Source organism: Theobroma umbraticum, unplaced genomic scaffold, assembly GCF_002168275.2.
Source record: "Theobroma umbraticum cultivar Fairchild unplaced genomic scaffold, ASM216827v3 scaffold_30.0, whole genome shotgun sequence".
Taxonomy (NCBI): Eukaryota; Viridiplantae; Streptophyta; class Magnoliopsida; order Malvales; family Malvaceae; genus Theobroma; species Theobroma umbraticum.
Genome location: NW_018397254.1, coordinates 11627268 through 11695243, shown reverse-complemented (window position 1 = coordinate 11695243; position 67976 = coordinate 11627268). Strand labels below are relative to the sequence as shown.

Below are 67976 nucleotides of genomic sequence, written 5' to 3'. Positions count from 1 at the left end.
ATAATAAAATTAACTTATTTGAAACAAAAATAATAATAATAATAAAAACAAAATTTTGATGGTGCATGGGCACCGGATGTGGATGGTTATCTACTTATCTAGGATGAGGAGATCCATCCATTATTTATAATTAGATATAAATTACTACACAGTAATTAATTAGAAGGTTAATTTTTTTTACAAGGCTAATTAATGGAGAATAATCCCAGAAAAAAAGAGAAATTGCCTGGATGAGTCTAAATGAGCAAAAGCCACATAAAGTACATTAATTAGATGTTGATATTTGCCTCTACTTTATATGTATGCTAGTTAATCATCCTCAAACTGTGAACTGATTTATTTATGGCCAAAAAACTGAGTACTACAGGAATCCTATTAATTGCTAATTAATCATATTATTTTAATTACGTATCGATTGTTCATACGTCAAGCCGACAGATTCAATTCCTCTAGAAAATCTGGGTACGCTGATTTTCCTTTTGAGTACTATTACGTGTTTAATTTCAATGTGGTTGAAGAAATCAACCTTCTCTTATCATTTCTTTCCTCTCATGATTCTCTACATTATTTTTCCAAGGACAGGCATTCGGGAGAAATCTAGAAAGCCATAGTTATGGAAAATTCCGAGTCCAATTCTGGCTGATTAATTGGTTCTTATGAAAGTAGAAAAAGGAAATCTTTCGTCTAGAAAATTGAAAAGTAATCATTTCCAGAAGAAAATAGAGGTCCAAATCAAGTGTTCGGCAAAGTTGCCTTAAATATACACGGAGTTTGGTTTGCATTAAGAAGAAAGAAAATTACACCTGTGGTTCTCAATATTAATGCCTACAATTTAAAAAATATCTCAAAGTTAATAAAGAGACGGTCCTTCTGTTGACAAATCTGTCAACCCCTCCGTTAACTTCCAGCTGGCGACACTTGCCAATTCACTGGGCATTTTTTTTTCTATAGCTGTGCTATGTGGTCACAATTTTTGGCCCGCTTATCCTTTATTTATTTTTAAATATTAATTTGTTTTTCTTTTCTGATTCACATACTCAATTTTTTTTTTCTATTATTTGATCTCGTTCTTTCTTGTGCTCTCGTTTTCCAATAAAGCTATGATCAATTTCCAGCATAAAATAATTCTCAAAAATTTTTTCAAGAAAAAAATCTTTGAAAAACAAAACCTTGCATAGAAAAAGAAAAAAAAAAAGTAAAACATGCACCCAAAAGAATAAAGATCTAACAACAAAAAGACCAAATGGATCACATTTTCATTCTAATCATTACCCCATTCAATATCAGAAAATCATAACAATCTCACTCAATATTTTTAAAAATAAATTTAAAAAAGAAATATAAACAAATAAAAAATATACTTTTATTCAAAAATTAAGGCTCAATTTATATAAATAATCGCTTGCAATTTTGATGTTACTGAGGTAGGGTGACTCCCTCAACTGTCACTACCACTGCCTCACCACCGTCACATCATAAAAACTCGTCAAAATTGAACCTTATATTGTAAGCTGACTTTTTAATTGTATTTGAGCATTTATTTCATTGATTGTTGTAGGGACGAACTTAGAAATTTTTCAAAGTGGTGTTAATAACTATCAATTTAACAAATTTTTATTCATTAATCAAAATTAAATAAAAGCATCCACAAATCAAAATTAAATATAAAAATTAAATAATTAAATAATATATTTATAAAATAAATAAAAAAATTCATAATTTTAAGATATTATTTGACATATAATACTATTTTCTATTAATTAGATTTCATTTGGGTCTTAAATTATCAAATTAATCAAAAAAATTTAAACATAAAGTATTTAAAAACTTAATTTGGATTGAAAATTATTAGATGAGTTGTTTTGAGACAGTGAAAAGTGTAATTAAGAATTGAGAAGAAAAGCCTCGTTACAAGTCTCAAAGGTTGGAGTTGAATTTTAAAGGGAAAGTAGTTTAGGTTTTGATTTTTTTAATAAAATTTTAAATTATAATTTTTTTTATCTTGTAGTATTTAAATATAATTATTTGGAGTCTTTCACCTAACTCTTATAAAATTGTAAAAAAATTAATAAGTTCATTAGTATCTTTAATTATATAAAATTTTAAATAAGTAATAGTTGAGTGGTGTCACCTCTACAAGACTAAGTTTGTTTATAGATTAATATATGATCTTTTATTAAAAAGTAAGATTTGAATATTTTTTCTTTTAAATTTAAAGACAAAAACCTGACCTTCTGACTCCTTCCTTAGACTCTTATGCCTTCACCTTTGAAAAATGAAAAAAATAACCTTAACAAACCGGATGAAGGGATGGAGAGGGCGGGGAGACGAAGGTGCTATATGAGCAACTGGCCTCCATGGGGACGAAAAGGAAGTTAAAGCTTGGACCTTGCTACAGTTGAAAACTTGAGATTCATGATGGTAAGAGAGAGGCCATGGATCTAAAGATTGGGGTTTTGGTATTGTTAAGGGAAAGCTAATAGTAGTTTTTGTAGAGATTGGAATGAAAATATATCAAAAATAAAAATATGTTTTCTAGATTTATAGAAAGAATGATTTGAGATATAAATAAATGAAATTTTTGTATTTTATAATTTGAAGTAAGTTTATGTTACTTTTCCTTTTCTCTCCATTTATTTTTTTAATTTTTTATTTTATTAAATAAAATATAGATTTTTAAAATTGAAAATTAAATAAAAAATTTAAAATAAGCAATTTTGGTATTTATCATGCGTCACTGGTTACAAGTTAATATTAGGACTAACGGAAATATGGACAAAAAGTCGCTATAACGTTAAATTTGTAAAAATTAAGAAGAAACTTATTTTATTATAAAGATCAAAATAGCATAGCAACTAAACTTTGAAATTAAGCGTACACTATACTCTTAATAAAATAATTTTTAATTTACTCTTTATTACGGGCCAACTGAATCGAATGATTATCGATGGGTCGGGTCAGAGTTAAAATTAGAATATCAGCTTCCCTCTAGAGACAATGTGGGCCCTCCTTTCCACGTGTATCTCATGCAACTGAAAATAATTATTTTATTTCGTTTTATAATTAAATTAACACGTAATACCATGATTATATCTAAATTTATAATTTATTTTTGTATTATTTTCAATCATAATTTCATACAGAGATATATTCAAATAATTCATATATTGATTAGCAAACTATCTATATAAACTTATTGGTATGATGCTTCATTATAATAAACTTTAAATCATTTTACAAGTGAAAAGTTATTTATAATCATAATATTTTTCATCATAATTTATATATGATAACAATCGATATTTTTTTTGTAAAGCTTGTAGGTATTGCGTAAATTCTGTCCATTTAAAAGAAAAGCATGAAAAATGAAGCCATTTTTGGTAGAAACAAATAGATTAACATCAATGTCCGATTTAAATCGTATAAAAATTTAATTAGGACAAGATTATGAAGATTTGCGATCCTAATCCTGTCGTTATACCATCATCTCCCCAAAGTTAAAAATTAGTTAAACTCACAATCCATATTCAATAATAATTGCTCTTAAAAATGGCTAACACATCTGGTTGAGGTGAAACTATCTGTCAATGTTCCGTCTCTATTATTATGAAAATTAAAAAAAAAAGAAATAAGAGTAAAGTATTTACAAAATAAAAAAAAGCATTTCCCAAAAATAAATAATTAGAAAATGTACAAAGAGCGTAGTGCGGAGGCTGCCACGTAAAAAAGCCGGAATCGTGAAACTGAAAAAGTCACCGTGCGACGATCGCAAAGCTTATTATAATTTTTTTAATGTTTATCTTCTTCGTCTTGTTATTTTATATTAAAGTGTTACAATTTGTCTCTATATATAAAGCAGAGCCGGATAGCTTCCCTGCTCTCCCATCTCTTCTCCTCAAACTCTCTTTCTTTCTTTCATTTCCTTAAAAGCCTTAAAATCTTATTCCTTCTCGACTCAACCTCCTTTATTTGATCCCTTATCTTATTCTTTCTCTATCACTCCTGTTTCTTTATATTTCTCTCTTCTGTTTTGGGTTTTTTTCATTGAAGAGTTTACCAGATTCTCCATTCAGAAGAAAAAAGATCCCCTGTTTATCAAGTTCACGTACAAGAGACTTGTCAACTAGCTGGTATGTTATCCAAACTTTCTATGTCTAAATATTGTTTTTCCTTTTTCTTCTCTGGTTAAGATTATGCTTTGAAGTTTGGATTGAGGATGTTTATATCCCATGAGTCTCTGTTTCAAAGCTCACTGTTTTCAACTTTTTGAAGTTTGTTTCTTTCACTTCCTGTTTTTGGTCATTTTGTTCTTTTGTTATTGGACACTTGTTACGTAATCAAGTTGTGAAGATTTTAATCTTATGTTGAAGCTTGAGGGTGATTTTCTAGTGTCTGAGTTTGTTTGATCAAATTCCATAGCTTTGGAAGGGATTCAGTCTTCAAAAATGTTTCTGCCTAGCTTCTCTGGCCTATTTATTTCTTTCTTCTAGAAGTCGGTAATTTCGAGTCTTTGTGACCTGCAGAAACAGAATATATTTTTGTTTTAATTTTTGGGAGTTAAAGGCTTTGAGAGGTGAGCGGTTTTTGATTTTATGTTTCTTTGAAATCCTCACCTGGTTCAGAAAGTAGCAAAAAGCTGAAGTTGGGTGTTTATCTTTTTCAAATTTCTTATCTTTTCTGTCTTGCCTTGCTGTATCAAGTTGGGTCATATAGAATTTAGAAACTCCTGGATCTAGCTTCATGCTTTAAAGAATTTGCTAAAATTGCTGGTAAATCCTCAGTAGGGGAAAGGTGAAGTCCTTATCATCTCAAGGTTTGATGGAATTCGGTTGCATGTAATAGATAATAATAATATTATTTTCTGCTGACTGCAGATGCGCAGAAACCAAAAGCTTTTCACGATTTGTTTCTGACTTGATTGAATTAACTGGTATTTATTGTATTGCTTTGATCAAATGTTTTTTGGTCTATAGGAAATTTGTTTAGTTGGGAATTAGTACGATTCTGGGAGAACCATAGTAATAATAGTAACTCAAGATCATTCCTTCTTAGATACGCCAAATTTCGCCTCTTCTCCCAGAAAGGGGTCCCGATTGGAGACTTCAAGCCACATAAAGTATTTTCACAACCATATGACATCTGATATGGTTGATGATGTAGAAGATGTAGCGTGTTTTCTGCATTGAGATATCCATTCTGGATTGTGAATTTGATATGAGATGGTTAGTTGTGGTGCTTTTGAAGAAATAAATGTTTGTTTTAGGTGGTTAATAGTAATAATAATAATAATAACATTTGGGTTAGGTGCCCCACCATTGGAAGATAAGTATTCATGTAGTTAGGGGTGGTTGAGCACATAAAGTTTCTGATGGTAGCTTTTGTCGAATTTGGTTTCACCATTTTTGAATAGGCGGTAGACCAGATCTTACCAACCAACAGCTGCGGTTCTGTCTTTCTGAATATACAAGAGAAGTCAATACCATTTGCTGCCCTTAATGGGTCTTTGAGTTCAGAGGAGAGGGAAGAGTTGAAGATGATATAGTTTAACGACTTTTCCCTTGTTTTTTCATTCTGTGACGGCCATGGAAACTTGGGAATTATGGTTCGTTGAACTTTCAAGTTTCAACCACTGAATAATGGAGGTTTTAGCAATTTTCCAAAATATATAGGGTTTCTAAGTTTCCTCAAACCTATATGAAGACATCTGAAGAGGCTACACTTGACTAAATTTTTGCTTGAAGATGAAGCAATGGAACTTGTGTTAATTAACCACTAACTTGGGCAGTTGGGATGGGATCTGTCTTTGTTTTGTTGTTAATCCCTTCAGAAGTGTTTTTGCAAGATAAATCTCCTTTCCAGTCAAGTAGATTAACACTTGCTGAAAAGAATCATTGGTATCTAGAATGCTAGTCCATGTTAAAGATCTTTGAGTAAACTGATCATTAGATATATAATACTTCAGTTGCAATGAAGATGTTCATGATTCTAATCTGGTATCTTTTGCATATATATTACAGATTTTGGCAGCAGATGGCCATTGACCAGTACTTTGAAGAAGCTGTTGCTCATAACCATTTAAGCGAAGAAGGTAATACTTCCTTGCAAAAGTGGAAGAGTTCTCCACGTCAAGTCACAGATTCTGGTGATAATCCCTCGGGTGGTTTTGACTGCAACATCTGCCTAGACTCTGTGCAGGATCCGGTGGTCACGCTATGTGGTCACCTATATTGTTGGCCCTGCATTTACAAATGGCTTCATTTTCAGACCGCTTCCACTGAAAACCAAGAGCAGAAACAGCAGCAATGTCCTGTATGCAAAGCTGAAGTCTCACATACCTCACTGGTGCCGCTTTATGGCAGGGGCCTGACAACTAAGGCATCAAGAGGCAAGACTCCCCAACTTGGTTTAGTCATACCAAAGAGGCCTCTTGCTCCTACTCCTAATACTACCAATAGTTCGCAGTTTGCACAGCAATTACATCACCGCGGCTATTCATACCAACCACAAATGTACTACCCTCAACATGGCAGTTATCAAGCTTCACCGCTTCTTAGTCCTGGTGGCATGACCATCAATGTACTGGATCCAGTGACCCGAATGCTTGGTGGAATGGTGTACACGAGGGTATTTGGGAACTCGATTACAAATTTATATACTTATCCAAATTCATACAATCTTACTGGGAGCACTAGTCCTAGGATCAGAAGGCATGTAATGCAAGCCGATAAGTCACTCAGCAGAATAAGTTTTTTCCTCTTCTGTTGCATAATACTCTGTCTTCTTTTGTTCTGATTTGTATTTCTCCGCTTCATTCCCATTTTATGCTTGTATAGAAGACAAAAGTTATTCAAATTCAGCCGGATGTACTAGTACCTCATGAGATGTTGCATCTCCTGTGCTGCGAAATAGAATATATGTAATTATGAGTTCTGTGCACCTCTTGTTCTGATATGGTGTGATTTCTGTTTCTAGCTTTAAAATCAATCATCTCGTTGGATAGCATATTCAACGAATATGTATCTTGTACGGTGTGGCCAACCAAACTTCATTCAGAGCTTAAAATTGCCTATGGAATGTTTCGATGACCTTATGTATAGATGGGCGATCAATGAAACATACATTATGCTCCTGCCTTGGATTTTAACAGTAATCAAGACCACATTACATTCAAAGATCCTAGTTGTCACATTGAAGAAATACGTATCTACTGAAAGGATTCAGGTTTGGAATTGCTAATTAAATTTGATGAGGTTACTTTACTAACACTCATTAGTGTGATGTAGTTTCTTCAATAGGATTGGCACGTCGCTGTTGGGGGCCCAGGATTTTGACTATTGGGGTGGCCAAATTCCAGGAGGGGTCTCCTGTCCCTTTGAGTTATGCAAATAAAAATCTATAGTGGTGGGATTTGGTAGCGGCTGCTATGGGCCACTTGCGGAGAAGCTTCCAAAAACCTTGAGCTTGTTTTTAATTCAATCCTCCTATCGGCCATCGCTGTTAATTTTTGACTCCTCCAGCTAAGATATGGAAAGGGGCCAAAATAGCTCGCTGCCCCCCATACCACGCCTTCCAAGTCCAAAGAGGTCACGGTCTCCTTTAATACGTTGCCGCCTACTGCATCTTTCCTCTCCCCTAACCTTCCTTCAACCATGTTTACTGCCAATGAAATCACTGTCAAATTTTGTTGAATGCTAATTTGGCAATCTACTTCGTTGAGAGGTGAGAAGGATTTGTTAACTTTCAAATAAAAATTTTACAAAGACCCTACACTTGAGCTATTTAAGCTTGTTTTCTCACAAGCTTAGCGTCCTCGTAATCCTAAATCAAAATGTTCTTTATATCATATTCCAATTTGATTTCTTCCGTAAAATTGCACTACACTGTGTGCAAAACAGAGTAAATCAATGTAAATTGTCTACGTGTAAGTAATATAAGAAGATTTATTTGAAATTATTCATCTTGCTTCTTTTTTTTTTTCAGATTTATTACTTACAGAAAATATAATAAAAGATAAGTTTTAGTTTTTAGTTAGAATGAAATATAAGCTTTAATTGTAAAATTTAAATATGTCCTTTTCAATTCAAGATGATAAATAATCCACTAGACTAAAACTTCACTGACAAAGTGGTCCATTATCTCATATGCTTATCCGCTATCATGGCATACCAGCTTGGTTTAAAAATTTCCTGTGCCTGCCCACAACATGTTATCATATTATAGGTAATATATGTGGAATAATATTAAAAAAAAAAAAGCTTATCCCGTGATGGATCTTATCAAATTTCTTTGTTGGTAAATGTTCTTGAGCCAGTTGATAGAGAGAGAGAGACATTACTTGTTTCCCCAATCATCATAATGGAGATGATCTGACATGATTTATTGATGGAAGTGGCATCTCCCACTCAGGTGGGTTGGTGGCCTCTCATTTTCTACAGCGGCTACTTAATTTTGTAATAGTGCCAATCGGCCAAGCAAGGGCGGGATGATCCTTTGCCTGCATTTTGTTTGATCGCCAAACAGGGAAAGAGAATGGATCAAACTGGGAGGGAGAGTACCCATTTTCTGATACGTGACAAAGAAGGATTCCCATTTAAGATATCATCACCACAAGGAAACGTGAAGCGGATCACAATAGAAGCATAATGGTTGTACATAATTCATACTGATACAGTACATCGTGAGATCTTATCTCCTCAGCTGAGTGAAATACAGTAACTACTCCATCATACCTAAAAAAATATCTTCATGGTAGTGGTGCACTAATTTGAAATATATTTAGCTTCTTGTTGATTGAGAATTTGTTGGCATTTAAGCCATCTTTTTTCCTCCTCGTCAGTTTCCACCTTGTGGAGCGTGGACATGGAGATCATGTTAACTAACCACTATAGTATAGATCAAGCAAACATATTTGAGTTTGAGCATTACTGCTAAATAGGTTCAGAAAATCAGAATGAACAATTTGGCAGAGCTAAGACACTTCACCAAACCTGTTTGTAATCAGTAAGTTGATCGCCTTTTGGCTATAAAAAAGACATAGGTAGATTGGGTTTCGGTAAGTCTGGATGTACAGTTTACTCGAGTCATGCCCATTGCCAAACCAAATTTTTATCAGGATGGGTCTGCATTACTTTGATAAAACCACATTCATCTAACCGTGCAGTTAATCAATGTTCCATTTTAATCTAAATTTATGATTCTTTGGTCAGAACTCAGTAGCAAGGGCTCAAAATATAGTCAGAACAAATTTTAAAATTTTTCTTCATTTGATGCTGAGTGTCAGGACACAAAATTGAAACCAAAATCATAAAGGGTCATGCTATGTAGGTCCTCGATTTCATTGAGCTGATTTCAGTAAATCCATAAGACAAGCATTGCAGTCCTATGGGCTACAAAAAACCAGAGTAGAATGAGAATGTAAACCTTTTATAACAGCTAAAATCACCAACCCCTTAAAAAGGTTGAGCTTTATAAGAGAATCTTGAGCAGTTGCTCTTTTTATAATTGTTCAGAACAGGTTCTTCTTATGATAGCTTTCATGCCAACAGGAGTCTCCAAATCTCAACGTTGAAAACTCCTCACGGCATTCCAGTTTATCATTAATAAAAACTCATCTTTCAAAAAAAAAAAAAATGCTGAAATGGCCTGGATGGCTGTGATTACCCTTCTGAGCAAGAATACAATTATGCTCTCTACAGCAACAATCCGTCCCAACCTGCCCAAAAGGACCACCAAAACATGGGCTCTGTGTGCATCTCCTAAGAAAGAAGCATACACTTAGCACTTATTAGATGAAAGACAGAGAGATTGATGATTGCATAGATGGAATATGGTTCTGTGATTAAATAGATGCTTGTTTCCAACTGCTAGAAGTGTTTCAGTGACGACAATTTATTTCTAAACAAGGGTTGGCACCTTCTAAAATTGGTCAATACCTCCATGAAGTCAACACTCATTAGACATCCTGTTGGGGGGAAAAAATGTTAGCGTGATTGTGCTAAAATTGCTATTTCTGACAAACTAGACATACTAAAATTTCAGTCACTTGAACAGAAACTCAACAAATTTTTTCATAAAAAAAGACGGCCCCAATGGGGCAATAAACTTGGTACACTTTCAAGGATCTTATGTGTTTCTTTGTCAGCATCAAAACCATCCATTTTCATCTGATCAACAATCTCAGAAACTGTCTTGATGCGACACCTCAGCAAACTATGATACATATCCCTTGTCAAAGGCCCTGAGTTCTTCAATAAACATACCATCTCCTCCATTCCTCTTCCATCTCCTTGCTCTTCCAAGTACTCCAGACGGGCTGCAAATACCATGGAACTTGGCCTCCACCCTCTTCTTCCAACGGACATTGCCTTCTTCAACATCTTAACTGCCTTGGGCATCTGATTATGCTCCATAAACCCCATAGCTAAAACATTCCATGTACTGGCATATGGTGTTCTTCCTCTCTCAGCGCTGTTTACAACTGAATCAGCCTGTTCAAGGAGGCCTTATTGCAATAAGCAACCAGAAGCCTATTTAATACCCGTAAATCATAAATGGTGCACTGTAACTCCCACTCCCCAAATATCTTCTCAGCTCCATCAAGATCATCCAGCTGCGCTAGAGCAGTAATCATGTGGCAACATGATGTATCCACTAGTACATATGATGGCTTGTATGCGTTCCGAACTCTGTAAAGTTCATTTTTATTGTTAGTTTTTGCATAAAGATTGAGAAGAAACTCAAATGCTAGTTTCCTTCTTTGAAGGGGCATCACACTCTCATCTTCCTTAGCATCAGCAAAGCTTTCTCCATCATCCCAACATTCAGATACCCACTTGCTGCAATTGAATATTCTTTCCATTCAACCAATAAATTTGAATTGTCTTCAATCTAATTCAAGATCCTTTCCATCTCAGATATGTCAGATGCTGCAACAGCAGCAACCATTCTGTTTCTCATCGTGTACTTATCTTGTGAAACTCCATTCCTTTCCATTTCTTGCACCAATATGTAAATCTTGTCATATTTTCCAGTCACTGAGTGCAGGTTCATCAACACATAGTAGGAAAAGATATGTTGCCATTCCCATCTCTCATTTTCTCCATAACATATTCCGCCTTCTCTACAGATTTCTCTAGCACGTTGCAATCGAGAAGAGCACCATATATGTTATATTTTTTTAGATTATTTGAAACATTATGAAAGAAAATCTCTGCATGCTATATTCCACGAACCCTGTGGATTAAGTCCAGCATAACTGCAATGTCAGCCGGTGATAACATAAAGTACTGGTGATCAGTCATCCACTGAGATATCTGAATGGCATGATCATGAAAAAATAAAACTATCCTCTAATCAGTGTAATATAGCAACAATAGGTTGAAATTTTACCTATGACAAATACTACGGTTCATCAATTTGCAATTACCGTCACCAAGTGAAACATTAAAATTAAAGTAAGAAGAGGGTTGCATATGCATCCACCGATGGTGGATGGAACTGTAGTCCCTCCCTCCACATATGACACAACATATCCTGTCTGAATAGTATAGAAGACTTAAAGTAAGTCCTTGTGCTGCATAGGCGGCTAAAATATAGATAGGTTACAGATGAAAGAGATGAAGAATAAAGGAAGAAGAAAGAGAGGGATGGCTAATTTTGAAGAGTTTTTCTTGTATGTTCTTTACATCAGGATTACAAGGTTTATATACGCAAAATAGGAGAGGTGCTGCTGTAAAATCTTCCAACGGTCACAATAATTATGGAAACAAAATCAAAGATTTCAACATCACGTTGATTTTTTTCTTTTTTATAATTGGGAGACCAGGGATTCGAACTTGCTTTTTAGGCAGAAGAATTATGCACTAACCAATAAGTCAAATGTTCGAGTGCAATAGTTGATTGCTTCTGATTTGTTGCCAACGTTCTTGTATTGAGTTTCCTGCTCAGATTTTGCACATTTGCTATCTTCTATCTTTGATTCACATTTGCTGTTCTTTGTCTTTGATTCAATGCTATTGTGCAAGTCTTCGCAAGGTTGTGTTATTTCCATACTCCCCCCCAAACTGGTTAAGGGAGGCTTCCATAGACCAAGTTTGATTTGTAAGTTTTCAAATGTAGATCTAGACAAAGGTTTTGTAAAAATGCCAGCTATCAGGGCAATTGATGGAACAAACTTTGTGACAAGGGATCCCAAAGTTATTTTTTTTTTAACAGAATGATCGTCGATTTCAATATGTTTGTTTCTAGCATGGAAAATAGGATTGACAGTCATTTGAAGAGCAAAAAGGTTCTTAACAAGAGAGCTAGTTGCAATTTATATAAGCCAAGGTCTTGGAGAATGTAAGATATCCATGTAAGTTCAACAGCTATGGAGGCTAATGTCCTGTATTTTGCCTCTACACTTGATCTGGCTATAGTTGATTGTTTCTTTGTGCTTTAAGAGATGCAACTACCACCAAGGAATGTACAATATCTTGTTGTAGATCGTCTTGTTAGTGGACAATCTACCCAATCTGCATCAGAATAAGCAGACAACAAAAATGAATCCGTTGAGAATAATCTAACACCATATGTAATTGTTTCTTTAACATATCTGAGTATTCTTTTCACAAGTTGAAAATGATATTATCTAGGGAAATGCATGAATTGAGATACATAATTAACAATATATGTTATGTCAGGTTATGTACAAGTAATGTATTGTAGTCCTTTAACAATACTTCTATCATGTTTGCTATCTAGAAAAGGTTGTGTTGAAGTGGGTGCAATTGTAAGAGGTAAAAGGGTGGCACTAGGCTTGCAATCTATTATATCAACTTTGGCAAATAATTCAAATGCATATCTAGCCAGCTTGATTTAGAAGAAAACCTTAAGAAAATTTATGTATCCCAATACCAAGAAAGTAATGAATGTAACCAAGATCCTTCACAGAGCATTCATTGCTTTATGCATGAATAAAGTCATCAAGATAATGTAAATTACTACTAGTTATAATGATGTCATCTACATATACAAGTAAATATATTGTGCCATGCAAATTGACAATCCATTTCAAAAGAATATTTTTACTGGATACATGAGTTCAGCGATTGTCAACCGTTAATATTTTCATTAATTTGATGATGTGATTTTTTTAACAAATTTACCTTTCATTAAAATTTAAAGATTACTATTATCTAAATTATAATTTTTTATTAAAAAAAGATTCTATCTATTAGCCTATCATCTCTCAATCAAATTTGGTCTACGAATGCCAAATCTAGCCAAATGATTAGCGCTCCGTTGGGGAGCATTGATCTAATGCTCTTTTGAGGAGTCGAGCGGTGCTCCCCAAAGGAGCACTGGTCTAGTGTTCCCCAAGGGAGCACCAATGAGCCTAAACCGGTGCTCCCTTGGGGAGCTGATTTGGTGCTTGCTAAAGAAGCACCGATGGTGCTCCGTTGAGGAGCCAAAACCTGTGCTCCCCAAGAGAGCATTGTCGGATCTAGCATTTCATTGTCAAATTCGGCACCGGTCAATTTGAAAAAATTTTAAAAAAAGTATTTTAGATATTTTATATTTAAATATTAACGTCATTGACTCATTTGAAACAGAATATTTATTTTGAAAACTAATAAATCCATATAAAATTATAGTCAAAATTTTGAAAAGTCTAGATATTTTACCCAAAATTTTTTATTTCAATAGTCTAATAACAATCTTTTTATATATATTTTTCTTTTAACCAAATGAAGGAACTCTTCCTATCACATAAGTTATATAATCTATTTGCTCAAAATATAGATTTGAAACGTTTTTAACAAAAATAAAACTAATTTTAAGTTCTACTTCTCTTCATAAAACATGGTAACATTTTATTTTTTGGGTCACATTGAAGATAAGGAGATATAAGCTTATTTCTTTTTAGTATTATAGTTTAGCAATTCACAACTAGCCTTAATTTCAATAGTTATTTTACCTTTATTTTTTTTCAAATTTTTTATCTCATAAAATGCCTAATAACTTGTGTTTATTTATTTTTATTAAAGCACATTAGGACAAGATTAATGTAGGAGATTCAAAACTTGGATATCAACCTTATTGACTTGTATTACAATATGATGTAGATGTACTAGTAGTATATATTAAATAGTAAATAAGATCAAAGTTAGTGAGAGTAAAAAATTCAACTCAAATCTTGCCAAGTTACTTAGTATGATGAATGTAATCTATTTGGGGAGGCAAGAGGAGATGGCGCGCCATGGCCGCTTGGAAATTCTACATGCATCCTCCATGTATTTATAACCTCTTCTATTTACGTGTCTCTAAAATTTTAGTGGGTAAGTGCATGAACATTTTACAGTTCTCTTATGATCTTAAACAACAATGTAAAACATGAATTAAGCAAAGATGGTTCTTCTTTCTAAGAAAAATGAATATCAAAACACAGTAAGGAAGATGAACATCATCAGGAAGAAAATGGCATGCGTAGTGAATACAGCAATGAATGAATGGAGTTGCTTGCATTAACGTTCAAGGGTGCATGTAGAGGTAACGTCTCATCTGATTAGTGCCTTTCATAATTTACACGTTTAGGTTTAGTAGTCACAATGTAAGCATCAGCATTCTTCAGGAACTATTTGTGATGATTGATCAGCTAAAACCAAATGTAAGAAAGCCCTGTTTACACTAACAATCAATCCAAGTAAAATAAATGAATAGAAGAAAAGAACAAAGGATATATCGAGAAAACAAAAAAAAGAACCATAACAGGCTCTGCCCTCAGGCCTCAACTCCATTATAACTTCACCCTCAAGTACCTGCTAAACAACCAAAACACTTCATCGGCATCTTATTCTTAAACAACCGTTTTAGTATACATCACCTCTTTTTACTAGACAATGCAAATGGTCATCAGTTTATCAGGGGACTAGGTCCGGATGGAGGTACAGGCTGACCTTTAGGAAGCTTGGTTCCAAGGGTCCTAAAGCTCGACTCAAATGTATTCTCAGTTGGAAATCGGGAAACCTTAGCCATAGACAAGGGCCGTGCATAATACTGTGAACCTCCCAGGAAAAAGAGAGCAATGGCTAGAACAATCAGGAAATTCACCAAGGTCTTGGATTGGTTCAAGTTGTCCATTTTTTGAGTAGCTTGTATTAGATGAGTAGATTAAAGGTTTATACGTAAGGTTGCTAAGCATTTTTCGTGCATGGAAAGGTGGGCCGGCTTGTCAAGTGGGATTTTTGTACAGCCTGAATAGGTAATTTTTTGCTGGATGAACCCTGAAATTGCCGGCAGATATTCTGGGATTACGTGTAGTATTTTTTCAGCTTAAAAATTTGTGCGGAATTTCTGTTGGCCGGCTACTTGTTGCTGTTAAAATGGAAGACCCTAATTTTCTTTGGAGGAAGGGGCAAGTGTGCTGCAATAGAATTGTATTGGCATTGGCAATGTAGTTTGACAAAGCTAAATACCGATATTTCAGAGTAAGCAACGGGTCACATCCACTTGGAAATCATTGACTTGCTAAGTTTCACATTTACGTTAGCATATCTGTCAAAACCGCCTTCTGTTTCTTAGGTGTTAGTGCTGCAGCATTATATCAGCCACCCCGCAAACCCTCAACATAATAGACTTGATCAAAGAAATGCGCAATAACTTGTTCATACAAGTATTACAACCAGGAAGTAAAATTCTCATTCATCAATTAAAATGTCAGAAAGTAGAGTAAAGGGAAAGACAGGATTTGTTAAAAGTATTCTTCATATCAAGGTCAATATAACATTGAGTCATTGACTGCCTGTTCATTTACAGTGCAGACAGGTGTCAGCAATGTACAACAGGTATTTACAAAGGGAATATACTATTCCACAAGTGCTATTCATGGTTTTCATGACGACCATGGCCTTTCACAGGTTACATATATTTGATAACAGAACAACCTAAATGCTACCATCAAGACAAGGTCAACTGCAGAATTCATCCAACTAAACTTGTGCCTCATTCATACTTGTCAGCGCTGTAGAAATGCAGCAACTTTAGGGGCAATATCTTCTCCTGCAACCAAGATATCCAAAAGTAAAATGAATCTAAGGTCTCTAAGTTTTCAATAATATAAATGAAATGGTGAGCAAAAGTCTGGAAACCTGAACCATCTCTCCAGATTGAGAACGAAAATGAAAGCCTGTAGAACAATTCTCCAACATTTCAGGACTTTTCATCCATGCTCTACGAGCATCACTCACTCTAATCTTATATTTGAACATCTGGAAGGACAAGGGAAGCCATGTTCATCAACATAGAGATATAATGCATAATTTGGATAACATATACGTACTCAGTTCTACTCATTTTGAAATAAACGAACCCCAGCAAGTTTCCTTGTACAACAGCACCTAATTGTTTTAAGATCTGAAATGCACACCTGAGAGAGAGAGACATCAGGCTTCTCCAGCTCATCACCCTCAACATCAATACCGGTACCTTGGCACTCTGGGCAGAGCACAGAAGAAATCAGGGTCCCCGTGGCTTTAGTCTCTCCATCCTTACCCACCTCATTGGATTTGGCTCCATTTTTTCTCCTAGATCTTCGTCTTACTTTTGAATTAACTGAATGGTTCTCAATCCTCTCAAGCTCACAAAGAAGTATCCAATGTATAAGGCATGAAGTATGAAATACATGGAATGCCTACATGTGAAAAACAAAAAGATAAATGTAAACGAAACTTTAATTGTTTGTACACAACTTAACATGTAATCAATGCTTCAAGCTCAGACTCAGAAATAGGCTACGTGTCAATATGATGCAAATTTAAGGTGCTCCTCAATAACTTAGAAGGTAATCCAGAGCCAAGTTGACTAGAGAATCATACCCCATTAACATTTCTACTACTGCAAACAAGTTTTCCAGTATTCAAGTTCATGAGTGTTGCTACATCCTTCTCAGGAAGCATCTTTTGCTGACAGATATCACACATTCTTTCAGCAGCTATACGCTGTTGGCGCCTCAACTCTCGCCTTATAGCCTTACTTGATATAAATCTAGTGAGCAGAAGCTGATCATCATATCGATCTAATGCCAGCCTTGAAGAAGCACTATTTGAAGCTGAAAAGTCTTCCCCAGATGAATCATACTGATTACTCAAAGATTCACTTATGTCCTCTGGATCGGAAAATGACTTCTTCCTTTTCCTACTAGCAGATTCACCATTCTCCAATCCTGTGGGAGACCCACATGTTAGTAGTGATTTGAAATCATCGAGCAATCCCTTTCTGCCTAGATCGCAATTATAGACAAAAGTAACAACAGCAAAGTCATGCTTTGGAACCTTCAACTTGTCATCATTTCTTGGAGCCTCTTTCCCCAACCATTCACACCACAATCTGCTAATCTCATTTGAGACTCCATCCTTCTCGCAGAACCTCGCTGCAATTTTCCCAAAACCAATAAATCTCACTTTCAAGTCCGAGACTTCATCCTTGATTAGCACCCCTGGAATCAGCAGATCAGATTCTCCTGCTCTACAATTCACATTCTTTCTATAGGAACTAACTTCACTGCCAACATATTCCACTATAGCAAGGTTGTCATCATTGTTGTGAAACTCCAACAACCTATTTTCATTACCATGTAGATCTGCTAACTGTTTCTCCTTTTCATTCAACTTACCAAAGAACAGCACACCATCATTGAAAGGCCATGGATTAGTTCCTAGCAATGTAACTTTAGCAACAGCTAACCTCTCTGAGTGAAGGCTCCCCTTCAGATGATCAAGTAACACCGAATCACTATAACATGGTGCAAGACACAAAGTGCAGAAGAATATGAGCCGCTTCCCATCCTCACGGAGCTCTATATATGTATGCCCTTGCGATCTTACATTGTTAAGAGTGGTTCTTGCTAACTGTTCCTTTAAACTACAAGCACTTGTCCTTGGCAGTCCTAACTCCCTCCTTTCCGCCATTCAAATTTCCCCACCAAAACAATATGAATAAAACCCAAACCCAAGTAAATCCTGCAATTCCACAAAATAACCTAAAACTGGAATGCAAATTCAGTTTTCTCTTTTAAGCTTTTCACAAAACAAGAAACAACCCCTAACAAATTCAAATCACAACAACTTCGTTAAAAGACCTAACCTTCAAATTTCTAAGTTTCCTCAACTTCTTCCACACTTGAAAGCTTAAGCATTTTCAGCAATTACATATGAAATCCTCACAAAGGGGCGGTAATTCCACAAAACCCTAAAAATTCAATTCACCGATTCTTTCAAAACAAAAACACTCGTAAATTCTCATAGATTTTATCACAATCACCAGATATCTCTAGTTCAATTCTTACTTCTAGGCTTGAAGCAAAGAAATAGTTAAAAGGTCAACGCAACAAATTTCGGAAAAAAAGGACGCTAAAAATAGAAAAACGCTTTAACAAACTCCAACTACAGATATTCGTGGCGTACTAGGTATCGGGTTCTTAGTAAACCGTCGTGTTCGAACAGCGGCAGAGAGAGTCTCGAAAGCCAAGGAGTGAATAAGAAGCGAGCTGCTCGAGCGCGAATACTCCATAGCCATCTCCATTTCTTAAAGCAGCGAAGAGAGGGAAGGAAAAAACAAAGAAGGTGGTTTAGAGGCTGTTTGGATAACGAGAAAAAAAGATTCTGTTTTGAAGGAAAAGAAAAAAAAACAAGAACCAGAGATTACAGAAGAAAGCGAGAAAAGATCAGAGTGTAGATTGAAAACAGACAAGAAAGAAACGACTTTCTATCTGAACATATTTTTGAGAGGATTATTTTTCCAAAAGAGAATTTCGATTGATTTATTCAGGGTTTCGAGCCGCGAGATTCGCGTGTCGTAAAATTAATTGACAAAATCGTAATAATGATGTACGGAAACGAAGATGTTTGTAAGTGTTGCTGTTAATTGTAGACCGTTGGATGATTGCGTATAAGAGTTGCTGATTGTGATGAACGGTCACGATTCAGGTCGTAAAATTATTAAAAATAAGCGCGAGGGACGGAGAACAGGTTAGATGCGAATTTTCGGAAAATCGGATCCCGCGAAAGAGGATATGTGTAAAGCGTAGGACAATTTTTTCTTTTTCATTTTATTTAACAAGTAAGAGTGTTTTACATCAGGGAAGGGCGAAAGGCTGTTGGCAATTGTTAGGCTGGTGGCTGGTGAGTATTTTGTGAATTTTCATTTCATGACCTCTGAAATTTCCTTAATTGAGATTTGGCCCCAACTTTTTTTTATTAATATATACTAATATTTTTTCTTTGAAGGTAAGAAATGAACCCAAAAAAAAAAAAAAAGCCAACTCAAGTTGGTGCCGATATTTGTATAGGTTATGAACCTAAACATTTCCCCTTTACGTATCGACGTTTTGTTTATGAATATTGACATTTTTCTCTACCTGTGATTCAATAGTGATATAATCTTAATTTAAACACTTTTCTTTAATTTTTGCTTTGTCAAGTTAACAAGGTTAAGAGTAGAAGTGACAACTAATTCAAAATAACATAATGTAGGCTGTTTTGCAAGTGTAATTCCTACCGATGCCTGCCAATGGAGTGAGATTTGGCTTGTTAATTTACTTGCTATGCTCATACATTTTTATTAACAGTTTTATGAGGGTTTTGTAAAATCTTTGAACTTTAAGGGTCTGTTTTGTAATCGAAAAATGACTTGCTAGAGAAAAATTTTTTCTTTGTAAAATATTTTATAAAAAAATTTAATATTTTCTATTGTTTGGATAAACTGTTGAAAATATTTTCTATTATTTAAATATTTTATGAAAAGTATTTTTCATCATGAGGGAGGTATTTAGGTGTTGAAATAATAAATAGTAATTGATTACAAAATAATAGTGATATTTGATTTTCACTAATTTGGAATTAAAACAAGAATGCTATTTCCTAAAATATTTAACAACATATCTATAATGAAAATAAACTCTAATTTTCAAAAAATTAGACATCTTATCACTTTTTTATCATAACTATAAAAATATAAATATTCATTAATTGTGTAAGATATTCAAAACCGATACTTTTAAATATGTATCCATTAAATGATGATCATTGAAATTTTTTTTATTATAATTATTAATAAGATTTAAACTTATTATATATATGTATTCATCAAATGATGATTATTGAAATATTTTTTATTATAATTATTAGTAAGATTTATTCCATTTATAAATAAAAAAATTTAATTGTATTTAATGGGTTCATTAAAAAAATATGTTTTTAATTTTAATTGTGTTATATAATTTAAATATTAATATTTTTATTTTTTAAATATTTTAAATTACATACTAATATTCATCAAACTTATATTCATAAATTTAGTATAAAAGTGCTTTTGTTATTTTTCAAAAAGTGTCTTACACCCTTGAAGGACGAAAGATATTTTTTATAGTTAACCCGATTAACTCGTAAAATGTTTTACATCTAAAATTAATTTTTCATCTTTCCAACAAGTATAAATCCTAAAAATATTTTTTGAAGAATATTTTATTGTAAAATAAACGGATCAAAGCTTTTGTCTAAGAAAATGAAGAGGAAATGAACATATATGATTTGCCAGTAGGAGCCTGACGAACCAATGAAATGGCCAGCTTAATGCCTTAGTCATGTCATAAATCAACCTCACTAAAAATTATGGAATTATTCTGCTAATCTCCACTCCATCTTTATCTCTTTAGTTTATGTTATTGTTTTTGGCAACCTTTCAGTTCATGTAACATTTATATTTGCTCACATGTTTGAAACCAACTTTTTTTATATTATCATGAAAAAGGGGTCCATTTAAAAAAAGAGTAATAGAAAAACTGAAAAGGGATGGAAGAGGAGCGATTAATTACATGCAAGAATCATAGAGAGAGCAAGAAAACAAACTAGCTGTTCTTATCATGTTAACTGCAGGTTCACGTAATAAATGTCACAATGTGCGCTCGAGGAAACGAAAAATAGTCATCAATATAACTTTTTTATTTAAATGTGATTTGACACTCGATTAAATTTATCATTTTTGATAAATATGGTTTAAGTTTATTAAAAAAAATTAATTCTTATCCATAAAATCAATTTAAGTTTAAGAAAACGATTATACTGAAAAGAATATTAACACTCTCGCATTATCCATTGAAATAAAGCTACCAATTAGTCATGAATTACCTTATTTGTATCATTGACAAATAGTCTTTTACTTCTTTTCTTTCTCTTCCCATTATTCCGAGATTAAAAACCTTTTCTAAGTTTTCCCAACATTTTTTTTATGAAAACTAAGGATAATCTCCTTGCTTAAAATTAGAATATATAACAAAATAACTTATTAACTGCCTCCCTCCATTTGCACGGTATGCTATCAAATAGGTACCTACTCTACTCCCCATACAAAAACGGCAGAACACATTCCAAAAGGTATGATCTCTCTCTCTGTTGATCTCCTCCTTCTTCCTCAAGCATCAACTGACTTAAGCATTGAAGAGAGAATCATCGAAAACCATCAAACCAACTAGAAGAACCAGTCAACCCGAATAGAAACCCTTTCAATCGATCCAGTTCGTCTCTCTTCTTATTGACTTCAATACACGACACACCTGAACTTGTGAGAATCATATACCCCGTGGCAATTAAGTTATTTGGAAGCCTCTGTCATCTCTAAATCATAATCATTGCAAAATTCCTGCAATTTGCAATGATATATTAGAACAAGGCTAGTTTTGCTGGTTCCTGGTAGTGCATACAACAGGCACCCTTTTTCCAAGCTCTTCCGATCCTCTTGTAAAAACCGTGCATGCTAATAAACTTTTGCAAGTCGTCGCCCTCTACACAAATCCTGTTTTAGATTTGGAAAAAGTAAAAGGTAGCATAGCATGGATTCGGAAATAATTTGTTAGTTAGTTTTAACCATGAGCTTTCTACTAAAGAAGGCAAAGCAAACAAACAACCCAACGTAATTCAGACTTCAAAACTATAAAAAGTTAATTTGACTACATGCAAACGTATACTATTTAGACAAAGAAACTTGCTTAGAAATGGAGTAAAGTGTAGTATATTACAATAAAGATTTGAATCAAAGGTAGTGGTCCTAATATATAAATGCTATAGCTTACATTCATCGAACAAGTAAAGCCACTTTGGCTACTTTACTAGCTCTCTCGACTCTCGAGCTTATCCTAATACTATACATGCGTCTATGCCTGTGTATACAGACAGTTTACAAGTTTGACAAAGTTGTGTGGTTAATTTCTCTCTTCACACTGAGCTTACGGAATCAAGACTTAAGGGTCCCAACTGTTCCCAATCAAATGGTAGAGTACAGCTCAAGCCAATTGGTAGAAGAAGCGTCAATGCGTCATATTCCCTGAAAGGTGCAACGTTGCGAGGAATGGACCCAATGGTTGCCCTCTTCTTTTTAACCAGCATTATCGATAATGACTAAATCTACCCCGAAAAGTAAAGCAGAGAAACAACTAGGTAATGCCTGAGCAGGAATTATTAGCAGTATTCTATCGCAGAAAGACAATTTATCAGTTTATTCAAACTCACGAAAGATTTTTTCTTGGGGGATAATCCTTATAAAATTATAGGAAAAATAAAGAATTGTACACTCCTTTAAATTTTAGAGCCAGACAGAAACAATAACTAAAATCTCAAAATAATCAGAGATGTAAACAATAACAAAAACAACAACAAAGATTAACTCATGAAAAGCTAAATCAGATTAAAAGAAGGCGGAACAGAAAACAGAACCAAACCCTCTAAAGTTTTAAACAAAAACCCCCCACAATGACCGAGATCTTTACATGGGAAAACTCAAACCTAAAAAACCAAGGAAAACGCCATAAAAAAAAGGATGTGGGTATTGAAATATAGATCAGGATCAAACATGGTGGAGCATATTCATCAGCCTCTGATATGCTTGACCTTGTACCAGCCTTTCTTGCATGACTCTCCCACGATCTTCACACCCTTCTTGAGCAAAACCTTGAGCTCCTTGGCTCTCTCCTTTACTTTCTGCTCGAACCCAGCCATCGAAAGAAAGACGAAGAGATGAACGGGAATTTAAAAGCTGTAGTAGGGATTTGAGTAGATTAAGTTAGTTTGTTTGTTAAGCTGTTCGTGTTGTGTAAACCGCTGGAACTGGAAACAAAGTCTGGTCTCCTTTTAAGCTGACGAGGAGCTGAGCTTGACCTCGTGGGATCCAACGCATCAGGGACGCGTGGCGGACATCTAGTGGCAATGGCATGGGTGATCAACACGTTGACTGCCGGATAAGCATGAGATTGACATGGGTACCTGAAGTGTTGATTGGTCTTTCGGTTTTCTGTGGGCCCAGACTGGAGAGTATTTTGTTTCAAGTGAACTGGCTCTGGACCTAACCCATTAAATAAATTTGGTGAATACTAATGTTAAATTGTTGAAATTTATCAGAAAATTACTAACACTTAGATGGGCCTTTGACAGTTGGCTAAAAGTTAAAACCCCCCACAAAGTGAGTCTATTACAGATTTAAGGGCGCCCAAATGGTTTAAAATTAAACTTTGAGACAGTGTTGATTGCCAATAGTTGGCATTGAGTAAGCCAAACGCTGGCACAGCTCATGGCATGTTAAAGTGATTAACCAGCTGGACTTAGCTAAAGGCCGCAAGTACGCACGATTATATATGTATGTATACGAGCTCTCTTACACTTGCAAATCAAATGCTAACATGAGTCTAGTTATGGATTACTGGGAGCCAGCCAGCCAGCAGGGCTAAGGCGGGCCATAGCTCAAAATTTGCCGGGACTGTTTTTATAGCTAATCCTGTTTATTGTTGGAAATTTTAGGAATTTTCTCAAAATATTGACAAAAAACCTAACACTGCTAAACGTGCCTGTCAATCCAACATGCATACCATGCTTTTGAAGATATGGGGACCATAGTCCTTTTTTTTTTTTCTTTTTTTGAGTATTCATTTGCTATCAAGTTTTACGGCATGATTGCTAGTTGGTATCACACAGAAAATGACCTCAACATCTGAGGCGAATGTCGGGAACAAAAGAAAGAGAATGGGATTTCTATGGAAGAAATTCAGAAAGGAATACTAATTGTGTCTCCTTAAAATCACCAAGTCTTCATGTGGAAGCTTCGTCAGTGGCACACGTTTCCCTTATCATGGGGAACCTAAATAATGAGCAGCTTCCCTTTATTAAAATATCTAATATAGAATCCCCATGCAATTGAAAATGTTTATATTTTGCCAGAACTCTTAAAAGAAACACCATGCACATTTAACCACTCAGTGCATGCTGTCATTTTTGGAATGCCGGAAAAATATAGATTATAGTGATATGAGATTGCATATGCAAGGGATACTATTATCGAAAGCCTCGCAGACACAAATATATATATAAATTTGGAGTTTTCTCATTTTACAACGTCTCAACTTAGAAAGTGACCACGCTTCAAGTTGACTTCTCGATGTTTTGACAAGTGGAGCCTTGAGGAGGGAGATGGGGATTAGGTTGGGAGCTAACATTTGATAGGTTGGGGTTAGAGAGGTTTTGCAGTTGAGGTGTAAAGGTTAGAAAAAGGTTGGGATAAAGTGGAAAGGAAAAGAAGAATAAGAAAAAACAATTTGAAATAAAAATTGGGTGAAAAAAATTAGATTTTATAAAACGAAAATGGGTAAAGAAAAGAGTAAGAGAAAGGGGTGGAGATCCGTACGTATATAGGAGAAAGGTAAGTCCGGGTTGAGAGGGAGATGTGGGAGGAAAAAATAAAAAAAAAAATTAAGTAAAAGGAATGAGTTGTCTTTTTAATTTAATTTTTAATTGAGAAAAAATTGAGATTTAGTTTTTTATAATTTTTTTCTATTTTTTTTGTTATTATTTTTTTAATATTTAATTTTTTTACTGATTATATTTATAATTTTATCTTTTTTATAGCTTTTTTATTACAATCCAAAACCCTAAACCCTAAAAAAATCTTAACAATACATTATATAGACTTGTTAGTAATAGTACTACTTATACATAATAACATTGTGAAAGATCAAATAAGTTTAAATTTGATAAATAAGTTCATTTTGAATAAGTTTAATACATTATTATAATATCTTTTGACTTTTAAAATTTATCTTTACACGTTATAATATAATTTGTAAATAATATTTTGATTATTTTTTATTTTTAATAATTATCTTTATTAATGTAAATTAATTTCATATGTTATTCATATATAAACAAATTGTACCCAATGCGTAGCATGGGCTACACTCTAGCATATATCTATAACATACTTGGCACTAAAAGGACTTTCTCCTTTAACTACGCCAAGGGCTTTAAAAAAAAAAAAAAAGGAGAAATAGAAAGACAAAGAAGAAAACAAGAAAAAAGGGGCCCGTGTGCAAGCTAGTTAAATCAAAAACGTCCCCGAAGTTTCAGTACAAAAAAGGTGGAGTGGTATAGATTTGCAAATTCTTCTCTTGGTTATGCTTTGTGTTCCCCATCCTCTTCCTTACCAATAGTTTGAGACCCGCAGATTGTTGCACCAATGCAATTGCCTAACACTTCCGAATCTAGCTTTTAATGTCATTTATCGCTTTATATTGCTAGCAGGTAGTAAGCACATTCACAAGAGGATATGCCAGATTTTGCAAATTGCAACACCAGATTTATGTCCAGTCTATTGTTTGAAATTGTCTGATAAATGTAAGAATGCAAAGCCACATCATTCCAAGACCAACATCTCCCCAGTACAATGTAAAGGTCCATAACCGACGGACGCATGCTTTGACATCATTTGTAATTACCTAAATTCAAGTATCATTGGTTAATTAATTTTTTAAACCTATATCACGTGACTTTTAAAAGTTTAAGTTCAAGTTGTTGGTAGTGAATGACTTAAAATCTTATGTAAATCTTAAGAATCTCATTTATATCTCATAGGAGAAGGGGTATCACATGCTACTCTTAAAAAATGTTAAAAATCTCACAACTTCTAACCATATCTACTTGTCACGGGACAGTTCTTCAAACCACCCACCGTGCGGCATTGGATTCGACCCTTTATCCCGACATCGAAACCCAAGTCAACCTTGATGCTCAGCACCCCCAGCAAGCACTCAGCACACCCACACGCAGTACACTATTTTTTGGTCAGTCGGCACACGCACACACACACAGTAGGTCTCAAGCCAACAAGCACACTTGCAGAAAAGGGAAAGGGAGAAAAAAGAGAAGAGTGTTGGAGAATTTTTGAAAGTGAAAAAGAAAAGCTGAGAATGTATTGAATGATCTGATTTACACAATCTACAAAGGCTTATTTATAATCAATTTTCCTCCAAAAGAGTTTCCTCCAAAAGAATTCCCTCCAAAAGAATTTTAAGAGAAAAGCTAAAATTCCAATAGCTCAAGCCATTAAAAGGATTGGTGTAGTGGGTCGTTGTCATCTTTGGCCTCCTAGTGGGTCTAGGCCGTGCACAAGCTGTGTGCCTAGGTGTTGGTAGGTTGGTGCGCATGGGCCGCGCGCAAGCAGTCTGTCTGGGGGCTGTGCGGGCCTACGTGCCGCGCACCCCTGCTGTGTGGGTTGGCGTACCTGGGCCACCGCGAGCAGTCTGCCTGGCTCTGTGCGAGCTGGCTCACCCAAGGGCCTGTGCTGCGGGCCCCTACTGGGCACCCTGCACCTGCCTTCTGCTATCCAGTGGGGGTTCTCTCCCAACAATACTCCCCTGTATACCGGCACTCCGAAACACCCTCGGACCACCTTCAATGCGCTGAACTGCAGTCTGTGACATACCCACCCACGAATACATAGTTGAGAGTGGACCAATCAAGTGGCTTATATATTGTAGAACAGTTCCAAGGTGTTTTTCCTATCATGGGCTGTGTAATGTAGATGCTACATGTGTCAAGCTGTTGATAACACGAGGCGGTAGAGAAACCAGAGAAGATATCAAATGGCTTAAATTTTATATTTAAGATGAAAACGTTACAATCAATGTCAAGGCATTATACAAGGAATGTATGACAATGGAAGATCTCAAGTTTCCAGTTCCACAATAAGAGCACCCAAGGATGCACCCAACGACAAACAATTGTAAAAAGTTCTCTCCAGAGAAGTGAGCTGCACTAAAGATGGCTGCGCTAAGGACAACTGCTTGTTGCCAGTTCAGTGTTGAGACAAGAGATGCCAACAGAAATCCTCTGTAAACCATTTCTTCCAGGAGAGGAGTGATGATGCAGTAAACAATAGCACAGGCAACTTTTGAGATGTCACTGCTCAGAAGCATTTCCTTCAGTATGGGGTTGTTCACATCCTAAATTTTAGATTGAACAAAAAAAAAAGATGCACAAGTCACATATCTTAGAGACATAATAATGTATTGGCAGGAAATGCTGGGGTAAAACTTCAGAGAGAAGAATGCCACGCGCTTATGATGACGTATAAATGCATATAATTGAAGCAAACAACACATTCTGAAACACTTTTAACATGATGGGGTAACTTTAACAATACTCAGCATCTTTTGAACTAAAAGTGCTAATATATCAACAATTTCTGTGTTTTTTTCTGGTTAAATCAGTTAACCTACTGTGGCCAGCTTAATAAATCAGCAAAAAATATTCCATTACCACTAAGTCTCATAAAACTATTTGGTGTTCAGAGCTGAAGAACATATCTGATAAAGAAAACTAAAAGCAATGAAGAGGAGGAAACCAACCTTTACCCCATATAATCTGTCAGCAAGAATTGATGTAAGGAAAACTAACAAAATAAGTATCCCAAAACCCAGTGCCGATGCCAATACCCAGTTCCTCTCTATCGATAACTCACTAGATTTGAAGAAGTCCATAAGCCCATTTTTTGGCTTGAAGGTGCTCTTTAGCAGAAGGAGAGTTGAGATGAGTTCCAAAATATCAAGTAGAAGCAGCGATAGTGACTGCAGCAAAGATCGAATCAAACTAGAGAAGCAACTTTAAAGAGTATGTACATGTTTACAAGTAACACATTCAACCAAAATGATTTCTTCTTTAAGGGCACAGGTAAGACTAGAAAACATAAGTTTAAGTGGACATTTGTGTAATGAACCACCAAAAAAGCACATATCAATATCTTCAACAAACGACTATCCCAATTTTTTACAGACATGTAAACTTCTTTTTAGCCATAAGCCTAGGAAGTTAAAAGAAGGCAGTTTTTCTTTTTCTCTTAAGTGGAAAGCAGAAGTTTATCAAGAGATTACTGAAAGAAGGTAGGATAACTGATAAACTGCTTTTGTGATTTAAATTATCTCTAAAATGTTCTTTCTAGATCAGTCTTGTGATTAGAGTAAGCTTATTAATACATAACAACCTCTATTCATAGAGCCAAGCCAACAAAATCAATTCCTATTTGTTTACAGACATTAAAACTCTCGTCCCAAGTCAAAAGCTCAGCAGACATTTGAGTTTACCAAAAACAAAAATTTTTCTGGTCATTAGCCTTACCTCACCTCTAACATCACGCACTAAAGCTCCCATTTATCTAATTAGAAGCCGGAAAAAGCAACAAAGCTCAGAAAATGGGAGCAAAAAGTGGTCGCAAGGTTACATAAATGAGCAGGGAGCTCAGTTACAGAGTGCCCTCTTTCATTGCTATTCCAATTGGACAGAAGAATTGCATGCCATATATATAAAAAAATTAAAAACCAATAAAGGCCTCATTACCCGAGTCTGGGGATCAAGGACAGGTTGATGCAAGATATAAGCAACAATCGACAAGCCTCCAAAACCCAGAGGAATATGCAAATTGAACATATACACAGCCATGGTGCTCCATAAACTCTCCGTCTTCCATGGAATATCTGATGTCAACACTGAAAACGCCTGTTCATACCCATATTAGAAAACCCATTTCCAGAATTTGATCAGAAAGTACTTTAAAAATAGTTTGGTGAGTTAGATTTAATTTGTAAACATATAAAACATGCAAGTCAGAGAACTTACCTGAGTGGATTTGGCTGTACTTTTGTCTTGGGTGCAGTGACACTTGAGAACAGTAGAACTAGAACTGAATTTGGAGCTATTAAAGGAGTAGAGCAAAGGATTGGCGGATAAAGCGAGTCGTCTGCTAAAACGGCGGCGAAATGTAGGTGTGGCATTAACCTTAGGCCAAGCAAAAATCATTTTTGTTTTCCCCGCTCTTTATCCCCTGTTTCTCAACTGAAATGCCATTTGTATCAAGAAAGCCAAAGGAAATTGATAAAATACATAGAATTCTGTGGTTTTGTTTTTTTAAGTAGATAATTAATATCAGCACAAGGAAATGGGATTGATTTTTCTTTTATATTACTTTATATGATTAGATAGATTTAAACTAGTACACTTAGACTGTCCGTCCAAAAGGTCCAAAATTTATGCAAAAACAAAAAAACAAAAAATTCATTGAAAATTGGTCTCAAATCTGTCAGAAATGGATTCAAAATTCATCAGAAATGAGCCTCAAATCCGTTAGAAATGAACCCATAATCCGTTGAAAAAGAGTCTAATATCCGTCAAAAAAGGGCCCTAATTTTCTGACAATTGAGCTTAATTTTCTTTAAATTAAAATTAGTTATTAAATTAAATGATATAATATTAAAAATGTAATTGAAAATTCTTTTTTATTAACTGTACAATTCAAAATAGTTCACACAATATCTTATTTGTTACAAAAATAAAATTAAGATGAAAAAAAATCCAATACTATAAAAAGCATGAGGATGTACATCATCCGTTACATTTCTACAAATAATTTGTTATCATTTCAATAACGTCTGGCATCACTTTAAAAATCATAGTGGTGATGGTAATAAAATCATTAAAATCATTTTAATGATTTTAGAGTAAGTTTATTTTATTTTTTAATGTGTCTTCCCATTTTCTCTTACATTTCTTACTTATTACAGAGTAGTCATATATTTTTGTTCAGACCAAAAAAAACAACAAAACTTGAATAATAAAAAAGAATGCTAGTGGCTTGACTTAACTATATATAGCTCAGACAGAAACTCACCTGTTTAACTTGACTACTTAAATATACAAACAAGAGTTGGATTTGCCTGGATTGGGAAAGGCAAACAACAGGGAAACATGGAGAGCGGAGCCTTGGTGGTGGTGGAGCTCCGAAGGAACTCAACAAATTTTGAAAAGGTAGTAAAAGAGATTGTGAAGATGGAGAAAAAGATTTTCCCCAAGCACGAGTCACTTGCTAGATCCTTCGATGAAGAGCTGAGAAAGAACAACGCTGGGTTGCTTTACACATCAGATCTTCATGGAGAAGTTGTCGGCTATGTCATGTATTCCTGGCCCTCTTCACTCTCTGCTTCCATATCAAAGCTTGCAGGTGTTTTTTATCCCCTCGTCTTTTAATTTCTAGCATTCTTCCTTCTGACACTGGCCGGTAACCTGCTCGAGTAAAGTACCAAGTTACCTCATTTTGTTTAATGAATATGCCATGCCAAATCTATGTTTTTCTTGTACAGCTGTTTGTTTCAACTTCCGTGATTAATTTCTTTGTTTCTGGGTTGGTTGCTGGAAATTAACCGAACAGTGAAGGAGAGTCATAGAAGGCAAGGCCATGGAGAAGCATTACTAAAAGCGGCAATTGAAAAATGCAGGACCAGAAATGTCCATCGGATATCACTTCACGTTGATCCTTTGAGAAGTGCTGCCATGGGTCTTTACAAGAAGCTTGGTTTTCAAGTTGATAGCTTGATCAAGAGTTACTACTCCGCTGATCGAGATGCCTATAGAATGTATTTGGATTTCGATCCAAAGTAGTATAGGAATAGAGCTTGAAACACTTGTCTCTGTAATTTATTTGGGTTCAACGAGCAAGATGCTAATATTGAAACGTGCACCATTCAATTGAAGAACAACCATTTTTGTCTTTGCTTCTTTTGAGTAAATAAAGGTTAGCCATTCACTCTGTACGTCTTGTATAATTGTCTTTTGAGTAAACAAACAAGTAAAATGGATGATAATTCATTTGGTATTTAACTCATTGATTGATTGATGTATGAACTATTTATTTATAGAACAAGTTCAAATCCTCTTCTTTTAATTATTAAAAAAAATGATAAATGGACATAATCAAGTAAAATAAGTGATGGCATTTGACTGTATGAACTCTTTACCTATAGAGCAAGTTTGCAAGTAAAATAGGTGATGACATTTGACTTATTGGTAAACCCCTATCTATAGAGCAAGTTCAAATCTTCTTCCCTTCAATTAAAAAAAATAATAATGGTGTAAACAAGTAAAACGGGAGCAAGTTCGAATCTCCCTCCCCTCAGAGCAAGTTTACAAGTAAAATGAGTGATGACATTTAACTTATTGGTTAGTACATAAACCCTTATATATAGAGCAAGTTCGAATTTCGCTCCCCTCAATTAAAAAAAAAATAATGGTGTAAACAAGTAAAACGGGTAACAAAATTGAAAATAAATAATTTGATGCTGCCCAGGATCGAACTGGGGACCTTTAGTGTGTAAGACTAACGTGATAACCACTACACCACAGCATCTGGATGACAAATGACTCTGCTCTAACTAACAAAACTACTTATTTTTCTCATAAGCATTCCTTCCAACCGGTAACTATAAAAACCGTTTCAAACCTCCCGCATAAAAGAGCCCGTAACCCCGTACAATCGAAATTTTTTCAGCGTGCTACTCACGCGCCTAGGCCCTAGATTACCAAATCTAGGCTTCCATCCAGGTTTTTCCTGCACATTTTGATTAATTAGATGCAAATTGGGTAAATCTTTTATCAATAGAGCATCAAAAATGGAGAGAGTGGTAAGGAGCTGCGTGCAATCAATATTGAAGCTGGTGAATTCAATTATAGGAATGGTTGGTACGGCTATGATTCTGTATTCAATTTGGTTAATTAGGGTTTGGCAAAGAGAAATTGGGGATTTTTTTCCGTTTGAAGGCTCTGATTATGCAGCTCCATGGTATGTTCTCTATCTAGGGGTTAATGGGGAAGCCTGGGATTTTAAAAAAGTCAATCTTTTGGTTTTTCTTGGGTAATGAAATGTGAAAGGAAATGTGTTTTATATTTGATTTGATGAATTTTTGTTGTTTTCTGTGTTTTTGAATCATTATTAGTTTCCATTTTCTGTTTGGTTGATGGGAAAATGAAGGAAAGTTAAAAATATAAATAGAAGTTTCTAGTTATTCAGTTAGTGTTCTTTTAATTCTCTCCTATTTTGGACGGACCACAATTCAATTTTTCTGCTAAAAATAAATCTCCTTTGTTTGTGGGTGAATTGCAGGTTTATCTACACTTTCCTTGGCCTTGGTGTTACTTTGTGTGTGATAACATGTTTTGGGCATATTGCTGCTGAAACTGCAAATGGCTGTTGCCTTTATTTTGTATCTTTTTTCTTGATTCAGTTAAACTAGATATCAATGCCCCATAATTATCAGGAATGTTACTCAAATTTCGTTCTAGAAGTGCAATGTTACATTGTGGAGTGTTTTGTTTATGGCATACAGTTTCTTATTATTATTATTATTATTATTATTATTATACACATATAACTAACTAGCCCTTCTCAGTTGTTTTGTTCTTTGCTACTATGCTGATGAATATGCTTTACTGCTTCACAAACTCAAATCGCAACATAATGGGATGGTAAATTTGTTGTTGACCTTAAATGCATTTTAGTATATGTCCTTCACCTTTTTACTTCTTATGCTGGAGGCTGCAGTGACGACTGATGGATTTCTGAATAATGACTGGGAGGAGGTATATCACATACAAAAGCTGATAATTGAATAAATTTTGGACGTCTTTTGATGGTACAGCTTACTACATTTGCTTGTCAAAACTTAATGTGATCACTATGCTGATTTTTATACCAGGACTTTCCAGTGGATCCAAGTGGGAGTTTTAATAAGTTCAAAGATTTCATCAGGTCGAACTTCGAATTCTGCAAGTGGATAGGCTTTTCTGTCGTGTCTGTACAGGTTAATATCTTTCTTGGAATGAAAGTGATGGTAAATTGTACATTGCATTTCACGTAATTAACTACAGTGACATTAGCATGTTCAGTTGTAGGGTTGAAATATGTCGTTTGGTTATTTGTCCCTGCAATGCAAATGATTTGGATGCATGTTTATGATTGGCTGTATCCCACATAGACAAATAGCAAGTCACCCTCTGTGCACTTGAGGGTTGTTGAAGTTACCATGCTGTTTCACTGATAGAAGCAATTTCCTAAATGCTACTTGGTAAGCTGGAAAATATGAAATGGAATTGAAGCAGAAGCTTACAGGTATAGTTGAGGGTTTGCGTTTTGATGGCCTGTTGTCAGCTTCACTCTATTGCTTTCGAAGCTTCCCTCCCTCCTTCCCTCCTCTTTCATGATTCTCCTCTTGAGTTTTTCCCATTTCTAATGTGAAAGTTTGTTTAGGTTAGAGGAGTAAGATTGGCATGCCCTGGTTATCATATGCTTGACCGTCTACCTTCTTCTTTTGCAGGGACTATGTATCCTATTGGCAATGCTACTTAAAGCTCTTGGGCCACATCAATATTATGAGAGTGATGATGATATTGATCCTGAGAGGGTTCCACTCCTGAAGAATGCTGTTCACCCACCTTATGTCGTTGGCAACCCTGCTTATGGATCCCATAGTAATGCCTGAAATAGGAGAATTAAGTGTATGGTAAAAATCATGTGCTTAAGCCTGGGATTGAGAGCTGTTTGCTTAGCGTTGAGTGTTGAGTTACTAATGTAAAGAATGAGGTATCAAGTTTTGCGAATCAAGCTCATGTTGGGTTTGGAATGGTATACCTTGGCTGCTCATTTGGGTGGTGCTTTGCATCCAAATCTCCTCATTTACTAAAATATATTTCTGTGTTTCAAAATAAAAGTAAAAAGTAAAAGAGTAAATACAAAATTTAGGACCAGACTTTGGGTTTAATGTGCAATATAGGAACTCTAATTTTGTGTAATTAAGAAAATAATGTTACCATAAAGAAATCTGCCAATGGTCAACCGTCTAAGTCATTATTAGATGTGACATTATATGAAAAAATTGAACTATGGGTACGATTGGTTTATGAAATAAGCATGGATGGAATAAAATAGTTATTTTGTGATAATGAAATAAGATAATATAAGAATAGAATAAAGTAAGTATTATGCAATTTGGTACAGTGAAACGAATTGAGGTAAGAATTGCTATTGTAACATTGTAGTGTTTAACTGGTTAAAAAAACATTAAAACAAGAAAAAAAATGATAAAAAGATAAAAATATTTGTTATTATATTAGCATTTATTTTCAACAAAATAGTGCATTGTATTGCTTTCGTCAAAATTATATATTTTGTATATTATTTTGATACAAAGTTCAACCTTGTCACAGACAAAAAAAAAAAAGAAATTTCTTGAGACTTTTAGAAATTTATCAAAGTATTATTTTCATCTAAATAATATTTTTGATATACAATATTTGATAAAAAGAAAACTCACTCAGGCATAAGTTTTTGTCCATTATGCAAAATGTTATGCACCTTTTAACAAGTTTAATCAATTCAATGAAAGGAGTTGCAAGCCCAAGGCATTAAATAAAGAACAAAAAATAGGACTGCAGCAAACTAAGCTTAGAACATTATACAATGAACAAAAAACAGGGCACTTGAGCATATTCAGTTCAACTTATTTTCCTTTGCATCAAATATGTACATGATCACAAGTGGAGCTGGAAAAGTGGATGGTGGATGAGAGCATGTTGAGAATCCAATGATTCCATATGGTGTTGCAGAAAAAAGATGAAATCAAGTACTAAAACAACTAGAAGGAAGAAGACTGAAAACGGCATCACTTTAGTTGTTGTGTTAGTGTTTAGTGAAACACATTAAGCATTGTCATTTTGACCCTTAGATATTTGTTTGCTTAAAACATTTTTGCTGATGCCATTTCATTTGGCTACTTGTAAGGCTGAAAAGCCACGTTTTCTATTCTGTTTTTTTTTTACTTTTCTCTTAGCTGTTGAAGGCCATTGTAGTGCATAGTGACCCAAGATTCCCGTGGTTAGCTGATTCCATTTTTTCATTTTATTTTCGATTTTCTCGGCTTTGTCTGTAACTACCCATATATATATTTTCTTGAGAATGAAAATGGCTCTTGAGTTCTTCTCTCCAAATTTTGGTTTCTACAATTTCTTCTCTATTCCTAAAATCATTTTAGATCCTCTGTTCTTTAGCTCAAGCTTCATCAGAAATTTTACAGAGCAACTTAGCTAGAAAGGTTGAAGAGAACAATGTGGCTGGAAGCGAACGACGGAGAAGGGGAAAAGAGAGAAAATTTGATTTTATATGGATAAGGTTGTAATTTTTTAAATTTATGAGGGGTAATTTCATCTTAATGATTTTGAAAGTTATTTCATCATACATATGGAATAATTAATATCAAGGGAGTTGAGTTTAATTAAAGATGACTTTTTACTAATCTTGAAGATTAGTTAAAACTTAAAAATTGTTATATTTTACCAAATTGCCAATAGCTAGGAATAGATAGGAACAAACGTGCTGTATATGAATGATAATCAATGTGGCAATTAGTTAAGACGGTGTGAATGTACTCTGATGCATAATTGATGAAAATTTCGAAATTCTTTTCTGGATAGTCACATTTTTTTTCATTCTAATAAAAGTTTATTGTTTTTAGTGGTATATTGTTAATACTCTAGAGTTCATTTTGATAATAAATATCTTTCATTTTAAACTATTGGGTCTTACGATTTTATTCCATTAAAAATATTTTATAAATTGAAACTAATATGAATATTTAAGATACTTAATCTTATTTTAATACATAATCAAGGTGACTCTCGATCCTCAACTGCAACAGGAAAGAAGTAAATATATTCAAGGTCAGCAACAATTCTCAAACTAGTGAGCACTACCCTTTCTAACATGGCCGATTTGCCTTCTTTCGCTATCAGTTAGGCTGTTCTTTGATGCAAAGGCCTTGGAGCTATGCATCCTAATGCCCACTTCGAGTTTGTAATTTGTTCTACGTCTTGTGCATGGAAGAGGGCTTGTAAGGCATTCTCTCTATTTTTTTTTTTGGCGATTATAAAATAAACTAAAGGGTAAAAGATATGGTAAAAAATGCGAAAATGAACTCTTGTCGAAATGAAAGGCAGCTTACCTTAGGGTAGAGGAAATTACTTAAGAATGGGTGAGATGTGGTTCCAATTTTGGATTCTGATAAATCGAGTTCGGTTAAAAAAGCACAGGCAACTGATTCATTTAAAAAAAGTTCAGAGAATACATTGATCTAATCAAGTCTGTTAACTAGGTGAAGATTGAATCAGAAATCATGTCAATAAATCTGTTGCTTTCAGGATTGGAGAATCACAGCTTCTTTTACAGGAATCCCTTCATAAATCATCAAAAATGGCATGTGCTAAACAGCTCAATACAAAATCAAACATAACCAAAGTACCCTAGCATGGATATATAAATTTTTCATACAGCTCGCAAGCAGACTTTACAACTACCAGATACTCTACTTTACTAGAGAAGCTACAGAAAACATGACAACAAAGGTAAGATCTTATAAAGTAATTTGAAGCAAAGCTTAATTTACTCGAGCTTTTCCCTTCTCTCCCCTCCATGGATGTTTGCCTTTTTTAAAGATTGATTCAGGTACTCATTCGTGCTTTATTCTGGGATATTTATATGTATATAATAGTAGTTAATTGAGGAGCAATAACTGCTTAAATGTATGCGCAGTAAAATAATGAAGGCCAGTTTGTGCTGTAAGCTGAATGGATTCACGTGGTATCTTCTTCAACGGTAGCTGCTTTAACTACCAAATAATCATTCTTTATTAAAGCATAATTAAAATTTGTTTTCTCATTAACTTTTTTATAAGCCATCGTGCATGTTTATGTAGTAAACTATTTATTAATTAACAGGTTTGCTGCACTTTTTGCTACATGCCCTCATTACAAAGTACGAAAATTTGGGTTTAAACCGAAGCTAGCTAGCTGATGTTGGACCGTTAGCAACGCCATATTTTCTGACCACGGTTTTCTCTCATCTGCACTTTTTGTGCACAGCATTGCATAAGAACTTTCTTCTCAGATGGTCAAAGAATGCTTTTCATTTCTTTTCTTCTTTTAGTTTTTTTTTTAAAATTTCTCTTTAATAAAGATTTATTCAGATCTTCTTTTGAGAGCAATTGCTCTTTATTTAATTATTCGGGCGCAAATTGCTTTTAAGTCTTCACATTGCAGCATTAATTCTAAAGCCCCACCTGTCAAACAGCGATTATCAATGACTTTTGGAATATCTTATCATTGGAATTTATGCACCATCACAGGCAGCATTGTGTATCAATTAAAAAAAATAAAAGATATACTCTGATTGCTTGATTGAGTCTGAAAATGAGCATGACATTCGAAAACTCCAGTGGAGTCAATCACTGTTTATTAAGTCGTGTTTCGCGTGAGCTTTGGGTAATTACGATTGTAGCCGCATTTCCATCATTCAAGGAGATTTATATTTGTAAAAAAAAATAGAGAATAGTGATGTTCATGTAATTTTGTGGAGAAGAAAACAAGCATTCAGAAGTTTTGTTTTCTTTGTCCATCTCTGTTTTCTCTGTCAGGTTCACACTAATCTTCAATTAGAAGCGTTCTTTTTTTTCTTTGAATATAGCATATACCCATTTGGAAATACCTTACAAATTTGTGAGGGCAATCACGAAAAATTAGTATGCTAATGTTGAAAATCAAGTATATCAGGATGAATTAATATATATATATATATATTCTGCCAAAATAGAATAGTAGAACTAGAGTTGAAAATGTGTGAACTGAGCAGAGTCTGCAGACGATCCTTGTGAATAAGACGTACGCGGGCAAGGGGTCACAACTCACATGCAATGTCTATGCTTGCAGACAAAGAAGAATTTTTATGCAAATCCTCTTTGAAATTTGATGACATTTTCTTTTGTACCTACTTATGTTTGATAAATGTGTGGAGTAATTCCTCCCCCCTTGAAATTTGTGGAGATTTTTTTTCTTCCTGAATTGTTGGCTCTTGGATCACCTCCCCCCCAAAGAGACCCATCATTGTAGAAATAAAAATAAAAAAGTAACTAACAAACAAAAGAGTAAAATCTTTTAAACCCATCAGTGACTGGAAGCTGCTTTTTCCAACAAATGAAATTTGCTTGATCCACTAAATTACATGCAACTTCAGTGGAGGGAGCAATATCATTAGTGGCAATAATATTGCCAAACCCTTGACAACCTAAACAAATGGAGAAGCAATGGCATAATTAGGATTTTGGAATCGGAATTGATCTGATTTCAAATCTTTGATTTATCCACAATTTTAATTAGAATTCAGTTTGAAAAAAGAATCCACAGCAGTGGCATTTTGAGCTTTGTCTGTAGGTACAAGGACTGGAGAGGCACTGTGTGGTTAAGATATGAGTCAGAGTCATGTTACAGTCAGTAACAGATGGCGGGCTCACATCGTTAGTCTTGTGCAAACAAATTAAACACGATTCATTTGTTTGGTATATCCCCACTGGATGAGTTGAGTGGTCCACTTGTGGAATTGACAAGGGTATTGTCAAGAAAAGGCTAGTCAATGGTTTTGCCTGATAGATAGGGCCACCAATAATTCAACACTTGGGCTTGCCCTCTCAACTCACCAAGGACATCTCTGCTTTGATACACAAATTTATTTCTTCTCTTAGATAAAAGGAGAATATATATATATATATATATATCTTTTTTGTTTGTGAAATGTCTCTTTTAAAAAAGATATATTATCACATGGGTTTGGCTAGTGTGTGTGTGTAGAATCAGAATCTGTATGGATTCTTTGCTTGAGGGCATGTTTGGAGAATAAACAGTTACTGCTCAATTATGGATTGAAATAACAGAAAATGGATCTCATCCCACCACTCACCAATTTGCCCCAAGATAATTATGTTGTCCTTGTAACCACAAAATTCATTTCAGTTCATTTCATCTTTGATGAGAGGACAATGATAGATATCTTTTTCTTCTTTCCTTTTGTTCTGTCTTGTAATTACACTACATTCTGAGTCACATCCTTCTTTTTCTTTAATCCCTTTATTACATAGCGCAAACAGAATTCAAATTTGTTTTATAATCATTAAAACTTTTATTTATCCAAAGGAGCAAGGAAACTGAAAACCTTCTATATAGGAACTAAGAAACCAGAAATAATTATGAGGAAAACAATCGACAGGATGCAAAAAGACAACACAGTTAAATTAAAACTATATCCTTCCCATCCCAACTAATATAACACTACTGTTAACTAACTGATTGGGGATATGTTTCAGGTTAGAATTTAAGGTTCAATTTCAGAATCTTAAATTCAAATTCTATGATGGTTATAATGAGATTTATGAAATAAGAAGAGATTATTTTATATTGTATAGTATAATACTATATGTACAAAAGATTTTTAAATTATTAATACATCAAAATTGACACAAATTAATTTTTATATAAGTCACGTTAATTAGTTGCATGTGAAATTCATGAACCACGTAATTTAAAGAATATGAGTGAAAAAGAATAACACAATTTTCCATTTGCTACGGTACAATTTGATTCTGATCAAATGCCATTCAAACCCCTAAATCCTTGAGCCAAAAAGTTTAGTTGAATCCAAGACATAAATTCATTAGTTCTCAAAGAAAAATAGGTCAACAAAATCAGGCTAAACATTTTCACATTCCAGGACACAGCCCGAATCAGAAAACATGTTCCGAGGCAAAACATTGTAGCTTCTGCTACGAAGGCAAAGCGATCCATTTTTGGCATGTTGATATGCTACACGACATCGTTTTTACTGCACCAATAAGGCTCGAACGGCCAGCCATCACATGGCCCTTTGTTAAAAAAAAAACAACAATATTAACGGTCGAATACCCAAATGACCAAAACACCCATCAGGCTCCCTTCCAGGTACGGTCACGCGGAATTAACGCCTTAACCGTCGGTGGGGCCCCCTCAGCCCTAATGGCACCTAAGTAAATAGAACCAAAACTAGTGGATCCCATAGTCACACAAAAAAAAAAAAATAAAAGCAAAAAAAAAAAGGCACACATAGCTTTTCCTCTGCTTCTATATATGTATGTAACTCTGAACACTGTCTTCAGTCTAATGCTCGATGCAAATCAAAACTGTTGGCAGAACAAGCTAGCTCTATTACCTGCATTTTTCTAGCTAGTTTTTCTTTTATTTTTGCTTTTCATCTTAATTTGCAACATTCAAGGCTGAAACAAGTGGTGGCACCGCCAGTTAACACAATGCAGCGCCGCCGTGGATTCATTGGGGTTGTTGCATTATGTTGCCTAGTGTTGTTGGAGTGTTTGAAGGTGTCTGGTAAGGTTCCAGCTCCGGGAAAAGTTTCTGACCTACATTGGCATCCAGCCACCGCCACTTGGTACGGCAGTCCTGACGGAGACGGTAGCGACGGTAACTGCCCACCACTGGCTTCCATCCCCGTAATGTCATATGTTTTTAGATCTGCAACAGGGTTTTCTAGCATACTATATTAGCTGTTTTACAGTTTTTCTCGAGCCGACTAGTAGAGTTCCGAGTCGACTCAAGCTAATTAATCAGCTTTAAATGTTAAATGTCATGCTCAATTTTGTCTTAATTTTACTTTTCTAAGGTGAATTATCAAGTCAAAGTATCTCGCTTCGATTTTTCGGCCTAGTAATTGAAGTGTCAGGATATTTATATGCAGAATGTTGAGTGAAGTAAGGATTCTTGTGATTTTGTGCAGGAGGGGCATGTGGGTACGGCTCGTTAGTTGACGTGAAGCCACTTAGGGCCAGGGTGGGAGCGGTGAGCCCAGTGCTGTTCAAGAACGGGGAAGGGTGTGGGGCATGCTACAAAGTTAGGTGCCTAGACAAGAGCATATGCTCAAGGAGGGCCGTGACCATCATTGTAACCGACGAGTGCCCTGGAGGGTACTGCGCCAATGGCCGCACCCACTTCGACCTGAGTGGTGCAGCCTTTGGCCGCATGGCTATAAACGGTGAGAGTGCACAGCTCAGGAACCGAGGCGAACTCCCAGTCGTTTACAGAAGGTATGTCGTCTGCCTTGCTCTGTACCATGTTCTTATTCCTTGGTTCCTTCAACGGTCTTTCTTTTTTGTTGTCACTTCTATTTTGTCACTTTTCTTTCTTTCTTTCTTGGTTTTATTTTGGGAATAAGTCCGTTATTGCTTTTACTACTAAGGACTCTAGTAACTTTTTTTTAACCCTAATTACGACCACGCAACATGGCTAAAAGGTTTTTTATTTTCTTAATTTTGATGAAAATTGCCATAAGCCCATAGCCCCGCAACTTTCGAGTCGTATGGTATCATATTTTATGAAAAGAGTTTGTTTCTTGCGAGGGAATAAAAGGCAAAGAAAAAAAAATCCGAAGATCCGGATAAACTATTACGGCTGTCTCGATTTCACACGTAAATGGGTAGACCATTGACCGTACTTTTGACCTTTTACCACTAAAAATTAAAGAAAAGGGGCCACGTCCTGTCTGGGCTTCTGAGGCAAAGAATTCAAGGCCCAACAGTAAATTTGTTACAGTTTGCCTCAGTCTTTTTTCCACTTTTGTCTCCAACAGCATTGCTTTCTTATATTAAATATTGTGATTTAAATTATAGGACCCCATGTAAATATCCTGGGAAGAACATTGCCTTCCATGTTAATGAAGGTTCAACTGATTATTGGCTATCTCTTCTGGTGGAGTTTGAGGATGGAGATGGAGATGTTGGGTCAATGCATATAAGAGAAGTAAGTGCTATTTTCTTCTCGACAATTTCAACTGTTCATTTGGTTATAAAAGTTTTACGAAGGAAGTTATTTTGATTTCAATGCATAAATCTTTGTGACTTCCATGGCCCAATACAGGCAAAAGCAGAAAGCAAAAAGCAAAAAGCTCTCTTTAGGCTCCACAAAATTCAGATATGACTAACTTTAGGAAAATTCTTAGTGCTACATCAATAAAGTGCAAAAGATACTAGGCCTTCGCCTGCATCTTCAAAAGCCAGGCACTTTCACATTTACAATGAAAAAGGCCGCGTAAACTTGTTCAAAAAATTAGTCTCAAGGTAGTGTCCATACCTCAAAAAAGGTAATGGCCGGATGTTTTAAAATCATTAATTATTATTAACCTTTTTTTTAAAGATAGGCAGTTCCTAATATCATGGATTTGCCTGCTTAATCAGATGTCATTAACCCAACATATGGACATCTTGTTAGAAAACCTTGCCCTTTGCTTTGTCTACACAAACAATTAGGCTATTTTAATCAGTAGTAGTAATATTTTTGTGCTTATGGTTTGCCTAATGGCGCCAATGTGCAAAGTGCTGAAAAGCACTTTTTCTACTGTTACTTTTCCTTCCATTGACTACTTAAGACATATTATTGAATCTCGACTCAAATGCATGTGATATAGGGGCCAGGCCACGCTCAAAAATGTCCCATCCTTATAGCATGTTCAAAATTATTATTATTGTTATTTTTGTCATTTCTTTTCTTTTTCCTCCAAACCCATGAGGCAAAAGAATATCGTTTAGAAATTGTGACATTAGCATGTGAGTTGCTTTCCACTCGCACTATCTGATTAGTGTGTCCGCAAGCTATGGACAATAACCAAGTCTCAGCCACTTTTTGTTCTTAGCGTTTAACCCATTTTTTTCCATAGGTTTGAAGGTGAAAAAACACTTGCAAAAGTTCAAAGACTCGAAATCCACAAAACTAGATTGAGAGATAAACAGGGTTAGGTTCATATGCTGAATTGCAAAGACTAATGTATTTTTTGGCATTTGGATGTTGGCAGGCAAATTCTGATGAGTGGTTAGAGATGAATCATCTATGGGGAGCAAATTGGTGCATAATTAGGGGACCCTTGAAAGGACCATTCTCGGTGAAACTAACAACACTATCAACAGGAAGAGCGCTCTCTGCAAGGGATGTCATTCCAAGAAATTGGTCGCCAAAAGCAACTTACACCTCTCGCCTTAACTTCTTCTAACCGTGGAAAGTAATGCCAATTGGTTCATTGCACCCTAGTCCCCATGACACAAAAAGTATTCGTTGTCCCCCTCCTCCTTTTTTAAAAAAGAGAAGGTAATCGTTGGACAGCATAATAGCATCCAAGGGTCTTTCTTCTTCTGTTTCCACCCCACGAGTTTTCTCTACTTTAGTAGTGTGCAAGTGGTTGTAGATGTAGCCCTCTCCAAAGGAGAGAGTGCGTTTAGTATCGTTCCTGCCATTCGTGTTTGAATGTAAGTTTGTGGCCCAATGGATTTTAATGAAATTTGGAGCATTGAATGTAAGAGTACTAGTATTTATTGTGTGTCAATTTGTGCACGAACTTATCTTTCCTCTCCCAGGATCTTTATTCAAAATCTTACATACTTCAAACCGATTGAAGTTCAAATTTTCGTGGCTAAAGAATATAAGATGGTGAGCACGTTATTTTAATCAGCAAGATTATGAAAATAAGGAATGAGATTCCGCAACAAACCAAATTTTTGACATTAGAATATCTCAAAGAAATCTTGGAAGATCTGTATGCATAATATCCATAATAATTGTCAACATAATTATTACAATATTTTTGAAACATAGTATCATACTAAAGTTATCTATTTTGTATATATTCTTATCTTAAACACCATCTTGGCATTGTTTAAGCCAGATCTAACTTTCACAAAAAATGACCACCAATCAACATCACAGCCACTGTAACACCAGAAATCTTGGTATTCGCTATTTACATTGTTTTGAGTTGTGATGAATCCAGGTCACCTTTGGACCACCGCACCGCACCCATGTGCTCGCCATGTGTCGACGTCATCCGCCATGCCATGCTGGCTAGTCCGCAAGAGTCGTTGTGCGTTGGTTCACATTATTTAGTCACATTCAAAGTGTTCCAATGTCGTAACTGTTGCCGTAGCAAAGCAGCTACTGAGTGCTGACAAGGGGTCTGTGACCACCACACACGTGCAGCATATCCCGTTTGAATCCTCATAGAAACACCCTTGTCATTGAAAACTCAAAAGAAGAAAAAAAAAAAGGGCATCTTATTTCCCCTCTAGGCCTAATGTCTTTATTGTCACGTGGGAGGCCACATGTTTGTTGTGGATAGGGTTAATGGTAGATCATAACAACGACATCTCCTTTGCAAATTCTAATATATATATATATATATATATAAAAGAAATTTTCCCTTGTAATGTTGATGGGAAATTCTAATCCGCTCTTTTAAACTGGTGTTGTGATCAATCTAACATATGGCCAACAGAAATTAGAGATATTGAATGCAAGTGGCAGTTTAAGTTTGATAAAATAAGGGGTAGACTATGTGGAAACTAAAGCAATGGCCAACTATACTCATGATCTAATCTTTCAATTTTTGTTTTGTTACATTTTACTTTTTTTTACTTTTATTTTGATCGTTATATTGCATAGTTAATCTTGATCGTTGATAAATAGGTTGGAGATATAGGAATAAATAAAGGGATGATCGGCAACCTCCAGGACTTTGATTGATGGTGTTTATTTTAGCATTATATAGAAGACGGTTGGCAATTATGTCCTTTACCTTGAAGAATAAACAAACAGAAAACGTTAGAGATAGTAAAAGCAAGAACAAACATTCATTCGATTCTTTTTTCAGAGTAATGGCTCGCTCAAGAGTCATGTAGCACAGGCAGGTGTCTAGGACCGCAGTTCAGGACATTAGAAAGAGCTTGGGGTGTTTCGGAGTGCCGGCATATGGGGGAGTATTGCTGGGAGAAAACTCCTGCTTGGTAGCATGGGGCAAATGTAAGCTGCACAGCAGACGCACGCAGCACTGGCACCTAGACGAGTTGGGTGGTCTGAAGAACCATCACGTGACACAGGGACTTGGATAGATGAATGTAGTACTGAATAGCGGAAGAAAAGCCTTGCTAGATAACAAAAGGAAGCAATAGAGAATCTTCCTTTAAATATAGTGCCTACAAATTACATTTTCAAAATCAAGTTAGGAAGAAAGCTCTCTGCTGCTCATGCAGCAGATTTCAAAGTCATCTGCGGGTCTCTGCTCTTATTCTCCATCAGGAATGGTTAAGCCAAGCTTAAAAATAAACCAAGAAATTATAAACACGAGAAAAGGAAAAAAAAATATGGTTGTCATCACTTGGAATCATCAGCATCAGGTTTAGCTGTATTCTCAGCCTCAGCTGGAGCTGGGGTCTCTGGTTTTGGTTCCTCCGGAGCACCGTCAGTAGCGGGATCTTTCCCTGGTAAAGCAGGTTTATTTTCAGCAGGAGCACTGGAATCAGTTGGAGTTGAATTTTTGTCATTCTTGGCATCCTTCCTTTCTTTTGCATCTTTTCCATCTTTCTCCTCTTTTCCATTTTTGCCATCCTTACCATCTTTCGGTGGAGGCATCATATGAGGTGGAGGGTTCTGTTTCAGCTTCAAGAAAATTTGCCTCATTCTAGAAAGATCAGTAGGCTTCCCAGGCTTTGGACCTTGAATGACAACAACTGAAGGCTTTTTGTCAGGATCTTTCTTCCCTCTCCTCCTTTCAATATTAGGGACCTCACAAGGAATGAGCTCGGCAATTGCTTTCCAGTAGTGCTCGTGAGCTTCTTTGTGGAACTTTTCTTGGTTAGCCAAGTACAGCTGCATAACAATACAAAACTGATTTAGTTTAGTCTTGTAAAGCAAAGAGAAGAGAAAGGCAGGGAAAAGCAATACAAAACAACATTTCTGATTTCTAAACTTTCTAGTTTCTACCTTCTCTCTTTCTCTGTTATTAGCCTTGTTGGTTTCACAATTTTGATTCCTTTTCTCATAGAAAGATCGCTTGTATTCTTCTGCTTCAGCAATGATCTGATTCCGCATCTCCTTCTCTTTTTTCTCCTTTTCCTCAAGATGGATGGCGTTTAGGCTAAATCAAAGGAATTGAAAAGAGTAGAATCAACAGATTTGATATTCCATGATTGGCAAATAAAGAACAATTCGGAAATGAGATTTAATATAATTGTACCACAATTTCCTAAAACCCCAGAACCATGCAAATCACTGAAGTTTTAGTCACCTAATAAGATATCATACAGCGCACCGGAACATGCAAGTTCCCATTTCTCCTGTGCTTAATCTAGAAGCAAAGAATTAAAACATCTTTTACATTGGCATAGAACGGTGGAGGAATGGATCTTTGTAGATAATTAAAAAAAAACAAGTTACACGTTGAATTAAACTGCAAAGATGGAAACCCAGGCTTAATTATATCAAGTTTGAAAAGCCATTTCAAGGCTGAAAAAGGAAAATGACAAGTTCACGTTTCACCTGGAGATCACAAGATTTCAAAAGGATAATTTATTCTCCACCAATTCCATTTATAATTGAGGTTTGTGGTTTTTTGCACTCTGGAAAAAGAAGAATGTAACATAAGCATGATATTAATTGCATAATGTGCCAAACATAATGCTTAATCAACTTAAAAATCTAGCTTTACCTTCATAAGCATATTAGCCAACTAAATTAAAGCAACGCTACCAGGAGTACAGGATGGTTGAAGACAAAGAAGAAGGGGTGGAAGATTTTGCATTATGAAACTATACTCTAAATGCTGACAAGTAAAAAGGGCTGAAGAACAGAGTACCAATGCAATACCTTGGCTTATGGGATGACAAAAGAAAACGATTCTGTCAAATTCATTAAGTAAAAAACATGGGTATTAACGAAGAACAAGTACACAAATTGATATAAACTTGCAAAACTCAAAATCCCATGTATGTTATCTCATGACCCACAAGAGAAATGCAGTCTTCTTGAATCAAGTGGCAAGGGAAGAATTACCAAGACGCATAGACTTTAAGAAAAAATAAAGAGAGAGAGAGAGAGAGAGAGAGAGAGAGAGAGAGAGAGGAGTAGGAACGTCCATGCATATTAAATGGAAAACGTCTCGTAGTATTATAGGACTAAGGAATTCTTATTTGACTTCCCTATAACGCTCATTGTGCCTCTTAACTTCAACTCCTAAAGGAAAACAGTTGATCATCATGAATTTAACCATTGTTCATGTTGCAAACTAGGAAGCTATGTTGCCAGCAGCTTTCTTAAATCTTTTTCCTAAAATTAATGAAGACGCTAGCTTCTCAAAACTGTATTCATGTGTTATATATCTACTTCTTAGTTAAATCACAAACAAAACCCATTAATTTAGCATCCTCAATCGTAAACGCATCTTATGGTCATATCAAATTCCAACTGCTTAGATCCTACATGCAAATGCATGTATAAAAAAGATGTATATCCTTCTGTAAACCTAGGAAACAAACATATGGTCCCAAAGAAAAAGGTAAAGAAAACAAACCGGCGCCATTCACGTCTCGCGATGCCTTCCTCTCGCATCTGTTCAGGCGGAGGCAACATCGGCCCATCAGAGGCAAAAATCCCATCATCATCATCACCACCAATTGCACCACCATCAACATCTCCAACTCCATCCTTCAGAGACATATCAAAAGGCGTCGCGTAGTCAGTGTCGGTCGCGGGTATCCCGAACCCGTAAACATCCGGAGAGTGCAGGTCATTGTTGTTGGTAGTGTCAAAATAATCATTGGTGTCGTGAGCAGGATCATTGGTGAGATCATCGGAAGGGAAAGCATGGGGAGGAGGGAAAGAGGAGGAGTCGTAGCCCATGTAGGCGGCGTCGTGGTCAAGAGGGCGAGAGGAGGAATTGTGATCTTCTCCTCCGTCATTGCTCATCGTGTCGAAGGACGCCATGTTGAATGGGAGAGATAGAGGGAGCTTTGGTTATGTTGGTGGGTTGCGGTGGGAGTATGGGGGCATCAGGTATGAGCTATTTTTTCTCGGGATAGATCGTTGAGTTCGGATCCAGAGAGGGAAGAGGGAGTTCGTTGGGTTAGGGGTGGATATCTGATACTAATCATTAGAATGGTTGATAGGTTTGGTAGGATGGCAACCTTAACTTGCTAGCAACTGGAATCAAATGTGTTGAGTTCTACCTCAAAACATAAGAAGCTAGTCGGGAGTTAGGACTTAGGATTATACACACTTTCCAAAATGTAATGTATTACTAATGGCTATTGCTCTAAATTCTAATCCAGTACTAATCACTCTAACCAACTACCATATGTTAAAAGGTCATTGTTCTTATCAACTTAGAAACAAAATATAACTACCTGGAAAGTAGAATTTTTGAAGAAAAAAAAGGGATTTATGATTTTACTAATTCTTTATATTTGTTTAATTCATTTTTGAAATTTAGATTCAATCTGAGACTATACCTCTCTTATTTCAAATTTTGAGAATCCTAGACAGGAAATAGTTGCAGTAAATAATAGAAAAAATGAAAGGACTGCATGAATATATAATTTAAAAAATGCATATTAAAGCATATGCGGGGATAGCTCAGTTGGGAGAGCGTCAGACTGAAGATCTGAAGGTCGCGTGTTCGATCCACGCTCACCGCATTTAATTCACTTTTTAGCTTTTTAATTTTTCGATGGACTTTTTTATCTTTAATTTTTAGCTCTCTATCTTTTTTTTTTTGGCATTTAAATAAACCTTTAAACTCTAGTTTTAACTCAAATAAGTCTCTAAAAACGATTTTGAGAATAGGATAGCTAATATAAAGTTGTTGTGTTTGGGATTTTTGAAAATGATTACTGTGTGACAACCACTAGGACCAGCAAGCCTTTGAGTGAAGCCACCCAAACAAGGGCTTTAGGCCCCCAATTTGAGAAGATCTTATAATTTTATAATATAATTTATTATATTAAAAATATATAAGAATTAAAAAAATATAAAAATAATTAATAATTAATAAAATTACTTATTTTTTCACTTTTTTAATTATGTGCTTAATAAATCTCAATTTTATATCATTTTTTAATTTTTAGAACGTTATATTATTTTCAATCAATTAACAGTCATATATATTTAATAATTTTTAACAACTATTTTTTTCTTATTTATTTCTCTTATTTTCAATTAATATATTTAATGATTTCTAACAACTATTTTTTTCAATATATAAAACCAATTATTTCTTTTTTAATATATAATATTTACTTTTGAATTTTTCTTTTCTCATTTCCTTTTTCTTCTTACTTCTTTTATTTCAAATTTCCTCCAAAGAATACATAAGAAGTTTATTATGTTATTATTTTCATAAAGCCATGAGCCTCATTCACGGTTTATAATAAGCATTCAACAATGAGATACTATTGTTTTAATATTTACAATCTTTTTTATTATAATTTATAATTTATATTATATTATTATATTACCTTTATTTTATGTGATAATTGATTTATTTGAATTAAAAAATTTGATTGTTGATTTTGTATTAGTCATTTAAAAAATATAAAAATTTTGCATATCAAAAAACTAGAAAAATAAAATTTTAATAATTATTTTAATTTCAATAAAAGAAGGTTTTATTGAATATTTCACTTTAGGCCTTTGAACATATTGAGCCACCCCTGAGAACAAGAAAATGAAAAACTTTTATAGATAAAGAGGGGGGGGGGGGGGGGGGGGGGTGTAATCATAGATTTGCAAAATATGAGAAGCAAAGAAAATACTAATTATGATTATCCATCTCAAGTGTAAAACTTGTGCCTCCCAACTCTGGTAAGTATCCTCTTATCAAAATTATGTTTGGGTATTCTTGGACTTTTCTACACTAATTTTTAGTAGAACAACAATAGCTTCAATCGAATTGAAATAGTTACATTAGTCTCTTTTTAAGAATGATGGTTTCAATTAAAAAGATAATAATTAGTTAAGAAACAATGATAATCAATTTGAAACAATTAATTTGTTTTTAATTTGTTGTTTCAAATATCTGATCAATAATTCTTGTATATTTATATGGATAATAAAAAGAAAAAAACTCAATTCTTAATCGATAATCTTTTTATGTCACTTTATCTATCACATGATATTATCATCATCAAAATCATACATCAATATACCACGTGACAAATGACATAACACAAAAAATTATTAACAGTATAATTAAATAATAGAAATTAGTCAACGGTTAAAGAAAGAGGGACTTATTTGATTTAAAATAAGAGTTTAGGGACTTCTTTGAGTATAATAAAATAATATAGGTTAAATTAAATTTTTTGATATAATTTGAGGATATATTTGGATATTTAACATTTTCCTTTTAAGCTTTTATCTTTAATTGTCTGAACCAATCTTTTTTCCTAAACAACAGATGGGCCTTTTTATCTAATTTTCTGAACCGATCTTTTTTCTGAACGACAGATGAGAGCCCCGCAGCTTGACCGAAACCTTAGCAACGTGGAGGCAGATCTTTGCCTCTCGCAACACATGCCTGTTTTTTAAAACTCAAAAGTCAACCACCTCAAACTTCCATCTCTCTCCCCTCCTCATCTGAGCATTCCGATTCTGCGAGAAGAACAGGAATAACAATGGTGGATCGTTTCTTTCCGAATGTGCTGCCAGACTTCGTATCCGAAACAACGGAACAAAAAGAAGAAGTCGGAGATACTCTGATGAAACTCCTATCCATGCCCTACTCTTCTCTTTCTCAACATTTCAAACGCGCCGCTTTGGACCTCAAAGAAACCGTTGCCTCCCTCTTTTCCATTTCTCTCTTTCTTCTTGCTTTTTGGTACCCTGTTCATTAACTGGAAAACCTCACCAAATGTTTGTCTTATTGACGCAGGTAACGCTGGACACGTGGGGATTGACAGGGCAGGAAGTGTCAGACTTTACCCTCTATTGTGGCACTCTGGGCACCGCTTTCATACTCTTCAAATCCTATCAACTTACCAACAACACCGCCGATCTCTCCCTCTGCTTAGCCATCGTTGATGCTTGCAACTCCGCTTCCTTTTCTTCTCGGTACACCAATCTACCTTTGCTCGATACTAAATTGGGTTAAATTCAGTTTATTGATATGAATTTAAAACAGAGATGTAACCTTTTTGTGTGGTCGAGCGGGTGTTTGTGCTCTTGGTGCTGTAGCTGCAAAGCATGCTGGAAATCAAGAGTTACTTGATTACTACTTAACCCAGTTCAAAGGGGTATTTTTCTGATAAATTTTCAATATTTTGATAGTATTTCTACATGTAAATTTTTACTTATATGATTGATGGAACAGATTAATCTCTCAAGTAATCTCCCTGATGAGTTATTGTATGGAAGAGCTGGGTTTTTATGGGCTTGTGTGTTCTTGAACAAGCATCTAGGTGAAGGGACTATTCCTTCTACAACCACTGTAAGTATATATGTTAATAGATTATTATCTCTAAAGAAGGGTGGATCAGAAGTGAATCTCTTTGGGTTTTTGTTGTGTAGCGTGCAGTTGTTGATGAGATCATCAAGAATGGAAGGCTGTTAGCGAAGAAAGGAGGAGGAAGTCCTTTGATGTTTGAATGCTATGGAGAAAAGTATTGGGGTGCTGCACATGGATTGGCAGGTATTATGCATGTTTTAATGGACATGGAGTTGAAACCAGATGAGATTATGGATGTAAAGGGCACTCTTAGATACATGATTAGGAACCGATTCCCGAGTGGGAACTACCCTGCAAGTGAACAAGATAGAAAGAGGGATGTTCTTGTGCATTGGTGTCATGGAGCTCCAGGGATCGCCCTCACTCTGGTCAAGGCTGCTGAGGTAAGATTTAATTTATATAGTTCAGTGAAACTATTTGAAGCCCTCTATTGAAACTATATTTAAATGTAGTCAAATATTGTGTTATTCTTTAGAGGTCCTGTTCATGGAAATCACTAGATTCTCAGCAAAAGAATTAAAATTAGCAGCAAGCAACGATTTGTGGACTACGAAAAAAATTAGAATTGGTCAGGAGCACCCTTTCGCTACTGCTTTGCCAAGAATTTCTGTGTTCTTCAGGTTTTTGGGGATGATGAATTTCTGGAAGCAGCTGTGGATGCAGCAGAGGTGGTTTTCAACCGTGGGTTGCTGAAGCGAGTTGGAATTTGCCATGGCATTAGTGGGAATGCTTATGTTTTCCTCTCACTCTACCGAAAAACAGGCAATGTGGAGTTCTTATACAGGGCCAAAGCATTTGCTTGCTTTCTGCTTGATCGGGCTCACAAGCTTATATCCAAGGGAGAGATGCATGGAGGCGATAAGCTCTATTCCCTGTTTGAAGGGATAGGGGGTATGGCGTATCTTTTCCTAGACATGATTGAGCCCTTGGGGGCCCGATTCCCAGCATATGAGCTTTAAGTTGTAGACTAATTTAAATATATGTTGCTTGTGGTAGCACCACTTGCCTTGAATATATATTGTGCGAAGACGAGTTCATATCACCTACAATGAATGGTATGCAATTATGAAATCTCAAGCATGTATGAGTTCGGGAACATTTGGGATTTTGTATAGTTCTCATGATGAATGGGTAGGGATTAAATAATTTTAGAATTATAATGAAAAATAATTGCAAGTGATTATGAACCGATAATAATGTTCTGTAGTTAACTTTCAATAATAATAATAATAATAATAATAATGGGCTGTAGTTTCAAAAACATAATTATCTCAATGTAGGAAATTTAGTGGCAGCTCTTTTTCTTTTTCTTCTTTTGTATTCTACCGAGGATTGTAATATAGTACAATAAGTAGTATATGAAGTATTTGAGTTGTCTAGATTCAGGAACAAATTTAGAAAACAACATGCACACCTTGTTTTTGATCATACTCTTTTGGCTCGAGTTGCTCCAGAAACCTGGTGCCAAGTTAAACTGGTTCTCACGTTAATTTCGGAACTTCTGGTTTTGTACTCTCTAGATTCGTCAATCAATGAAGCCGTTTCAAATTTGCCTGGATAGGTGATGCCAAGAAAGTCTTTTAGTTTGGGTTTGGGTGGTTAATTTTTTTTTCTCAATTTGTATTAAAATTATTGAAACAATGTAAAGATCAGCTCATATATGAGGATCAAGGTAAGGATATACAATCGAGGTACAAGCCTACTGGTACTCGGTATCATTAAACAAAAGATTTGCCTATTGGCGCTTAACACTGTTAGACAATACAAAAGTCATAAGCAAATCAAAACATTAACATAAGACAAAAGCCAGCTCAACCCAATACAAACATTAAAAGTTATCGCTATATTGAGAACATCGTGTTTCTATCAATTCCAAACTTCGTTAAAAATTTTGCAAAATAATTACTTTCTCGTAGAATACGAATAAAGGACATCATGCCTAGTAAAAGAACAAGTGCATCAATCTAATTAAATAAATACCACTTGTCCTAAGGCCTCTTATCAGTGTTGGTCACCCACAATAAAGCATTCTGAGAGTTAGATTTAATAATCAACTTAGAAATTGTAAAGAAGGAGCAAGATAAAAGGCATACTGTGTGAAGCATGGCGATAAGCTTTGCAAAGTTGTAATCTTGGATGCCCAGTGTGCCAAAGAAGACACCCACCACATAACCATAAGAGTTGCGTAGGATTCCACCGCATCTTGCTGAGCCCGGTATATCCCTTACTAAACCATTCACATTGAATTTAAACTCACCTTCAGATGGAGGTATCAAAGAGACCCCTAGTCATGAGTGGAAAGAAGATCGTCTAATAGATGTGTTTTAGGGTTCGGATCACCAGCCGATATCATTAATTGCATCAATGTCCTCACATGCGTGCACCCAAAGCATAGATCACATTTTAATAAGAAAAAATATTTCAAACCCATCCCATACTTTGCTGTTAAAGACCAACTCGTTATGAGCCAACCATAGAGACCAAAACATGGCACCACAAACTAGGGTCGAACCTAAAAATTTTTTTGAGTGTAATTAGGTTGATACTCAGAATTTTTTTTTGGATTTAAGATTTATTGAGAGAGTACTTAAATTAAATTTAACATGACTTTACTTAAAAGGAATACTGTTGAATGCCATCATTAGTAGAATTTTGTTATTGTTGCCCAAGATATGAGGTTTGTAAGACAATTTTTTTGCTTTTGAAATATTTTTTCATAGCTTATTTATCTAGAATTATAAAACTTGTTAAAAATTACTACTTATTAGCATAAATTAAAATATTAAAATTAAATAAAATATAATCTTATATAGTAAATTATCATATTTAGTAACTAACAATACGATAATTTTCTATTCATTGATATCAAAACTAAATATAAACATCTTAAATACAAAAATTAAACAATCAAATAATACATCTACAAAATAAATTAAAAAAATTTATAATTTTAAGATATTATTTGACATGTAATACTATTTTTTATTAGCTAGATTACAATTATGAATCTAAATTATCAAATTAATTAAAAAAATTTTAGATATGAAGTATTTAAAAATTTAATTTGAATTGAAAATTACTCTAAAGACCAAAAAGGAGAAGGACTTGAATTTTTAGATAGTGAGAGTAGTTTAGATTTTGATATTTTTTAATAAAATTTTAAATTATAGAATAATTTTTTTTATTTGTCCTTAGTAGTATTTAACTATTAATATATAAATTATCTTTTGATAAATCATTTTTACTTGAAATCTTTGACCTCAATTATTATAAAATTACAAAAAAATGAATTCATTAATATATTAATTATTCTAAATTTTAAATAAATACTATAAAAATTACAATATTTTAAAAAGTGAATAGTGTCATGTGACACTACTCTCCCAAAGTGGATCAACCTATGCCACAAACTATCATCCACGGCTTGTGTGTCTCGATTGCCAAGGTACAGCCAGCTCAATACTGCAAAATGGCTGATATAGTACAAGGAGAAGACCATAACGTCCCTACCATTGAAGGACAAGGCCCCATACTGTCTAGTTATTAAATATCTGTCACCGCAACATGTTGGACACCCGGCCTTTATAAAATTTCTAGTTTTGTTGCACTATTAAATATTAATTCCTCAGTTTGGGGGGATTGCTTTCCAATGTATTTCGGCTGGTTTGATTCATTGTGATCTTTGCCATATTTTGGTTATTATAGAATTCCCATAGAGTTTCAGATTTACCCTTTTTTTGTTTGGAGTTATAGGTTTATGTTCAGTATTTTTCCATCCTAATTGGATGGTCGAATGTATCCACTTCCCATGGAATTAAATTCCTTTTGCCTTGCCTTTCAACAAGAAATGCTGGTGTAAGAGAGTAATTTATGTACCGGCATGACTCCACAATGGTGAATAACACATTTAATTAAACTGAAAAACAGATGTTCTTCTAATACATTCAACGTCGACATAACTGAGGTCATTATTGTTGTAGGAGATGAGCTCCTTTATTCACAGTGCAAACACAGGATTCCTGTGCAAGGACCGGCCATAGCCATCTGCTGCAAATAAGGGTGATAAAAGTAGCAACTGAATTTCTACCTACGTACTAGCTCCAGCTCCTTTATTCGCAGTGTTTGTTGAGGAAGGAAATGATGAGTTGATTCACCTCCTCAGGAGCTTGTTCTTGAACGAAATGGTTTCCTTCTGACATAAATGTGACATCCAAATTGGGCACAGACTCCTTGATTTTGCCACTCCTAATGTAGTCTTCCAACCCTGGGAATTTCATGATGTAGTCTTTCTCTCCCACGATTACAAGTCCTGGAGCTGTGATTTTCCGATCATCCAGACCGCAAGGAACCATCATAGTCCTGCGCGTAATAGAATATTTGAATAAAATTACGTCAGGCATAACATAGTGAATTTGACTGTAGTTCTCATGGATCTCGAAGAGAGTCTTTGGGGGTCTGATTGGAACAAAATAAGCACCCATGTGAAAGAAAAATTACTAACAGCTCTTCTCGGTGTCAGAAAATTGTTCATTTTTCTTCAATGTTGAAGGTTGACTTGGGAAAAGCTTTTCTGTTTACCTGTATGGAACTTGCAATGCCGTACGGAAGCCGCATTTCTCGTATAGAGATCCATACTCTGCGAGCTCCTCCTCACTGAACCATGGTGGTAGCGGAGCAGAGGAGTCAACCAAGTCCATAATCTCCTGATTATCAGCAGCAACAGGGGGTAGACTTCCAGAGAACATAATATAAACCTTTCGTATCACTGTCTTCGCGTCAAAGCGGGCAAAATCTGCTTCAGCTTTTCCTGGAATCTGGGAATTTACAGGGCACCTGGTAAGACATCATGTGGAAACAAGTTTTCCAATCCATGGAGAACGCATCAACGAGACATATGATGGCAGATGAAACTTACCATCCACCTTAACATATAAAAGCCTGGTGGAATGAGAGGAAGTTGACTCTGAAGAGGAGAGAGACCTGGTAGTAGGAAAGGAACGCCAAGTAAGACGATGCTGGACACCCTATCAGGGTAGAGTATAGCCAGCATGGCTGCTACGAAGGCTCCGAAATCCTTTGCAACAATATGAGCCTGGTGGTTTCAACAATTAAAATTAACATGTATTCAATTAATGAAGTGTCTGGAAGTAATTAAATTCACTTATCAAAGTCAGTAAATTGAAACGGGACCTTAGTAATGCCCAAAGAATCAAGAAGGGCAACAACATCGTCAACAAAGTCATTAAAGGTTGCCTTCTCTGGCTCTGATGGATGCTCTGAGAGTCCATAACCTCTAAAATCAACAGAAATTGCTCGGTAGCCAGCATTAGCCACGGCGATCATCTGGTGCCTCCATGAATACCAAATTTCTGGGAATCCATGCAAGAACACCACCACCTTAGGACCTGCACAGAATTTAGCCCCACCGTCTTTAGAAAGCTATTAATTAGTAACCCATGATGTACGATACAATAAGCAGATGAAATGACTTCAAAAGAAAATTCTCTAGCGTATCAGGACCAGACTTGCATATATAAATTTCTAACCAGTTCCAATCTCGGCCACATGAAGCTTAAGTCCTTTCGCTTGAACATGGCTGTGCTGAATCTTGTCCATTGTTTCAAGAGATCAAGTTCACTGAGATGATGCCTTGGTGAGAGCGAAGTTAAGAGCTTCCTTTAGATCAAGCTATTTAAGGGGTAATGATCTAAATATCTGTCTTCTAACTAGTGGTCATAAGTGAAGTTACATAAAATATAATAATAAATGATTTAAGGAAGAACAAGTCATTTTTTTAAACAAAAACTATTGTTTCTTCCACTCCTGCCACGTTTCGTTCCTGCTCCAGAAGACTGCAACTGTACAGGTAATGAATTAATTGCCACTTAAACAATAATTTCAATCCCTGTTCTGACAAAATGGGGATAGAGGCTCAATACCCCTTTAAACGTTTTAATATAATTGATGCAAACTCGTAAATTTTGAAAAGGACTGATGCTTTGATACTCAACTACCCTCATTCAAGAGTACTGATTGTTTGATTCTGATTGTAAATACTTTAGCATATATTTGTGATGATTAATTAACCATCACATGCTAATATATAATATGCTTTTTGTTATGCGCAATCAGAAATTTGTTATCTTCTTCAACGAAGACTTGTCACCTTATCAACAAAATTATTTTATTGTCTTAATTTTATTGTCCTTATCTAATTATTTTAAAGAGTTTAAGAAAAGAAATTTTCTTTAAAGTATTTTATATTAAAATTTTATTTTTTTCGTATAAAATTGATGCTCCATAACTTTTAATGACTAAAAGTAAAAAAAAATTCACATTTGAGTATTTGATTTATTAAAAAGTAAGGTTCGAATATCTCTTTTCTCAATTTAAAAAAAATCATAAAAATAATTTTATTAAAAAAGTAAGTGTATTAGCCTATTGTTATGTCTTTAAAAACAAAGAAGAGAGAAGACATAATTTCAAAACATTGGAAAAATAAAAGTGAATAAACAAAATTAGATAAAATGACTGAAATTTTTATTAATTTTTAATATAAAATATAATTATATAATATAGAAAAATAAAAATATTAATTATCTGAAAATGAAAAAAAAGAAAGAACAACGAATAACAAACAACAAGTTAAAAGCTTATAAAGTAGAAGTATTATTTACTTTTATCTTATGGATGGAAAATGGAAAGTGTGGTATGCTTGGAGCTAATAAAAGATGAGATGAATTTTGTACATATAAATATGAATTTTTCATCATTTATCGAGTATATTTTTTAAATTCAAAAATGTAAACACGTGACACTGCATTAATCTTTGAAAATACAAAGATTGAGCTTGACCTACATTAATGTAAATAGAGAAGTTTTTTGAATTAAAAAAATATACCCATGACACTTGTACCTTAGATACAACTTACACTTTTTCTAGACTTGATTGGATTCATATATTTAAATTAACTCTGCATCGCTCTTTGACAAGTAACTTTGAGGTCGCTTTAGCATCAGATTAATTACATTATTTTGTCTCGCAATAACCTTCTTTTTGTTTATGAATTTGTTTTGGGAGAAATCACATTTTGCAACTAATTGATCTGAAATATGTCTCTTAGTACAGCTAATGATGGAATCCTGAATCTGATTTTCAATATCAAGAAAGATTTAAATTGTTAATATGGCAGGGCACGGCACATGGACCCTTCCAGACTGGCTTCGTCAGATAAGGCTAAAGAGGAGCAATCACATCGAACCACAATCATGTGCACCAATTTGTCGTTTAGGAATTAGGAGGTACAACTTGAGTAGGGTGTTTATATCATTTTTAAATGTTTTTCCCCATGTATATCCATACCGTAATTAAGCATAAATATATACACCATGTGACAAACGTTTCTACTCATGCTCAACTTTTTATCTTTTTGTTTATCAGCCAATCATGCTTCATCACACCTAAATCTCTTGTTTCTTTGTTTCTTTCCATGACAACAGTGGGTAACCTTCCAGACCTTTTCACATCTGAGTTGTAGAAAACTTTCTATGGTTTCTTCTATTGTTCGGTGGGTGGGGCATTGGGGCTTGGGGCTTGGGACTCGGTGGTGGATGACTGTACGCCCATAGTATTAGCATCTTAGTCTTATTCATTGCAGAATGAAGGTCTCCATCAGTACATATTGAGTTGTACACTAGTAGCATATTTTCGGGACAAAGAATTATGTGATATTGTGGAGGAAACGCTGTAAACATCAGACGCTTTCCTCCAATTTTGAACTTCTAAGACTTCTAATAAAAAATTATAGTTTCAAAAACTATCCATTCTTCTTGGAGTGGAATCATCTACTTGATACTTAAACTTCCTAGCTATCATGTTAATTTGGACTATTTCAATCAGCTTAGCCAATCCTCCAGATGCTAGCTTGTCAGTTGTGACCCTAAGTTGCACTTGCACCAAACTCTTGTGCTAGTTTTTGCTCCTTTCTCCAACTTGGTGTAGCTGTAACCTTGTAATGCGAATTGCATGTTTCTTATATTACAGTTGGCTGTAACTTTGAACTTATTGCTTTAATCATGGATGCTTCAGTTGGCAAGTTTGGATGAATAATTCATGTGTTTGAAGTCTATCATTTGATGCCAAAGCCAGGAGGATAATTCAGATACATATGTTTCAAACTTTCAATCACTTTTGGGTATGTGAATGAGGCATCAAAACCACAAATTAAGATCAGAGGGTAAGGCAAGTTGTCTTAGTAGCTGTTACGGCTTGGCCTTTAGCACAGGCAAAGGGGATTTATTCTTCTCACTTTTGACTCTTCTGTACCACAAAAGATGTTCAAAAACCAGCTTCATCAAATAAAATGTTTGCTGAGGAAAGTGATGATGAGCTCATTCACCTGCTCTGGAAGTTGCTCTTGACAAAGTGATTCCCTTCTGGCATAAAGTGATGTCCAGATTGGGCATAGACTGCTTCACTAACCCTTTCCTCATGTAGTCCTCCATCCCCGGGAATTTTATAAAATAGTCCTTCTCACCCATGATCAGTAATGATGGAGCTGTGACTTTTGGATTGATTACACCATAATCCAATTGAGAGCACCTGTAGTTGAGGACAAGCAAGTTTGGTCACAGCTATGTCTACCATAAGTAATAACTTTGTAGCTGATGATGTTCTGAATTTCAAGGAAAATAAGCCCCAAATTTAGGGTCATAGAACAAGAATTTTCTACCTAGTCGGAATAGTTTTTGTAGCATTTCCTTCTGTAAAGAAAATCGCAAACAGTTATTTTGGATGCTATTTGAGGGGGCAGGCAGTTCATTGTTTTGTTTACCTGTAAGGAACCTGCAGTGCGGTTCAAAAGCCAGAATTTCTATATAAAGTTGCATAGACATCAAGATCGTCCTCTGTGAACCATGGTGGCAGAGGAGTAGATGGATCCACCAAGTCCATTATCTCCTGATCATCACCAGCTACTTGTAGCTCACTTCCAGAGAAGAGAATGTAAATGTTTCTTACCACTGTCTTAACATCAAAACGGCCAAAATCTGCTTCTGCTCTCCCTGGTTCCTGCATTTATATCATCAAATTCTCATCACCAATAAGTATAGGTTTATAATGAATTATATGGCCTTTGCAAGAAGTTAATTACCGCCCATCTTAATACGTAGAAGCCTTTCGGGAGGAGATCAAATTGGGTACCAACAGGACCTGGTATCAGGAAAGGAATGCCTAGTGTAATCACACCTGACACTCTATCAGGGTGGACAGCAGCTAGCAGGAATGCAGGCACAGCTCCAAAGTCCTTCCCAACAAGAAAAGCCTATATAAGTTTTACCATATGGTTAAAGTTAATTGGCATTATTAATCTATAAACATAACATGCTTATAAAACTACCAATTTATATGCACAAGAGCAAACAATAGTCGTCACTTCACCAAGTGATAATCAAGTCCAAAGACTTGTCTGAATTAGGCCTGTGGCACTCAAAGTGTAAATGTTAAGACAGCTGAGAGCTGAAAGTGATAACTGGTAGCCTAAAATGGAAACCGAAGATAAGGGTTTACCTTTTTTTTGCTTTAACCGCCAGCGTGAATTGGTGTCATACTTGCCCAAAAACATTTGACACTGTTTTACTGCAACTTATTAAATTTCCTTTCACAAGGGTGAAGTTGCAAAATCCTCTCCTGCTCGCCTAATCTGCCTTATCAGACCTTACCTAATTTATCCTCTGGATTATGACCCTTCACCAGTTGTTGGCAGTTCTCTACTGGTAAATGTGATTGGTTAAAATGCCTCACATACCAACCATTTTATCTTTTGGCCTAAAGTAAAAATCTTTATTATTAATTCAGACCAAACGAATGAGAGGCAAATAGTATGTGTTTGGTATTGAGAATATTACTCTATCTTGAAAATGTATATTCCGCTAGGCCAGCACGGTAGAAGAGCACACGCAAACAAGAGAAAGAAGCATCATTGAGGAACAAACATCAGACTCTGGATCCGAAGCTTCAGCAACTTACAGAAATAAACTTAAGTTCAACATCAGATTCAACTGTTGAGATCCTTAACAATTAGCCTGATAGATGAAAAATCTGGGAATCATCTCTAAATGAAATTATGTTCCGTAAATATAGCTACTGAAAAATGATTCTGATCAAGATGCGGAAAGGGGATCAAAATCTTATGTAGTCTTGCCTTCACAATCGTCTTTTCGCCGGAGACAACGAAACACACAGAAGAGAGTAGTAATTCAAAAGAGAGTTTAGCATTATTTATAAGAAAATTAATATGTCAAAATGAAGCTGAGTGAAGTAATGTTACCTTACTGATGCCCAAAGTGTCAAGAAGCGCAACAACATCATCCACAAGGTCATTGAAATTTGCTTTTTCGGGTTCCGATGGCTGGTCTGAGAGTCCATAGCCCCTGAAATCAATAGCAATTGCTCGGTAGCCAGCATTAGCCACGGCAATCATCTGGTGCCTCCATGAGTACCAAATTTCTGGGAATCCATGCAGGAAAAGCACCACCTTTGGACCTGCGCAGAATTATCCCCATAATCGCTGCAAAATGCATTTAGTAAGACAGAACAACGAATTGACTTTAGAAAAATCTAGTTTACATCAAACGCAAATTTTATATGTCTAACCTGTTCCATTTTCGGCCACGTGAAGCTTTAGTCCTCTCACTTGTACATGCCTGTGCTGAATCTTTTCCATTCTCTAATCAGAAAGCTGAGAAAGAGACGAGCTATGTTGGGTGGGAGGATATCGCCGGCAACGTACTGACTTCCAAGATTGATTCCTGTACCTGTCAACTATTCTCAAAATAAAGATTAATAAATCATTTTTAGGTATACTAGTACCAAATACGTATTTAGTAGTTTAAAACCATCGACCGCCAAGAATATACCATCTATATTTGACTTGGTTTTCGCCGGCGCATGCGCCTTTTTTTGTCTTTTTCTTGGAGGGCATTCTTAGGCAAAGGCGGTGAAATACGTGCTTGCTATCCGGTGTTGCAGGCGAACACTAGGCCGGACCATTTACCTTTTGAAGCGAGCTTTCTTTTCCGTTTCGAATATGAAGTGAAATTTTACAGAAACAACCTCATTCTTTTAACAAGGCTAGTATCAGATCAAAGGGAAAACCCCTTTCTTTCCAACTCTATGCACAAACTCTACGCGTCCGTAATTTTCTCGTATGATGGGGAGAAATGTAACTTCCATTGGTCTCTGTCAAACGCCTTTTTTTCTCAATTTGCCTTTCATTTTTCAAACCAAACGACAAAGATAGCTAACTCTGTCTATAAGCTTAAGCAATTAGAGTTGTTTGCTGAATCATGGGTTTAAAATTTTAGTTTGATTAACACCTAACCTACCCTTTAGCGTAGAAATTTCTGGGAGAAACTCATGGACTTAAAATTAAAGACTAAATATATCAATGTCACCGCCACCCGATCTTAGTTTAGGTAGTGTGAGAGATCTAAAACTAAAGTCCACCAGTACATTACAGAATGTGTTTATTGAGAAACGAAATTGTTAGAATATGGAATTGGAAAATCAAGAAATAACTTGTAGGCATGTAACAATGTCACTTTTTTTTAAAATTTTATGCATCTTTACTTGTAGTATGTAAAAGAGTTATTGACGTATAAATCTCGAAAATATAATGAAGCTAAGTGATTGATGTCATTTTGCATTGACGAGATCAATCCACCAAACACTTGTCGGAATATGACAAGGTTATCAAACGTCTACAAAATTTATCTACAGCAAAATGATATAAAAGAAAACTTGAAGAATATGGAAAAAAAGAGAGACAGTTGTTTTGTTATTTTCTATATGTTCTGTTCTTCCAAATGATGTCTTTTTATAGGCATAGGTGCCTATTGCCAACAGACACAGTTGTGTCAGTTTCAATCAGTCACTACCGTTGGTTTTTTCCAACCGTCATGACTTTTTTTTTTCAATTTCCAATAGACATAACTTTCTTTTGATTTAAAAATGTCCAACAATCCCCCATCATTTTCAAATTAATCTAAAATTTTGATAATTTTCGAAATTGATAGCATAAATGAAGGTGCCTTTCGATTGAACCTTCATTCAGTGAAAACATGTTAAATTTAACCGAAATTGTATAGTAGACTATGTTTTGAACCAACAATTCCATTTTGTTAACCAAACACATCTTACATATTGATTTCAACACCAACGAATACATAGAATCCAGTGATACTTTTATGATCATGTGCCTGTATCCTTTTTCCATAAGTGCTGTTAGAGCTAAGCTCTTGAACCCTTAAAAGCGACCACACGTCACACTTACTTAAGTAGATTCCATCAAGAATCCCATTGTAACTAAAACTTTCTAACAAATTTATATTATGGTTCTGTTAAAAGTATATAACTCATTCTTTTTTTACCATTAATGGTACCTAACACTTTACTTGAGATAAAATATAATATATTATATTATAATGCTAGTAGCCACGTACTAATGATGTACTTTGTCTCATTGAACTTAAGACTTGACGTTACACCAAGTGTTGAATCGAGTTTCCACCTTAGGTCATTTTCAATTTATGAGCTTAAATTTTATCCCTTTTGAAGTCTGATATACAAAATCTCTAGTAAGACTTTTTGTTAAAGGATTTGCCAAACTTTCACTAGACTTCACAAAAGTTATAGTAATCACTCCATCAGAAATTAATTGTTGAATATAGTTATGTCTTAATCTAATATGTCTAGACTTTTCATTTTACACTTGGCTACATACTTTTACTAAAATTGTTTTACTATCACAATTGACAGAAATTGGAGAGATCGGTTTAGGCGACAAAGGTATACCATATAGTAAATTTTTTAGCCATTCAACTCCTTTGGTGGTAACAGCCTATGCAATAAATTCAACTGCTATGGTAAAATTTGTTATACACATTTATTTCTTAAACCCTCAAGAAATAACACCTCCACCAAGTATGAAGATCTATCGCTTATGAAAGCATGATCTTCTAAACTTGTAATTCAACTAGCATCTAAATATCCTTCTAGCACTGATAGATATCCATTATAGCAAAGTCCATAATTGATTGTTTTCTTTAAGTATTTTAGCACTCTATTTATGGCTTGCCAATGTAAAATATTTTGATTACATGTGTATCTACTTTACTTTCCAACAACAAATGCTATAATTGGCCTTGTACATGTCATTGCATACATTAGGCAACCAATCACTCTTGCATATTATAATTGATCAACAACCCTACTAGCATTAGGTATTAATTTAATTTGAGGATTCATAGATGTAGATATGGATATACAATTACTAGAATCAATTTTTTTAAACACCTTTTCAATGTAATGTAATCGTGACAAAGTTATGTCATTTTTATTTTGAAATATTTTAATTCTTAAAAAGACATCTGCTACATCCATATTTTTCATTGCAAAGTTATTTGATAAAAACTTTTTTGTCTCCTTGACTTGTTCTAAATCTGTGCGAAAAATTAACATATCATCCACATATAAGCAAATTATAACACATTTGCCATCTAAAATTTGCTATATCTGTACTTGTCAAATTCATTTATGTTGTAGCCATTGGCTAAATCGAGTTCATCAAATTTTTTATGCCATTGTTTTGGTGTTTGTTTAAGCTTATACAACGATTTGACAGGCTTGCAAACCTTATGTTCTTGTCCTGAAACAATAAACCCTTCCGATTGTTCCATGTAGACTTCTTCTTCTAATTCATCATTTAAAAATGATGTTTTGACATCCATTTAATAAATTACCAACTTATAAGTTAATGCAAAGGAGATTAGAAGTGTAATCGTAGCAATACTTGCTACTGGAGCATAAGTATCAAATTAGTCAATCCCTTACTTTTGTGTAAAGTTTTTGACTACTAATCTTGCTTTAAACTTGTCTATAGTTCCATCCACCTTCATTTGCCTTTTGAAAATTCATTTATGACTTATTGGTTTGAAACTTAGTGGAAGATCAATCAAAATTTAAGTATTATTTCTCATTATTAAGTCTACTGCAACATAGATTGCTTCATTTCAAAATATAAAATCTTGAGACTTCATTGCCTCGTCAGATGTAATACACTCTGATTCCAAATTAGAACAATAAGGAATTTTATTGTCTATATTTTCTATTATTTGTTTTACAAAGAACATATAAAAGTCTGGACTAAAATATTTTACCTTTCTAGCCCTTTTGCTTTTCCTTATTTCTAGACTAGATTCACTATCATTTCCATTATGTTCCAATGGAATGTCATTTGATTAAACTGATTGTAGTGGTTATAGTTGTCTTGAGATAGATTTGAATCTTTTTTTTCATCAAACGTTGCATCTATTGATTCAAAAACAGTGTTAATTGGAATGAAATAATTTGGCTTAATTACCGTGAACTTATATGCTTTAGTACATTGTGTTTATCTTACGAATGTGCATTATATGCCTCTTTCACCTAATTTCCTTTTTTTTGGGGTTTTGAAATTTTAACTATAGTTCTACATTCCTAAACCTTCAAATAACTAAGGTTTTGTCTCTTTTTCTTCTGTCGCTAATACGAAGTTATTTTAGTTTCTTGTTTAGGAACTTTATTTAATATATGACAAGCTGTTAATAAACCTTCTCCTCAAAAGCCTTTTTCAAGACCTAAATATGATAACAAGCATTTACCATTTTGGTCAAGATGTTATTTTCCTTTCTGCCATAAGTGGTGTGTAAGATGCGGGAATATGATGGACTATCTTGATGGAAGCAAAATAACTTGGATTACAATATTATCTACATCTATCTAAACTTAAACATTTGATAAAAGACTCACATTGCAATTCAACTTCTGATTTATGAACCTTAAATTTATCAAGGACTTTATTTTTATAATATAGTAAATATACATAGCAATATCTTAAGAAATCATTAATGAATGTAACAAAATTTTTTTTTTCAGCTAATGTAAGTGCACTATGCATATCATAAATATCATTATGTATTAGTTCAAGTATTAGTATTTCTTTTAACTTTAGGAAAAGGATTTCTAGTTAATTTTGTTAGCATGCATGTTTTTATTGATATTTAGAATAAATTTTGGAATTTAGTCTTTTTTTATACATACCATCCAATCTTTTATAATTTAAATGGCCTAATCTATAATGTCATAAATAAAAAGATTTAACCTTATAAGCAGAAACAACAATCTTATTCTTATTATTAATAATGTTTAATTTGAACATTCCCTGACACATGTAACCTTTTGCCATAAATATTCCCCTTTTGGAAAGAATGAATTTATTTGCCTCAAATACAAGGTTGAAACTAAACTTGTTCAATAGACTTTCAGATTAATTTTTTTTTAACTTTCTGGAACACAGTATACATCTTTCAAAGTTAAAAATTTTTCACAAGTAAACTAAAGTTCAAAGGTCTCTTTGCCTTTAAATGTTGTTGTAGAAGAATTTTTTATGTATAAGAAATTTCCACACTCACTCGGTGAAAAATTCTTGAACAGACTATTGTCATTGAACACATACTTTTTTGTTCGTGAATCAACCTACCAAGCATCATTTTCTTCAAGTACATTGATTTCATAAATCAGGGCCACAAAATTTTCATAAGCATCTCTACTTGAAAAAGCATTTTTCTTTTTTAATAATCAACATTCTTTCTTAAAATGTCTTGGCTTTTCGCAACAAATGCATGTGGCATTGTTCTCTTTTTTTTTTTAATTTTTGACCAATGACAATTTGTTTGAACTTTCTTTTGGCAAATTTAATGGCTTGTCTTTTCTCCACAACATGTACTTTGGCTTGATCAGATACATCAACTTGTTCTTATTTTTTATACTCTTTTTCAATTCGAAGATGATTTGTCAAAGCTTCAAGAGTTATTTCCTTTTTATTATGTTTCAGACTTCTTTTAAAGTTTTTCCATGATGGAGGAAGTTTATCTATAATGGAGGACACAACCATAGTTTCATCCATGTTCATCTTATATTGCTTAAATTGATTAAGCATACTTTCAATTTCACACAGTTGTTCAATAATAGATTGTTTATCAACCATTTGATGATTATGAAAGTGACTGACAAGAAACTTCTTATTCGATGTATCTTTTGTCATGTATTTGGCTTCCAATTTGTCTCATAATTCCTTTACAGTAGCCTTATTATGGTATACATCAAATAAGCCATCAACCAAACCATTTAAGATAGGACCTTTGCTCCCATTTCTCTTTTTCTCTGGTTGCAACAACAGACTCATTTGCACCATTTTCTGATCTAGGTGTTGTCAAGACATAGACAACTTTCAATGTTGATAGTTGTAAATGTATCTTCTTCTACCATCTTAGAAAGTTGTCACTATTAAAACGGATCAATTTCACAAAGTCAGAAGCTAATTCTTTTAGTGTTCCACTTGTGGCAGCTATGTTACAATGAATTAAAACTTTAAAATTGTTAGAACATGGAATTGATAACTCAAGAAATGGCTTCAAGGCATGTAACATTAATACCATTTTCCTTAAAGTTTTATTCACCCTCACTTATAATGTGTAAAAGAGTTATTGACGTATAAATATCAAAAATATAATAAAGCTCAGTGATTGACGTAGTT

At 34.8% G+C, this 67976-nt stretch overlaps 10 protein-coding genes, 2 non-coding genes and 1 pseudogene across 14 annotated transcripts; 6 read left to right on the top strand and 7 right to left on the bottom strand.

Moving 5' to 3' along the window:
- Positions 1-3850: 3850 nt before the first annotated feature.
- LOC110424421 (E3 ubiquitin-protein ligase RMA1H1-like) lies at positions 3851-6930 on the top strand. Of its 2 annotated transcripts, none has more exons than XM_021438980.2 (2): positions 3851-4130; positions 6018-6930. In XM_021438980.2, the coding sequence occupies exon 2, from the start codon at positions 6031-6033 to the stop codon at positions 6790-6792; it is 762 nt and encodes a 253-aa protein (XP_021294655.1). In that variant the 5' UTR covers positions 3851-4130; positions 6018-6030; the 3' UTR covers positions 6793-6930. The 2 variants fall into 2 exon arrangements, with proteins under 2 accessions (XP_021294655.1, XP_021294660.1); XM_021438985.2 differs by lacking the exon at positions 3851-4130 and adding an exon at positions 4142-5602.
- A 3137-nt stretch (positions 6931-10067) lies between these two features.
- Positions 10068-10858, bottom strand: LOC110428190 (pentatricopeptide repeat-containing protein At2g20710, mitochondrial-like). Its single transcript, XM_021443939.1, has 2 exons — positions 10538-10858; positions 10068-10487 (listed from the first exon to the last, which is right to left on the bottom strand). The coding sequence occupies exons 1-2, from the start codon at positions 10856-10858 to the stop codon at positions 10068-10070; spliced, it is 741 nt and encodes a 246-aa protein (XP_021299614.1).
- Positions 10859-15690: 4832 nt separating this feature from the next.
- LOC110423635 (acyl-UDP-N-acetylglucosamine O-acyltransferase) lies at positions 15691-18848 on the bottom strand. The gene is made up of 4 exons (XM_021437926.2): positions 16854-18848; positions 16406-16669; positions 16128-16247; positions 15691-16038 (listed from the first exon to the last, which is right to left on the bottom strand). The coding sequence occupies exons 1-4, from the start codon at positions 17943-17945 to the stop codon at positions 15982-15984; spliced, it is 1533 nt and encodes a 510-aa protein (XP_021293601.1). The 5' UTR covers positions 17946-18848; the 3' UTR covers positions 15691-15981.
- Positions 18849-26665: 7817 nt separating this feature from the next.
- Positions 26666-30053, bottom strand: LOC110419739 (CAAX amino terminal protease family protein). Its single transcript, XM_021432836.2, has 5 exons — positions 30010-30053; positions 28962-29166; positions 28683-28841; positions 27698-27916; positions 26666-27292 (listed from the first exon to the last, which is right to left on the bottom strand). The coding sequence occupies exons 2-5, from the start codon at positions 29139-29141 to the stop codon at positions 26951-26953; spliced, it is 900 nt and encodes a 299-aa protein (XP_021288511.1). The 5' UTR covers positions 29142-29166; positions 30010-30053; the 3' UTR covers positions 26666-26950.
- On the top strand, positions 30013-30910 carry LOC110419749 (Acyl-CoA N-acyltransferases (NAT) superfamily protein). The gene is made up of 2 exons (XM_021432848.1): positions 30013-30339; positions 30547-30910. Exons 1-2 carry the CDS (start codon positions 30087-30089, stop codon positions 30774-30776), a joined length of 483 nt encoding a protein of 160 aa, XP_021288523.1. The 5' UTR covers positions 30013-30086; the 3' UTR covers positions 30777-30910.
- Positions 30911-31448: 538 nt separating this feature from the next.
- TRNAV-UAC (transfer RNA valine (anticodon UAC)) lies at positions 31449-31521 on the bottom strand. The gene has a single exon. It is a non-coding gene; the product is annotated as a tRNA-Val (tRNA).
- A 122-nt stretch (positions 31522-31643) lies between these two features.
- LOC110420896 (Tetraspanin family protein) lies at positions 31644-33838 on the top strand. Its single transcript, XM_021434294.2, has 5 exons — positions 31644-31953; positions 32275-32374; positions 32670-32750; positions 32867-32971; positions 33485-33838. Exons 1-5 carry the CDS (start codon positions 31784-31786, stop codon positions 33647-33649), a joined length of 621 nt encoding a protein of 206 aa, XP_021289969.1. The 5' UTR covers positions 31644-31783; the 3' UTR covers positions 33650-33838.
- Positions 33839-40153: 6315 nt separating this feature from the next.
- On the top strand, positions 40154-43398 carry LOC110411410 (expansin-B3-like). The gene is made up of 4 exons (XM_021421553.2): positions 40154-40493; positions 40807-41113; positions 41696-41825; positions 42874-43398. Exons 1-4 carry the CDS (start codon positions 40325-40327, stop codon positions 43066-43068), a joined length of 801 nt encoding a protein of 266 aa, XP_021277228.1. The 5' UTR covers positions 40154-40324; the 3' UTR covers positions 43069-43398.
- A 1613-nt stretch (positions 43399-45011) lies between these two features.
- On the bottom strand, positions 45012-47977 carry LOC110418761 (Clathrin light chain protein). Its single transcript, XM_021431576.1, has 3 exons — positions 47413-47977; positions 45828-45981; positions 45012-45713 (listed from the first exon to the last, which is right to left on the bottom strand). The coding sequence occupies exons 1-3, from the start codon at positions 47823-47825 to the stop codon at positions 45219-45221; spliced, it is 1062 nt and encodes a 353-aa protein (XP_021287251.1). The 5' UTR covers positions 47826-47977; the 3' UTR covers positions 45012-45218.
- A 485-nt stretch (positions 47978-48462) lies between these two features.
- On the top strand, positions 48463-48535 carry TRNAF-GAA (transfer RNA phenylalanine (anticodon GAA)). Its single transcript has one exon. It is a non-coding gene; the product is annotated as a tRNA-Phe (tRNA).
- A 1747-nt stretch (positions 48536-50282) lies between these two features.
- On the top strand, positions 50283-52440 carry GCL2 (GCR2-like 2). The gene is made up of 6 exons (XM_021428223.1): positions 50283-50671; positions 50770-50948; positions 51019-51130; positions 51208-51324; positions 51405-51725; positions 51963-52440. The coding sequence occupies exons 1-6, from the start codon at positions 50513-50515 to the stop codon at positions 52299-52301; spliced, it is 1227 nt and encodes a 408-aa protein (XP_021283898.1). The 5' UTR covers positions 50283-50512; the 3' UTR covers positions 52302-52440.
- A 2794-nt stretch (positions 52441-55234) lies between these two features.
- On the bottom strand, positions 55235-57073 carry LOC110417865 (epoxide hydrolase 3-like). Its single transcript, XM_021430435.2, has 5 exons — positions 56889-57073; positions 56533-56747; positions 56258-56434; positions 55921-56156; positions 55235-55701 (listed from the first exon to the last, which is right to left on the bottom strand). The coding sequence occupies exons 1-5, from the start codon at positions 56956-56958 to the stop codon at positions 55452-55454; spliced, it is 948 nt and encodes a 315-aa protein (XP_021286110.1). The 5' UTR covers positions 56959-57073; the 3' UTR covers positions 55235-55451.
- A 2372-nt stretch (positions 57074-59445) lies between these two features.
- On the bottom strand, positions 59446-62481 carry LOC110415856 (epoxide hydrolase 2-like; annotated as a pseudogene). The gene is made up of 6 exons (XR_016351054.1): positions 62260-62481; positions 61997-62164; positions 61671-61885; positions 60495-60665; positions 60177-60412; positions 59446-59944 (listed from the first exon to the last, which is right to left on the bottom strand). The product of XR_016351054.1 is annotated as an epoxide hydrolase 2-like (transcript).
- Positions 62482-67976: the final 5495 nt, after the last annotated feature.

What these genes read in the sequence shown, in the direction of transcription:
- LOC110423635 (XM_021437926.2), bottom strand. Translation starts at nt 17,945, where the DNA reads ATGGCGGAAAGGAGGGAGTTAGGACTGCCAAGGACAAGTGCTTGTAGT. An exon ending in GTAGTAGAAATGTTAATGGG is followed by an intron (nt 16,670 to 16,853) that starts GTATGATTCTCT and finishes TTTCACATGTAG; the next exon opens with GCATTCCATGTATTTCATAC. An exon ending in AATCTGGAGAGATGGTTCAG is followed by an intron (nt 16,039 to 16,127) that starts GTTTCCAGACTT and finishes TCTTGGTTGCAG; the next exon opens with GAGAAGATATTGCCCCTAAA.
- LOC110419749 (XM_021432848.1), top strand. Translation starts at nt 30,087, where the DNA reads ATGGAGAGCGGAGCCTTGGTGGTGGTGGAGCTCCGAAGGAACTCAACA. An exon ending in TTCCATATCAAAGCTTGCAG is followed by an intron (nt 30,340 to 30,546) that starts GTGTTTTTTATC and finishes TTAACCGAACAG; the next exon opens with TGAAGGAGAGTCATAGAAGG.
- GCL2 (XM_021428223.1), top strand. Translation starts at nt 50,513, where the DNA reads ATGGTGGATCGTTTCTTTCCGAATGTGCTGCCAGACTTCGTATCCGAA. An exon ending in CTATTCCTTCTACAACCACT is followed by an intron (nt 51,325 to 51,404) that starts GTAAGTATATAT and finishes TTTGTTGTGTAG; the next exon opens with CGTGCAGTTGTTGATGAGAT. An exon ending in CTCTGGTCAAGGCTGCTGAG is followed by an intron (nt 51,726 to 51,962) that starts GTAAGATTTAAT and finishes TGTGTTCTTCAG; the next exon opens with GTTTTTGGGGATGATGAATT.
- LOC110420896 (XM_021434294.2), top strand. Translation starts at nt 31,784, where the DNA reads ATGGAGAGAGTGGTAAGGAGCTGCGTGCAATCAATATTGAAGCTGGTG. An exon ending in TCTGATTATGCAGCTCCATG is followed by an intron (nt 31,954 to 32,274) that starts GTATGTTCTCTA and finishes GGTGAATTGCAG; the next exon opens with GTTTATCTACACTTTCCTTG. An exon ending in TTTCTGTCGTGTCTGTACAG is followed by an intron (nt 32,972 to 33,484) that starts GTTAATATCTTT and finishes CTTCTTTTGCAG; the next exon opens with GGACTATGTATCCTATTGGC.
- LOC110411410 (XM_021421553.2), top strand. Translation starts at nt 40,325, where the DNA reads ATGCAGCGCCGCCGTGGATTCATTGGGGTTGTTGCATTATGTTGCCTA. An exon ending in TGACGGAGACGGTAGCGACG is followed by an intron (nt 40,494 to 40,806) that starts GTAACTGCCCAC and finishes GATTTTGTGCAG; the next exon opens with GAGGGGCATGTGGGTACGGC. An exon ending in GGTCAATGCATATAAGAGAA is followed by an intron (nt 41,826 to 42,873) that starts GTAAGTGCTATT and finishes GGATGTTGGCAG; the next exon opens with GCAAATTCTGATGAGTGGTT.
- LOC110419739 (XM_021432836.2), bottom strand. Translation starts at nt 29,141, where the DNA reads ATGATTTTTGCTTGGCCTAAGGTTAATGCCACACCTACATTTCGCCGC. An exon ending in GTACAGCCAAATCCACTCAG is followed by an intron (nt 28,842 to 28,961) that starts GTAAGTTCTCTG and finishes GGGTATGAACAG; the next exon opens with GCGTTTTCAGTGTTGACATC. An exon ending in ACAGATTATATGGGGTAAAG is followed by an intron (nt 27,293 to 27,697) that starts GTTGGTTTCCTC and finishes TCTAAAATTTAG; the next exon opens with GATGTGAACAACCCCATACT.
- LOC110428190 (XM_021443939.1), bottom strand. Translation starts at nt 10,858, where the DNA reads ATGGAAAGAATATTCAATTGCAGCAAGTGGGTATCTGAATGTTGGGAT. An exon ending in GCACCATTTATGATTTACGG is followed by an intron (nt 10,488 to 10,537) that starts GTATTAAATAGG and finishes CTCCTTGAACAG; the next exon opens with GCTGATTCAGTTGTAAACAG.
- LOC110418761 (XM_021431576.1), bottom strand. Translation starts at nt 47,825, where the DNA reads ATGGCGTCCTTCGACACGATGAGCAATGACGGAGGAGAAGATCACAAT. An exon ending in GCGAGACGTGAATGGCGCCG is followed by an intron (nt 45,982 to 47,412) that starts GTTTGTTTTCTT and finishes CCTTTGATTTAG; the next exon opens with CCTAAACGCCATCCATCTTG. An exon ending in ATAACAGAGAAAGAGAGAAG is followed by an intron (nt 45,714 to 45,827) that starts GTAGAAACTAGA and finishes ATTGTTATGCAG; the next exon opens with CTGTACTTGGCTAACCAAGA.
- LOC110417865 (XM_021430435.2), bottom strand. Translation starts at nt 56,958, where the DNA reads ATGGACAAGATTCAGCACAGCCATGTTCAAGCGAAAGGACTTAAGCTT. An exon ending in TGTGGCCGAGATTGGAACTG is followed by an intron (nt 56,748 to 56,888) that starts GTTAGAAATTTA and finishes AATTCTGTGCAG; the next exon opens with GTCCTAAGGTGGTGGTGTTC. An exon ending in TTTATATGTTAAGGTGGATG is followed by an intron (nt 56,157 to 56,257) that starts GTAAGTTTCATC and finishes GTAAATTCCCAG; the next exon opens with ATTCCAGGAAAAGCTGAAGC.
- LOC110424421 (XM_021438980.2), top strand. Translation starts at nt 6,031, where the DNA reads ATGGCCATTGACCAGTACTTTGAAGAAGCTGTTGCTCATAACCATTTA.